The 60,948-nt window shown below is 40.2% G+C and overlaps 3 protein-coding genes across 5 annotated transcripts; all 3 read left to right on the forward strand.

Annotated features, from left to right (window-relative positions):
- The first annotated feature begins 5,851 nt into the window (after positions 1-5,851).
- Positions 5,852-9,934, forward strand: LOC309485588 (uncharacterized protein). 2 transcript variants are annotated; one of them, XR_014201241.1, is made up of 3 exons: positions 5,852-5,936; positions 6,108-6,328; positions 9,799-9,934. XR_014201241.1 is itself a non-coding variant. In XM_082152503.1 (2 exons), exon 1 carries the CDS (start codon positions 7,772-7,774, stop codon positions 9,386-9,388), a length of 1,617 nt encoding a protein of 538 aa, XP_082008629.1. In that variant the 5' UTR covers positions 7,584-7,771; the 3' UTR covers positions 9,389-9,627; positions 9,799-9,934. The 2 variants fall into 2 exon arrangements, 1 of the variants encoding a protein (XP_082008629.1); XM_082152503.1 differs by lacking the exons at positions 5,852-5,936; positions 6,108-6,328 and adding an exon at positions 7,584-9,627.
- Positions 9,935-35,166: 25,232 nt separating this feature from the next.
- Positions 35,167-46,544, forward strand: lrrc3ca (leucine rich repeat containing 3Ca). Of its 2 annotated transcripts, none has more exons than XM_082152363.1 (2): positions 35,167-35,438; positions 43,665-46,544. In XM_082152363.1, the coding sequence occupies exon 2, from the start codon at positions 43,689-43,691 to the stop codon at positions 44,559-44,561; it is 873 nt and encodes a 290-aa protein (XP_082008489.1). In that variant the 5' UTR covers positions 35,167-35,438; positions 43,665-43,688; the 3' UTR covers positions 44,562-46,544. The 2 variants fall into 2 exon arrangements, with proteins under 2 accessions (XP_082008489.1, XP_082008490.1); XM_082152364.1 differs by lacking the exon at positions 35,167-35,438 and adding an exon at positions 35,472-35,608.
- Positions 46,545-55,252: 8,708 nt separating this feature from the next.
- On the forward strand, positions 55,253-58,780 carry csf3a (colony stimulating factor 3 (granulocyte) a). The gene is made up of 5 exons (XM_082151395.1): positions 55,253-55,304; positions 55,633-55,796; positions 56,491-56,598; positions 57,380-57,526; positions 58,012-58,780. Exons 1-5 carry the CDS (start codon positions 55,292-55,294, stop codon positions 58,210-58,212), a joined length of 633 nt encoding a protein of 210 aa, XP_082007521.1. The 5' UTR covers positions 55,253-55,291; the 3' UTR covers positions 58,213-58,780.
- The last annotated feature ends 2,168 nt before the right edge of the window (positions 58,781-60,948 follow it).

Below are 60,948 nucleotides of genomic sequence, written 5' to 3' on the forward strand. Positions count from 1 at the left end.
CTTTGAGCTAAGTTTAACGAACTCTCCGAGTTACCATAGCAACCAAACCTCGCCTCCGACGAAGCGGCTGACCACGCGTTCCAGGTGCCTTTTGTTTCACGAGACGCATACAAGAAGGGCCTCAAACAAGTACTGTATAATCTTAAATTCGCAGATCCAAAAGAAATGCTGTTTTAAGTTGCCTAGAAATTGCTATAGCCTTTGGGTTCTCGTTGAGAAGTAACATTTTTAAACTGTCTTGCCTTCTTCCTTGTTCTGATTCTCTCATACACAATCTCACATTGTTCTTAAGACTTGCATACACACTTTTCCTCAAACTCACACACACACACAGCCAAACACACACACACGTGCTCCTGAACACACACACACGCGCTCCTAGCCCTACACACACCCACGCACGTGCTCACTAAACTCCCACCTACACGCTGCCACACCTACACACACACAAAACTCTCTCTCTTTTCCCCTCTCTCATTTTCTCTTTCCCTATAACCTTATTATTATTTTATTCTGTTGCTTTGTTTTATTTTATGTCTTATTGCGATCGCTTATGTTGTTTTGTTTATGCATATTTACTCCTGCGTGATTTGAATTAGTACATGTAATCTTAGTTGTTTGATTAAAACTTCATAATCCTATGAAACTGAATCTGTCTCATATTGTTACATTGCTGAAATCCATGAGAGTGCGAATACCTCTAAAGCTCTATTTTTGTTCTACCAGTAATTAGCTAAATTGTCTATAAACCCTAGAGTATCGTTCTCTGTGGCCACAAGAAGGATATCTTGTCGGTGTTATAGACTGATAAGTTTCTGTTCAGAAATTGTGCATATTGTCTGCAGGACAGATAATTTGCACGATAAATGAATACTAACTTTACCTAAATTCCCCTAATTGAACATATAAATTCTACCTACTTATTCCCTATTTAGAATAAATTAATTTGTGTATACAGCACATTAATATTCATATCTTATGAATATTAATTCTCATTGAGCTAATAAATCCCCTTAACTGACCCAGTGTTGTTACATGATTTTCTCAGAGAAGAAAGAAGCAAACTCACTGCACTTGCTGTTTGAGAGCATTTCACTGGGAATCTGGCTTGGGGGGTTTGTCAGTCTCTCTACAGTAGCAAAAAGAGTGCGTGTGTTGTTTAAATTGCTGTTTATAATATTTGAGAAGTAAGTCTGTCTAGCTTTGCCTAGTTCCATATTGAAAGCATGCAGGCTGTCTTTGTAGATGTTATAATGGACTACTAGTTTTGTCTTCCGCCACATGCGCTCTGCTTTTGTGCATTGTCTTTTCATATTTTGCACTGCTGTTGAGTTTCTCCAAGGTGCTTTTTGTCTGCCACTCTTCTTCCTGACTTTAACAGGAGCAATATCATCAATTATATTTTTAACTTTTGAGTTAAAAGAATCAAGGAGAAAATCAACAGAGTCAGCAGATAAGCTTGGTGTTAAGGATATAGCCTTCATAAATAGTACACTAGTGTTCTCATTTAAGCATCTCTTCTTGACAGACACAGATCTAGCTTCAGTGGCAGGAGAGATCAATATATCAAAGAAAATACAGAAATGATCAGACAGTGCTACATCCTTAATAACAATCGATGAAATGTTTAGACCCTTACTGATAAGTAAATCTAGAGTGTGTCCATGATTGTGTGTGGGTCCATGTACATGCTGAGTCAGATCAAAAGTTTTTAAAACAGTTTTGATTTCTTTTGCCATATTGTTTTCTGCATTACCTATGTGAATGTTAAAATCTCCAGCAATGGCAAAACAGTCAAACTCTGAGGTAATTGTTGATAACAGTTCTGTAAAGTCCTCAGCAAAGGCTGGAGAATATTTTGGAGGCCTGTAAATAATGATAAGTAAAATGCGAGGAGCACCTTTTAACACAGTACCCAGATATTCGAAAGACGGGTAATTCCCAAATGATATTTGCTTACATTGATAGATATCTTTAAAAAGAGCAGCTAGACCCCCACCTCTCTTAACAGCTCTGCAGACACTCATAAAAGTAAAGTTAGGAGGGGCTGTTTCATTGAGGATTGTTGCACTGCAGCTGTCTTCTAGCCAGGTTTCATTTAGAAACATAAAGTCCAGGTTGTTTGTGGTTATTAAGTCGTTGACTAGAAGTGATTTATTTTTAAGTGAGCGAATGTTTAAAAGTGCTAACTTAACAGTCTTACTTTTTGTCCCCACAGCAGTCTTAGTTTGACATGTAATAGGCACCAGATTAGTTGGGTTTGCTGTACGGCTATTGAAGGCCTTAGACTTTCTATCTTGTAATAGAACAGCAATAGAGAAAGATACAGGCACACTGGGTTCCCGCTTGTTCTGTAAACATTTGAGAAAGTTACTGTTATCATAGCAGGGACCCAAAATACATCACTGAGAGCTGGTATCAGTTGTTTTTGGTTCACCTCGAGCAGATGGAGGAGGGTGTGGGCCCTGGCGTTTTGGCCGAAGAGCTCTCACAGGAGGAGGGGGCGGGCGAGCTCGGTGCGCAAGCTTCGGTGTTTGAGGTGCCTGACGTTTTTTGGTTGGTATCTGGGGGCTTGCAGCAAAAGAGTGGGATAGTCTGGTTCCAGCATGCACCAGTTCTTCCATTTTCTGTGAGAAGCACAGAAGTGGAGTTGCTGGCGAGAGGGAGAGAGTATCTGGTGAAAGGGGCTGTTGCTCAGGTGTTATCGGAGGCTGTAATATGCTGTCCTGGCTTCCCTGGCTGTTTTCCAGGAAGTTGTCCTTGGGTGCTGAATCTTGGAGCAGTTCTGATATGTCTGTCTGTGGTGAGCTCTGTGGGCAGGGCTCAGCTGAGATTGTGTCCGTGAGCAGAGGTTGTTGAGGCTCAGTGGTGTTATCATTGTCCTTGTGTGATATGTCAACTGCATGTCCATTTTGCTGCTGAAGTGAAGTCCCGTGTTCATTCATACTGTTTCCAGGTGTGTGTGTGTCGTTCAGATTTACACACACTGCAGAAGGATGATTGAGGGAGAAGTCGATATTGTCCTTTAACACTCTTGAACCAAGTTTGTTTGGGTGATGGCCATCCCGATGAAATAGTTGTCTCTGACTCCAGAAAAGATTGAAGTTGTCAATGAAGTTTACTCCTTTTATATTGCAGGTTTTTTGCAGCCATGTATTAATCCCAAGCAGCCGTGAAAACCTGTTTGTTCCTCTTGCTGTGAGTGGTCCACTGATGAATGTTTGAACTTTCAGTCTTTTAAGTGTTTCAAAAAGTTCATTGAAATCCTTCTTAAGGAGTTCTGACTGCTCTTTATGAATATCATTCTTCCCCACATGAATGATGAGTCGATTTGCAGTCTTATGTTTCATCAGAATGTTTTGAAGTTCCCTGTTTATATCAGAAGTTGTAGCTTGTGGAAGGCAGCATATAGTTGTATCCCTGCTGCTAATGTTTCTGATTATGGAGTCCCCCACTATCAGAGTCCTGGGCTCGGCTGTGCTCTGAGCTGAGTGCCGTTGTCTGCTCGACCTTGAGCGCCAGCGTGGCCGAGCGGTCTAAGGCGCTGGATTAAGGCTCCAGTCTCTTCGGGGGTGTGGGTTCGAATCCCACCGCTGCCAAGACAGCCTTTTAGAAGGCACTTGTGTAGGCTATGCCTGAGCGAAAAGACTGGAGAAGTGACACTGCCTGCTCCCGGTCTCTTCCAAACTCAGCCGCTTTTGCTTTCCTTGGCCGAACTCAGTGGGCTTCAGAGCCTGACGATGAAGGTCCGCACGCCACCGTTTTCTCTATTTCTGAAAAAAATGGCCAGAAAATGGCCCGTGAAAGGTGCCACGTCGGGGTAGCGTGGCCGAGGTGTCTAAGGCGCTGTATTTAGGCTCCAGTCTCTTCGGGGGCGTGGGTTCGAATCCCACCGCTGCCAAGACAGCCTTTTAGAAGGCACTTGTGTAGGCTATGCCTGAGCGAAAAGACTGGAGAAGTGACACTGCCTGCTCCCGGTCTCTTCCAAACTCAGCCGCTTTTGCTTTCCTTGGCCGAACTCAGTGGGCTTCAGAGCCTGACGATGAAGGTCCGCACGCCACCGTTTTCTCTATTTCTGAAAAAAATGGCCAGAAAATGGCCCGTGAAAGGTGCCACGTCGGGGTAGCGTGGCCGAGGTGTCTAAGGCGCTGTATTTAGGCTCCAGTCTCTTCGGGGGCGTGGGTTCGAATCCCACCGCTGCCAAGACAGCCTTTTAGAAGGCACTTGTGTAGGCTATGCCTGAGCGAAAAGACTGGAGAAGTGACACTGCCTGCTCCCGGTCTCTTCCAAACTCAGCCGCTTTTGCTTTCCTTGGCCGAACTCAGTGGGCTTCAGAGCCTGACGATGAAGGTCCGCACACCACCGTTTTCTCTATTTCTGAAAAAAATGGCCAGAAAATGGCCCACGAAAGGTGCCACGTCGGGGTAGCGTGGCCGAGGGGTCTAAGGCGCTGGATTTAGGCTCCAGTCTCTTCGGGGGCGTGGAATTGCAATCTGCAGGGAGGGGGGCCTCCAGGAGTGTAACTGCCTCCCCCCTGTATTTAGGAGGCCTTTCCACCTGTTGAGGAGCTCCTTCAAGGCACGTCGAATTTCAACGGATTTATCTGTGGAGAAGTGAGACATTTCAAGAAAAAATTGGCGAAAATGGCCCACGGAAGGCACTCCAACAAGGTAGCGTGGCCAAGCGGTCTAAGGCGCTGGATTAAGGCTCCAGTCTCTTCGGGGAGCGTGGGTTCGAATCCCACCGCTGCCAGCAGTGGTTTTAAAGAGGGCCTGACACCTTAAGTGTGCTCCGAGAAGGCGCAAATGCGGCTGAAAATCTGCACCCTCTTGAATCAGGGACAACAATAACCTACAATTATTATAATGTCACTTCAACAATGAGTTTAAATATAATAACAATGTATAGTCTATAAAAATGGAGTTGGCCAATTTGACTCATTGAGAGTTTTTGGTGAACTGACAGCTACTTCATGATTTTGAGGTGGCTGCCATTTTGGAATATGGCCCAAAGGCTTTGATTAGGTAATTCAGTTGTGTTTGATTAGAGACGGAATTGCAATCTGCAGGGAGGGGGGCCTCCAGGAGTGTAACTGCCTCCCCCCTGTATTTAGGAGGCCTTTCCACCTGTCGAGGAGCTCCTTCAAGGCACGTAGAATTTCAACGGATTTATCTGTGGAGAAGTGAGACATTTCAAGAAAAAATTGGTGAAAATGGCCCACGGAAGGTGCTCCAAAAGGTAGCGTGGCTGAGCGGTCTAAGGCGCTGGATTAAGGCTCCAGTCTCTTCGGGGGTGTGGGTTTGAGTCCCACTGCTGCCAAGACAGCCTTTTAGAAGGCACTTGTGTAGGCTATGCCTGAGCGAAAAGACTGGAGAAGTGACACTGCCTGCTCCCGGTCTCTTCCAAACTCAGCTGCTTTGGCTTTCCTTGGCCGAACTCAGTGGGCTTCAGAGCCTGACGATGAAGGTCCGCACGCCACCGTTTTCTCTATTTCTGAAAAAAATGGCCAGAAAATGGCCCACGAAAGGTGCCACGTCGATTCGAATCCCACCGCTGCCAGCAGTGGTTTTAAAGAGGGCCTGACACCTTAAGTGTGCTCCGAAAAGGCGCAAATGCGGCTGAAAATCTGCACCCTCTTGAATCAGGGACAACAATAACCTACAATTATTATAATGTCACTTCAACAATGAGTTTAAATATAATAACAATGTATAGTCTATAAAAATGGAGTTGGCCAATTTGACTCATTGAGAGTGTTATGTTCATCGGATTAAGTGTTTTAGGTTTCACACTTGGGACTCTAATTTTGAAAATTACCAGACTAAGCAATGGAGCAGCCATTTTAGTTTCAGTTTGCTCAGCTTTCTCAAGCATTAAGCTCCATGTGACTGCCGCTCCAGTTTTCTTTAATGTTCATGCCTTCGAAAGCATTGTCAGTAAGTAATTATTGTAAAATGTGTAAATTGAGAATATTTTCTTTATTTCCTAAGTGTTGTTTTATACACCAATTGCTCAACTGGTAACTCTGCTCTGTCAGCCTTTATATTGTGTATATATTTTGTATTCCTTTTACTAAAAGCAATTTATTTGTGTATTGTTTTTGATAGTTTCACTCTCCTTTGAAGCATATTGGAGTAAACATCAGGAGTTTTGAAAACTACACCCTGGCTCCAGTCTTTATTTGAAGGGAGTTTGGCTTGCTGCTAAATTGTGTTCACACATATGGAAACACACAAGGAGAGCAGTATAGTGAAATGACATAAACTCAGCTGGCTGAACATCTTGGAAGAAGCATACAGCAGCAAGTAGTGAGCATCATGGCTGAAAGGTATCCAAAAGACACCACATTAGGAAAGATACAAAGTAAAAGTAACAGAACATCTGACACATCCTCTAAAAGTTCCATAAGAACTTCAAGATCCTCAAGATCTTCAGTTGGTGTTGCTGCATCACGTGCTAGAGCTAAGGCAGAGGCAGCACGTGCACGAGTTACCTTTTCAGAGAGAGAAATTGCAATTAAGGTGGACTCAGCCAGACTACAAGCTAACTTGGAAGCCCTACATCTTGAAAAAGAGGCTGCAGCTGCTAGTGCAGAAGCAGATATATTAGAAGCAGCAGAGTTTGAGGAGGAGGAGCCATATGAAAGGAAAAGTCACTCTTCATCAGCACAAAGCACAGAAAAACGTGTTTGTGATTATGTCAGGGACCAAGCTACATATCTCAGTAAGCAGGCCGACTTAGCCGCTGATCAGTCTCATGATTGCAAATCTGAACCAGACCAAGTAAAGGATCAGAACCAGTTTACCTCTCAAACTGAACCAAATATAGTGCATGTGAATGATAACCAGTATGTCGTACTTGATGCATGTTCTACATCTTCATCTCTAAGAGTACCAAAACTGCAACAAGTAAAACTCCCAAGAAACATGAAAAAGGAGTCAATAGAAACACCAGTCAGCAATAAATGGCAGCAACAGGCTAAGTGCAGTGGTGTATCCAGATCTTTGCCACAACACTCAGAAACGTCAGGCATGATGGACCTAGTGAAATATCTTGCACGTCGTGAGCTGGTGAGCAGTGGTTTGACACGCTTTGATGATCGCCCTGAAAGTTACAGAGCCTGGAGGTCCTCTTTTATCAACACAATCAAAGACTTGGGTCTTACAGCCAGTGAGGAGCTAGACTTGTTGTCAAAGTGGCTTGGTAAGGAATCTTCAGAATGCGTGAGACGTCTCAGGGCAGTTCACATAGGAAACCCAGACACAGCCTTGAAAATGGTCTGGAACAGACTTGATGAATTCTGTGTTTTCTCTGATGCGTCTACAAAGGCCATAGGAGCTGTAGCATATCTAAGGGCAGTAGATGGAGATGGACAGATCAGCATCGGCTTCATCTTAGGAAAAGCAAAACTGACACCAAAAACCAGCCTACCATTCCCCGATTAGAGCTTTGTGCTACAGTCTTAGCAGTGGAGGTAGCAGAACTCATTGTTCAAGAGATTGACTTCAAACCGGACGCTATTACCTTCTACAGTGATAGCAAAGTTTTACTTGGCTACATCTATAACGAAACTAAACGTTTCTACGTCTATGTCCACAACAGGGTGCAGAGAATCAGACAATTTTCAGAACCAAAGCAATGGCGATACATACCCACAGAGCACAATCCTGCTGACATTGCTTCCAGGTCCATCCATGCATCTCAACTCGTGAAATCTAACTGGTTTACAGGTCCGGCATTCCTGCATAATCCACATGAAGATGACTTCATTATGACAGACAACTTTGCGCTTGTGGACCCAGATTCAGATACAGAAATCAGGCCAATCGTGACAGCTTGCACCACAGGAATGAAGGATAAACAACTCATCTCTGACAGGTTTCAGAGGTTCTCCTCTTGGAAATCCTTACAAAGAGCCATTGCATCGCTCATCCATGTAGCTTGCTCTTTTAGATCCACCAATGAATCCAACACATGCAGCGGTTGGCACCTTTATTCACAAGCACGCACTGTAAGTGAGCTGTTAAAAGCCAAGAATGTGATAATCCACTCTGTGCAAAAGGAATCATTCAGCAAGGACATCGAAACACTCTCTAAGGGAGGACACTTGAGCAGCAAAGTTCCACTCTCAAAACTGAATCCTTTCTTAGATGAGGACGGCCTACTCCGAGTCGGAGGCAGATTAAAACTGGCAGATTTAAGCTACCCAGAGAAAAACCCATTCATCTTACCTGGCAAGCATCACGTTTCTGCGTTACTCATAAGGCACTACCATGAATGTGTGGAGCACCAAGGCCGCATATTCACAGAAGGGGCCATTCGTGCTGCTGGATTATGGCTTATTGGAGGCAAGAGATCCATAAGCAGCATTCTTCATGGATATGTAACCTGTCGTAAACTTCGTGGTAAACTAGAAATGCAGAAAATGTCAGACTTGCCACCAGAACGACTAAGTGTGTCACCACCCTTTACTTACACTGGCTTAGATGTCTTTGGGCCTTGGACAGTGGTAGCTCGCCGCACAAGAGGAGGTCAAGCTCTCAGTAAACGCTGGGCGGTGCTTTTCACCTGCATGAGCACCCGTGCAGTTCACATTGAAGTCATTATGTCTATGGACTCTTCAAGTTGTATCAATGCACTTCGCAGGTTTTTCGCGATCCGTGGCCCTGCAAAACAACTGCACTCAGACTGTGGAACCAACTTTGTTGGTGCTTGCAACGAGCTTGAATTCCACAAAGTTATTAAAGAAACAAAGGTGCAAAGATACATCAATGACGAGGGATGCACATGGGTTTTCAACCCACCACACTCCTCCCATATGGGAGGTGCATGGGAGCGAATGATTGGTCTGGCTCGTAGAATTCTTGACTCAATGCTGATGCGGGAAGGACACTCTAACCTCTCCGATGAAGTGCTTTGTACACTTATGGCAGAAGTGACAGCAATTATTAACAGTAGGCCTCTCGTACCTGTTTCTATGGATGCAGACTCACCCTTGATTCTTACCCCTGCAATGCTCTTGACACAAAAAGCAGGTTCTTCACCTCCAGCAGGAGACTTCTCTGAAAAGGACATCTACAAACGCCAATGGCGGCAAGTACAGAGCCTAGCCAACCAATTTTGGTGTCGTTGGAAACAGGAATATCTGCAAACACTGCAGGTTCGTCACAAATGGCAGGAGCCATACGCAAACATCCAGGAGGGTGACATAGTACTACTAAAGGACAATCAAGTGGCCCGAAATGAATGGCCTATGGCACTCGTCACAAGTGTTTTCCCTGGTCAAGATGGAAAGGTTCGAAAGGTTGAACTTAAAGTGACTAAAGAAGGGTCCAGCAAAACTTTCTTGAGGCCTATATCTGAAGTCATTCTCCTGCTTAGAAAATAAGAAAACTCCTTTAAACAGTTGGTATAGATGACATCTTTATAGATGTCAGGCGGGGAGTGTTATGTTCATTGGATTAAGTGTTTTAGGTTTCACACTTGGGACTCTAATTTTGAAAATTACCAGACTAAGCAAGGGAGCAGCCATTTTAGTTTCAGTTTGCTCAGCTTTCTCAAGCATTAAGCTCCATGTGACTGCCGCTCCAGTTTTCTTTAATGTTCATGCCTTCGAAAGCATTGTCAGTAAGTAATTATTGTAAAATGTGTAAATTGAGAATATTTTCTTTATTTCCTAAGTGTTGTTTTATACACCAATTGCTCAACTGGTAACTCTGCTCTGTCAGCCTTTATATTGTGTATATATTTTGTATTCCTTTTACTAAAAGCAATTTATTTGTGTATTGTTTTTGATAGTTTCACTCTCCTTTGAAGCATATTGGAGTAAACATCAGGAGTTTTGAAAACTACACCCTGGCTCCAGTCTTTATTTGAAGGGAGTTTGGCTTGCTGCTAAATTGTGTTCACACATATGGAAACACACAAGGAGAGCAGTATAGAGAGTTTTTGGTGAACTGACAGCTACTTCATGATTTTGAGTTGGCTGCCATTTTGGAATATGGCCCAAAGACTTTGATTAGGTAATTCAGTTGTGTTTGATTAGAGACGGAATTGCAATCTGCAGGGAGGGCGGCCTCCAGGAGTGTAACTGCCTCCCCCCTGTATTTAGGAGGCCTTTCCACCTGTCGAGGAGCTCCTTCAAGGCACGTAGAATTTCAACAGATTTATCTGTGGAGAAGTGAGACATTTGAAGAAAAAATTGGTGAAAATGGCCCACGGAAGGCGCTCCAACAAGGTAGCGTGGCCGAGCGGTCTAAGGCGCTGGATTAAGGCTCCAGTCTCTTCGGGGGCGTGGGTTCAAATCCCACCGCTGCCAAGACAGCCTTTTAGAAACCACTTGTGTAGGCTATGCCTGAGCGAAAAGACTGGAAAAGTGACACTGCTTGCTCCCGGTCTCTTCCAAACCCAGCCGCTTTTGCTTTCCTTGGCCGAACTCAGGGGGTCTAAGGCGCTGGATTTAGGTTCCAGTCTCTTCGGGGGCGTGGGTTCAAATCCCACCGCTGCCAGCAGTGGTTTCAAAGAGGCCCTGACACCTTAAGTGTGCTCCAAAAAGGCGCAAATGCGGCTGAAAATCTGCAACCTCTTGAATCAGGGACAACAATAACTTACAATTATTATAATGTCACTTCAAAAATGAGTTTAAATATAATAACAATGTATAGTCTATAAAAATGGAGTTGGCCAATTTGACTCATTGAGAGTTTTTGGTGAACTGACAGCTACTTCATGATTTTGAGTTGGCTGCCATTTTGGAATATGGCCCAAAGGCCTTGATTAGGTAATTCAGTTGTGTTTGATTAGAGACGGAATTGCAATCTGCAGGGAGGTCGCCCTCCAGGAGTGTAACTGCCTCCCCCCTGTATTTAGGAGGCCTTTCCACCTGTCGAGGAGCTCCTTCAAGGCACGTAGAATTTCAACGGATTTATCTGTGGAGAAGTGAGACATTTCAAGAAAAAATTGGCGAAAATGGCCCACGGAAGGCGCTCCAACAAGGTAGCGTGGCCGAGCGGTCTAAGGCGCTGGATTAAGGCTCCAGTCTCTTCGGGGGCGTAGGTTCGAATCCCACAGCTGCCAAGACAGCCTTTTAGAAGGCACTTGTGTAGGCTATGCCTGAGCAAAAAGACTGGAGAAGTGACACTGCCTGCTCCCGGTCTCTTCCAAACTCAGCCGCTTTTGCTTTCCTTGGCCGAACTCAGTGGGCTTCAGAGCCTGACGATGAAGGTTCGCACGCCACCGTTTTCTCTTTTTCTGAAAAAAATGGCCTGAAAATGGCCCACGAAAGGTGCCACGTTGGGGTAGCGTGGCCGAGGGTTCTAAGGCGCTGGATTTAGGCTCCAGTGTCTTCAGGGGCGTGGGTTCGAATCCCACCGCTGCCAGCAGTGGTTTTAAAGAGGGCCTGACACCTTAAGTGTGCTCCGAAAAGGCACAAATGCGGCAGAAAATCTGCACCCTCTTGAGTCAGGGACAACAATAACCTACAATTATTATAATGTCACTTCAACAATGAGTTTAAATATAATAACAGTGTAGTCTATAAAAATGGAGTTGGCCAATTTGACTCATTGAGAGTTTTTGGTGAACTGACAGCTACTTCATGATTTTGAGTTCGCTGCCATTTTGGAATATGTGACCCGTCACGGAAACCAGGGACACAAGTCGACAGCACAACTTTCGAGCAAAATGAGAAAGAAGCGTTTTTTTTTCAAAATTTGTGATTTTCGTTTTTTTGCAGAATCTGTAAGTTGAGATCACGAAGAAGCCTCTCCATGTTTGAGATAGCAGTATTGGTATATTTAAAAGCGTACATTTTGATGTTGAAATCGGCTTGTTTTTCGGAGATTCTAGCACGCAGTAGGGGCGTGTCATTGTCGGTGTGTATTTCCATACTGAATACTTATTATGCAGCGCTCTGGCCGGCTCTATCTGATTTCAAAATTCAATGAACATGGACGCCAATAACATTACGATGTCCAGCAATCGATTTAAATAGTAGGTTACATGGGGTTTAATTTGTCGTTTAATGAGATGTAGCCTAATACATGTTGTCAGTGCCAATACATAGATCTGCCTATATAATTAATGTGTATATGAATGGTACAGTGGTAGAGCTTTCGCCAGCCGTGTCAGAGGTTGAGAGTTCGAATCCGCCCTTGTATGGATGTTTTTTTTTTCTCGTATAGTTTTTTCTCTCTCATCAAAACGATTATGTTCATCAGTGGTTGTATATCAAGCAGGGACACGCAAACGTTTGAATTATTTTGTTATTTCAACAGAACGAATAGAGAGTATCCGCAACGCAACGGATTGAAGCGCGCGTCGAGTGAAGACAATGCAGTGTGTGCGCGAGCCACACGAGTAAACACTGTAGCCTATCTGCGCCACTGATCGCAGCGGCAACGAGCACTTTGATCACTTGATTAAAAAGAAAAAACACATTTCAGCGCTAGTATCTTATTTAAAAAACGAACGAAATGAATGCTCTGCCAGTTAACTGGAGATGTTTTATTTAGAGAATTTGTAGAATTGGTACATTCAGGGGGGAGGGGGAGACGGGGAGCTTTACAGGGGGTATGACTTATCTAAATGAGATGTAAATGAGCCCTATTGTCATTCCCAGAAGGGCGAGAACTTGCCAATCTTTAGAAGCAGATTTCTACCATTTCAGTTTTTTTTGAGTGCCTACCTTCAAATGGCCACAACTTCTCCAAATATTATCAGATTTACATGTGTTACACATCGTTGGAAAGCTTGAATACTACACTTTCAGAATATGTGAATAACTCAAAATGCCCCAGAACCGACTTGTGTCCCTACTTTCCGTGACTGGTCACATATGGCCCAAAGGCTTTGATTAGGTAATTCAGTTGTGTTTGATTAGAGACGGAATTGCAATCTGCAGGGAGGGGGGCCTCCAGGAGTGTAACTGCCTCCCCCCTGTATTTAGGAGGCCTTTCCACCTGTCGAGGAGCTCCTTCAAGGCACGTAGAATTTCAACGGATTTATCTGTGGAGAAGTGAGACATTTCAAGAAAAAATTGGCGAAAATGGCCCACGGAAGGCACTCCAACAAGGTAGGCAAGGCAAGGCAAGTTTATTTATATAGCACATTTCATACACAATGGCAATTCAAAGTGCTTTACATAGAAGAAATTAAAATAATAAAAAGAAATAAGAATAATTAAAACAGTTTAGAAAAATAAAATAAAATACAGTACTTTTAAAAATAAAAAAAGCATTTACAGTTTCGGGCTAAATGCCCTGCTGACATAGGAGAAATTTAAATAATTAAAAGAAATGAGAATAATTAAAAGAGTTTAGAAAAAAAAAAAAAATACAGTACAGTACAAACAGTCGGACGAACAGCGGCACAGTGCTCATTCAGTAAAAGCACAGCTAAACAGAAGTGTTTTGAGTCTGGATTTGAATGTGACCACTGTAGGAGCACATCTGATCTCTTCTGGAAGCTGGTTCCAGCTGCGGCTGGCATAATAGCTAAAAGCAGACTCGCCATGTTTAGAGTGAACCCTTGGTATTTCTAGCTGATATGATCCTAATGATCTGAGTGATCTGTTGGGTTTATATTCAGTGAGCATATCTGCAATGTATTGAGGTCCTAGGCCATTGAATGATTTATATACCAGTAGTAATACTTTAAAATCAATCCTAAATCTAACTGGGAGCCAGTATAAAGACCTGAGGACTGGTGTGATATGTTCATATTTTCTGGTTCTGCTCAGAATCCTAGCGGCAGCGTTCTGTATGAGCTGCAACTGTCTTATGGTCTTTTTGGGAAGGCCAGTGAGGAGTCCATTACAATAATCCACCCTGCTGGTGATGAAAGCATGCACAAGTTTCTCTAAGTCTTGTCTGGAAACAAAGCATCTAATTCTTGCAATATTTTTCAGATGATAGTATGCTGATTTAGTTATTGCTTTTACATGACTACTGAAACGAAGGTCTGACTCTAGTGTCACACCAAGATTCCTGACTTGATTTTTAGTTGTTTGACCCCTAGAGTGAAGGTATGCGTTCACCTTGATAACTTCATCTTTGTTTCCAAACGCAATAACTTCAGTTTTGTTTAATTGAAGAAAGTTTTGACACATCCAACTGTTGACTTCGTCAATGCATCGGCACAAGGAGTCAATGGGGCTGTAATCATTAGGCGATAGGGCTAAGTACAGCTGTGTGTCGTCTGCATAGCTGTGGTAAGCAATTTGGTTATTTCTCATTATTTGGCTCATTGGGAGCATATACAGGTTGAACAGAAGTGGCGCAAGAATTGAGCCTTGAGGGACTCCGCATGTCATGGATGTCCACTCAGACTTATGGTCTCCTATACTAAAATAATAGCCTCTCCCATCTAAGTATGACCTGAACCATTTTAGGACTATCCCAGAAAGCCCCACCCAGTTTTCCAGCCTGTCAAGAAGTATGTTATGATCGACAGTGTCAAATGCAGCACTGAGGTCGAGTAGTACCAGCACTGATAATTTTCCTGAATCAGTATTTAAGCGAATATCGTTTATTATCTTTATGAGCGCTGTCTCTGTGCTGTGGTGCGGTCGGAAACCAGATTGAAAATTGTCAAAGTATCCATTCGAGCTTAAGAATTTGTTCAGCTGATTGAAGACAACTTTTTCAATGATCTTGCCTATGAAAGGAAGATTTGAGATCGGTCTATAGTTGCTTAATATGGTCTTATCCAGATTGTTCTTTTTCAGGAGGGGCTTGACAACTGCAGTTTTCAGGGAGTTTGGAAAACTCCCAGAGAGAAGTGAGGCATTTACCACTTCTAGGAGATCTGCTTCTAAACTGTTTAGCACACTTTTGAAAAAAGATGTGGGAAGTGTGTCAAGGGCGCATGTTGATGTTTTAAGGTGTTGTACGGTTTCTTCCAAAATTTTGCCATCAATTTCTTTGAAGTCAGACATAGTAACTACTTTCTCAGGCGGTCTGATCTGTCTGACCCCAGCGCAACTCAAGGATGTGCTGATCACCTTTCTGATATTATTGATTTTCTCAGAGAAGAAAGAAGCAAACTCACTGCACTTGCTGTTTGAGAGCATTTCACTGGGAATCTGGCTTGGGGGGTTTGTCAGTCTCTCTACAGTAGCAAAAAGAGTGCGTGTGTTGTTTAAATTGCTGTTTATAATATTTGAGAAGTAAGTCTGTCTAGCTTTGCCTAGTTCCATATTGAAAGCATGCAGGCTGTCTTTGTAGATGTTACAATGGACTACTAGTTTTGTCTTCCGCCACATGCGCTCTGCTTTTCTGCATTGTCTTTTCATATTTTGCACTGCTGTTGAGTTTCTCCAAGGTGCTTTTTGTTTGCCACTCTTCTTCCTGACTTTAACAGGAGCAATATCATCAATTATATTTTTAACTTTTGAGTTAAAAGAATCAAGGAGAAAATCAACAGAGTCAGCAGATAAGCTTGGTGTTAAGGATATAGCCTTCATAAATAGTACACTAGTGTTCTCATTTAAGCATCTCTTCTTGACAGACACAGATCTAGCTTCAGTGGCAGGAGAGATCAATATATCAAAGAAAATACAGAAATGATCAGACAGTGCTACATCCTTAATAACAATCGATGAAATGTTTAGACCCTTACTGATAAGTAAATCTAGAGTGTGTCCATGATTGTGTGTGGGTCCATGTACATGCTGAGTCAGATCAAAAGTTTTTAAAACAGTTTTGATTTCTTTTGCCATATTGTTTTCTGCATTACCTATGTGAATGTTAAAATCTCCAGCAATGGCAAAACATTCAAACTCTGAGGTAATTGTTGATAACAGTTCTGTAAAGTCCTCAGCAAAGGCTGGAGAATATTTTGGAGGCCTGTAAATAATGATAAGTAAAATGCGAGGAGCACCTTTTAACACAGTACCCAGATATTCGAAAGACGGGTAATTCCCAAATGATATTTGCTTACATTGATAGATATCTTTAAAAAGAGCAGCTAGACCCCCACCTCTCTTAACAGCTCTGCAGACACTCATAAAAGTAAAGTTAGGAGGGGCTGTTTCATTGAGGATTGTTGCACTGCAGCTGTCTTCTAGCCAGGTTTCATTTAGAAACATAAAGTCCAGGTTGTTTGTGGTTATTAAGTCGTTGACTAGAAGTGATTTATTTTTAAGTGAGCGAATGTTTAAAAGTGCTAACTTAACAGTCTTACTTTTTGTCCCCACAGCAATCTTAGTTTGACATGTAATAGGCACCAGATTAGTTGGGTTTGCTGTACGGCTATTGAAGGCCTTAGACTTTCTATCTTGTAATAGAACAGCAATAGAGAAAGATACAGGCACACTGGGTTCCCGCTTGTTCTGTAAACATTTGAGAAAGTTACTGTTATCATAGCAGGGACCCAAAATACATCACTGAGAGCTGGTATCAGTTGTTTTTGGTTCACCTCGAGCAGATGGAGGAGGGTGTGGGCCCTGGCGTTTTGGCCGAAGAGCTCTCACAGGAGGAGGGGGCGGGCGAGCTCGGCGCGCAAGCTTCGGTGTTTGAGGTGCCTGACGTTTTTTGGTTGGTATCTGGGGGCTTGCAGCAAAAGAGTGGGATAGTCTGGTTCCAGCATGCACCAGTTCTTCCATTTTCTGTGAGAAGCACAGAAGTGGAGTTGCTGGCGAGAGGGAGAGAGTATCTGGTGAAAGGGGCTGTTGCTCAGGTGTTATCGGAGGCTGTAATATGCTGTCCTGGCTTCCCTGGCTGTTTTCCAGGAAGTCGTCCTTGGGTGCTGAATCTTGGAGCAGTTCTGATATGTCTGTCTGTGGTGAGCTCTGTGGTCAGGGCTCAGCTGAGATTGTGTCCGTGAGCAGAGGTTGTTGTGGCTCAGTGGTGTTATCATTGTCCTTGTGTGATATGTCAACTGCATGTCCATTTTGCTGCTGAAGTGAAGTCCCGTGTTCATTCATACTGTTTCCAGGTGTGTGTGTGTCGTTCAGATTTACACACACTGCAGAAGGATGATTGAGGGAGAAGTCGATATTGTCCTTTAACACTCTTGAACCAAGTTTGTTTGGGTGATGGCCATCCCGATGAAATAGTTGTCTCTGACTCCAGAAAAGATTGAAGTTGTCAATGAAGTTTACTCCTTTTATATTGCAGGTTTTTTGCAGCCATGTATTAATCCCAAGCAGCCGTGAAAACCTGTTTGTTCCTCTTGCTGGGAGTGGTCCACTGATGAATGTTTGAACTTTCAGTCTTTTAAGTGTTTCAAAAAGTTCATTGAAATCCTTCTTAAGGAGTTCTGACTGCTCTTTATGAATATCATTCATGAATGATGAGTCGATTTGCAGTCTTATGTTTCATCAGAATGTTTTGAAGTTCCCTGTTTATATCAGAAGTTGTAGCTTGTGGAAGGCAGCATATAGTTGTATCCCTGCTGCTAATGTTTCTGATTATGGAGTCCCCCACTATCAGAGTCCTGGGCTCGGCTGTGCTCTGAGGTGAGTGCCGCTGTCTGCTCGACCTTGAGCGCCAGCGTGGCCGAGCGGTCTAAGGCGCTGGATTAAGGCTCCAGTCTCTTCGGGGGTGTGGGTTCGAATCCCACCGCTGCCAAGACTGCCTTTTAGAAGGCACTTGTGTAGGCTATGCCTGAGCGAAAAGACTGGAGAAGTGACACTGCCTGCTCCCGGTCTCTTCCAAACTCAGCCGCTTTTGCTTTCCTTGGCCGAACTCAGTGGGCTTCAGAGCCTGACGATGAAGGTCCGCACGCCACCGTTTTCTCTATTTCTGAAAAAAATGGCCAGAAAATGGCCCACGAAAGGTGCCACGTCGGGGTAGCGTGGCCGAGGTGTCTAAGGCGCTGTATTTAGGCTCCAGTCTCTTCGGGGGCGTGGGTTCGAATCCCACCGCTGCCAAGACAGCCTTTTAGAAGGCACTTGTGTAGGCTATGCCTGAGCGAAAAGACTGGAGAAGTGACACTGCCTGCTCCCGGTCTCTTCCAAACTCAGCCGCTTTTGCTTTCCTTGGCCGAACTCAGTGGGCTTCAGAGCCTGACGATGAAGGTCCGCACACCACCGTTTTCTCTATTTCTGAAAAAAATGGCCAGAAAATGGCCCACGAAAGGTGCCACGTCGGGGTAGCGTGGCCGAGGGGTCTAAGGCGCTGGATTTAGGCTCCAGTCTCTTCGGGGGCGTGGGTTAGAATCCCACCGCTGCCAGCAGTGGTTTTAAAGAGGGCCTGACACCTTAAGTGTGCTCCGAAAAGGCGCGAATGCGGCTGAAAATCTGAGCCCTCTTGACATTTACATTTATTCATTTAGCTGACGCTTTTATCCAAAGCGACTTATAATTGCTATATATGTCAGAGGTCGCACGCCTCTGGAGCAACTAGGGGTTAAGTGTCTTGCTCAGGGACACATTGGTGTCTCACAGTGGATTCGAACCCGGGTCTCTCACACCAAAGGCATGTGTCTTATCCATTGCGCCACCGCCACCGCCTGACACCTTAAGTGTGCTCCGAAAAGGCGCAAATGCGGCTGAAAATCTGCACCCTCTTGAATCAGGGACAACAATTACCTACAATTATTATAATGTCACTTCAAAAATGAGTTTAAATATAATAACAATGTATAGTCTAGGGGTGACCCCGAATAGTCGAAGATTCGATGCTTCGATAGGAGGAGCCTGATTCGACTACCAATCTCACGGTCGAATCTTCGCAGAGGTGTTATGAAACGAGGATCATGCCACTTTGGCAATATGAGGGCGCTCAATGTCTGATTTCACATAAAACAAGCTTTTATGTCAATACGTTAATATTCAGCCTATTATGATAATGCTGTAGGCCTATATAAAAATGTGCAAAGAAAGAAGCTTTTAATAAATATTTTTTAACGTGCGTGAATAAATCCAAACACCCCGTGACAGATTTAAGTTTCACTTTCAATCCGTGACCGACAGAGGAGCGTCTTCGCGGCAAGGATTTAAATCTTTAACAATGTCTGGGATAAGAAAATCTAAAGTGTGGATGTACACCATCAGAAAGGATATTCTCCAAGGCTGGATTTAGCATCAGGAAAACCATGATCGCACTTCTGCCGGCCAACGTTAACATGTTTCACGCATAGACTGGGTTTCACGTTAGAATGTATTTTATCCGCGCGCACAATTTGAAAAGACTCCAACGGACAGACAGAGTGAAAGACTTTCAGGATTTGTTCTCTCGATCAGGTACAAGTGATTTCAAAACTTTTCAGCCGGTTCTAATTTTATTTTTGGATGCTGTGAACATTTTTAGCTAAAAAGACTGCCTCTCCAGTTTAGCATTTATTGTTGTTTCTGCAGTTAAAAAGACAAAGTTGAAAATTCTGGCTACTATCGTTATTTTAATAATTTCTTTATTTTTATTTTATTTATTAATCTGTCAGGGTTATCTAATCTAACTATTTGTGGCTTGTGTTTTGAATATATGTTCCCCTGCACTTTAGGCATTTTGCACACATTTGCTCCTCATCTTGTGACTTGATTCTGATTTATTTCGTTTTGTATTTTTATTTATTAGAAAGGTATATTCTGTTCTAATTTAATTTAGTAAATTAATTGTTTATTTTTTCGGTGCATCGATGTTGTGCTGTAGGCTGGCCTGCTCGCATAGGTAATTTAGTCGATTTAATTTGATTTGCATGTGAAATGCAAATCTGCAGTGTGGCCTTTCTGGAGTTATTTATGTTATTTCTTAGTTTTATTGATCAAAAATGTTTTTATACATTTTCTTCTATATCTTTGTGTGATTTTCTGTACATCGCGCTTTGAAACGTTAAAGCCCCGCCCCCATACACATGATTCGACTATTAGTCGACTATAGGCAAGACATGACGATTCTGATTCGACTATGAAAATCCATAGTCGGGGACAGCCCTAGTATAGTCTATAAAAATGGAGTTGGCCAATTTGACTCATTGAGAGTTTTTGGTGAACTGACAGCTACTTCATGATTTGGAGTTGGCTGCCATTTTGGAATTTGGTCCAAAGGCTTTGAATAGGTAATTCAGTTTTTGTTTGATTAGAGATGGAATTGCAATCTGCAGGGAGGGGGGGCCTCCAGGAGTGTAACTGCCTCCCCCCTGTATTTAGGAGGCCTTTCCACCTGTCGAGGAGCTCCTTCAATGTATAGTCTATAATAATGGAGTTAGCCAATTTGACTCATTGAGAGTTTTTGATGAACTGACAGCTACCTCATGATTTTGAGTTTAACTGCAACACAGCTGGCTGCCATTTTGGATTATTGCCCAAAGGCTTTGATTAGCTAATTCAGGTGTGTTTCAGAGCACTGCTTGCTCAATTGACTCAATTCTACTCCTGAGCCCTGTCCTTGACGGAACTGCCCTCTGTTGGAAGGGTACATGAATGAAATACAACAGTGTAGCTTTAAGAAAAGTTTATTTTCTTTCATTACTTAAAAGTGTTCTTACAGTATATGAAATGCACATGAAAAGAAATTCTATTTCAATGAATAGAATATTTAGTCAGTATGCAACAGTAGTTCTAATTTTAGCTTAAAGGGACACTTCACTGATTAGCATTAAGCTTTGTATCAGTAGAAACCCGATAGTATTTTCGAATGACCATGCTTCCCTCCCTCATGTCCCCCTGAGATGAGATTTCTGTATTGTGTGTCTGGAAAAAAAACTCAGATGACGCAAAAATCGTCATTTTGTGTCATCGGAGGCTTTTTTGGCCAGAGGCTAGAGACTACAGCCAGTAGTAGGAGCTAGTTCCGCATGTTTTCAACCCGCCCATAGGGGATGGGATCTCACAATAAAATGACATCTTTTCAGTTTCAAGTCAACTAGTAGCCTAGTTGTATCATTTCTTCCCATACTGCCCTCTGTAACCAGTAGGCGTGGCATAGGAGTGGCGTCTTAGGGCAGCGAAGCAAGTGCATTCTGGGAGTTGTTGTTTTTCATCCACATGAGCCAAAAATACATTTTCTGGCTTTTCTCAGTCTAGAAGGCACCAACTTCAAAAATATTTTCACATTTCTACTACATAAATTACCCAATTTAAATACACATTCATCTTTCCAGCAGTGAAATATCCCCTTAATAATAATAGTAATTCATTACATTTATATAGCACTTTTTCTCAGCACTCAAATCGCTTTACATAGAAGGGGGGAATCTCCTCAATCACCACTAATGTGCAGCATCCACCTGGATGATGCAACAGCAGCCATTTTGCGCCAGAACGCCCACCACACACCAGCTTATTGGTGGAGAGGAGGGATAAAGCCAACGAGTATATATTGGGATGATTAGGAGGCCATGATGGACAGAGACCACTGGGCAAATTTGGCCAGGATGCCAGGGTTACACCCCTACTCTTTCGAAGGACATCCTAGGATTTTTAATGACCACAGAGAGTCAGGACCTCGGTTTAACGTCTCATCCGAAGGACGCTGCTTTTTGACAGTATAGCGTTCTCATCACTATACAGGGGGGTTTGGATCCACACAGACCACAGGTTGAGCACCCCCTGCTGGCCTCACTAACACCTCTTCCAGCAGCAACCTAGTTTTCCCCATAGACTGTAAAAAAATATGGACGTAGTGTCCGTGACGTCACCCGTAGGTTTCTGAAGAACATTTTTGAAGCCTAAAGGGGGCGGAGCCGGCCGTCTCCATCTTGGCCTTGCGTCACTCCCGGATAACAGAAAATGGGCAAAGAGGCTGAGGAGCCTGGCTATCTGAAATCACGCCCACCTAGCTCGACGTGATCGAGTTAGCTTATGCTACTGACAGTACCAAGTCTGCGACTGCACAGGGCCTCGCGCTGAAGTGACAGTTCATGATGTAAAGCCAATTAAAAGTTCCTATTTTTGCCCTTCGAAATATTATAATAGTTAAAAGACATGGCTACAAGTGAGACTGTGTATCGTGATTCTGTACTATTCTGCTAGTTGAAAATGTATTATGCTTAATATTACTCTGAGAGAGTGTGTGTGACAGTGATTTATGTGCATACATGTCAGTCACTCTTTTTTTATAGTCTATGGTCCGTCAGCGCGGCATCGCTCGTCAAGTTCGTAGAGAGCTTATTCAGTCCATTTTAAATTCTGATTTTGGCCGCCTCTCAAATGGGTTAAGGTAAACCATAGATATATTGCCTATGAAGTTCAAGTAAATGCGCTAGAAAATCCGCACTCATTCAAGGATGTGCATTTATTGCATGGACGGAGAAAGCGCCGACACCTGCAGGATTTCATCTGATGGTACATAGCCTAAGCATATTATAATCTATCTGTTCCGTGAGAGCAGAACGAAAGAGCCTTTATTGACGTTTTTAAATCTGAAAACTCCAAAAAGCAACGAAATTGTCAGACATCCATTAGTGCATGTTCACAGGGGAAAACAACTGAAATACAGCGCTGGTTGTTCTCTCGAACGATACTCGACGACAATGATGGAATCCTAAGCCGTGGGCGAAGTAAGTAATGGGTGTATTAAATTGTATGAAATAATCCCCCAAAAAAAGCACAAAACACTGCAGAGATGGCAAGTTCAGAAGCTAACATATGCTGAGGTGAAGTGACGGCTAGTAACAGCAGACAAACGGCTAGCATTGACATCAGCGGCAATCCACCTGTCACTCAAGTGGCCACACCCTTAATTATGCAGAACTTTAAATATTAATCAACTAAACGGATGAGTTATAAAAAAAATGCACCCCCCTCACAGTTGTTATGAAGGGCAAAATTAGCTGTATAGACCAAAGCCACATAGAGAACCAGGCTGTAAACATGTTTTTTTTTTCTGTAAAGTTGGTAATTTTAACATGGGGGAGATACAGATTTGACTCACTTGTGCAGCCAGCCTCAAGCGGCCAGTCAATGAATTGCAGTTTCACTCACTTCCGTGTTGGTTTCAAGAGAGAGACGGGGAGGTTGCCGCTTGGTTTTCCCAGGAGGTCTCCCATCCAGGTACAAACCAGGCTCAACCCTGCTTAGCTTCAGTGGGCAACTTTATAATTTCATCATTATCACTATTATTATCATTATTATTATTTGCAATTAGTGTAGCAGTTGCTTTTGACCTACTCTCTTGGGGCTTTTAGAGACTAAGGCACAATTTTCCGCAAAGTTCTTTGAAACAACATGAATTGTTATTATTGCTATACAATGACTTGACATGTCTTACTTATATTTGCTTCTTAATGATTTGTTAGATTAATGAGATTATGGACTGTTTTTTAAACACGACATATGTAAGTTCTGTTCATGGCCAAGAGAGGGAGCCCCAAGCTTGATTTTATGTATGTGGAATTATGCTTATGTAAAGACTGGAGAATGTGACTGACTTCACATTTACAGTTTATTTTATTTTTTTATTTGTTATTTTTTTAAGGCCCTTCGAAGGAAAATGTAACAAATAAATAATAAAGCATAGTGAAATAAAAAAAGGGAGAGGTCAGTTCATGTCATGGCAGTTGTGAGTAGAAACCATAGACTGTAAAAGGTAGTAACCATGTAGAAACACGCGATTTATCCAGACTGACAGCTACATTAACAGGAGGGTCCTGACCGCAGCTGGGGGTCATATTACATGTTATTTATGTAAATAATACAATGATATATACTTAAAATAATTGTGTAAGTAGTAAACCAATACAAAAGCAAACGGGGCAAAACATTTTTTTTTTATATAATGTTTTAAACATTTTGAGTCCCCCCTCCCTTGCCTCACAGTGCTTTCCACTGCCTGCTCCCCTTTTACCTCACCACCGACACCGATGGGAGAGAAAAAAGTGTTTGAGTAGTTGTGGAACTCCAGTAAGTCAATACTATTTTATTCACTTTAAACATCGGATGAAGTGATTATTTTCATTTATAGTCATTAATAAATCATGTAAAAAAAATAATTAAAAAAAATATATATATATATACTTGTGTACCAATGTATATCCCTCACACACACAGACTTTAAGTTACTATTTGGTACTTTTGTTTAGTGCCTGTCCTTTTATGCAAGTTTGATTTAAATTACAGCAATTTTTTAGTACTACATATACTGTAGATCAGTGACTATAAACTAATAACCTAATCATTTTATTTGTTACAAAATAAGTTTATTTCTTTATATGTGGACACCTTTTCACAATATTGACGTTTTTCATTATTTAAAGTTAAGTTAATCTTCAATCTTTTTAACTTAGCTTTTAGTTAAGGGTATTTGTTCATTGAAGTAATAACTTATTTTTATTTATTTTATTTCCCTCTCTTTCTTGTCTATACTGATCTCACTATACAGTTGTGTGAGGGTGTATGTCTTAGAGCAGGGGTTCCCAAACTTTTCCATGACAAGGCCCCCTAAATACCACTAGGTTCTGGCCAAGGCCCCCTTTTGCAGGATGTGTTATTGAACCCATCGACAATACTACGGCAAATGTAGAAATAAATAAATAAAACATCTAGGTGAACATCAGATTATGAGATAATGTTTGATACCAGCCAATCAGAAAGATTATAGAGATGCACCGATTACAATTTTCTAGGCCGAATCATTTTTCATTGAGTTTGACCTGCCGATACAGATTGTAGCCGATTGCGATTTCATTTTTTTAACCACTTTACAGCACACACAAATGTTTATTTTCTCTATATATATTTTTTATAAAACACCACTTTAACCCAAACTGATTAATAAAAAAAAAGTTTAAATGGGTACATTTTCTATAAATATTTTTGAGTCTTTCTGATTTCTGACATAGCCTACTCTAGTTCTAGTTAAAACACACACATGCAAATTATGTGCATTTTATGTAGCCTACTTTTAGTGTGAAATCATATTTATTTTGTCCATCAAAAGTGCTTTCACTTTAATTGAGCGTTAGCAGCGCAGCAAAAATAGACTCGGCGCCGAAACCTTCACTACTGCTCACTGTAGAGCACGCGCTGCTCCTTCTCGCGGTGTAACATGCACGACGAAAACAATTTGCGCTGCTCGCGCTTGCGGTCTGAAACGGCCGTAATTCACAAGGTTTTCTACATGTGCGTTCCGTGTGCACGTGCTGATTTTGCGCGATGTTAATCATGCGGCGCCCGAGTGCATTTGACTGGCATAAAATCGCCATAATTATGTCAGACTGAAAATCACTTGAAAATTGGCCAATTCCGCTCACCAGCCGATCAATCAGTTAATCTCTAAAAGATTAGCATTAAAAGTATAATGTTCAGATAGGCAATGAAACTAATTATTATAATGCTATTTCATAACAATACTCATATTAACAAATATTTGTACGAAAACCCCGGTCTTAGAGTGTGTTGTCATGCCTTCATTTGCTAGGCATGGTAAATGTTTTTGTATGTTTTAATTATAACTGTGAAGCACCAACGTTGCTATTAAATGTGCTATATAAATAAATTAAAGTTGAAGTTAAAGGGATAATTCACCTCTGGAAAGATGAATGTGTATTTAAAATGGGTCATTTATGTAGAAGAAATGTGAAATTATTTTTTAATTTGGAGCTTTCTAGACTGAGAAAAGCCAGAAAATGTATTTTTGGCTTATGTGGATGAAAGACAACAACTCCCAGAATGCACTTGCTTCGCTGCCGGTTAGTGAGCGCAGTTGAAAACAACAAGGCTAGGCTACTAGTGAGACTCTGACGAGTTTGCCCGGGATTTCGAGATCACCCAAAATGTCCGGGATTCGGCTTTTGCGTTCTACAGTCGCCATTCATTATGTTTACTGTGGCGAGCAGGACGAGACTGAGGGCCGTGGGAGATCGATGAGAGGCCGGTGGCGTGATTACTGAGACGCACCTGTCTCCTATCTCTCACGGAGGAGCGGGAATTTTCTTAGCAATGTTAAAACGCACATCAACCGGTCACTTATTTAGCGTTCATGTGAACACTACATTCAGATTCACCAACCGGAATTAATTCAGTTAGATTGAAACAAAAGGTGTGCATGTAAACAATGAATGGCGACTGCAGAAAGCAAAAGCCGAATCCCGGACATTTTGGACAATCTCGACGGCCGGACATGCCCGGGAAAAAGAGGATGGTAACCCCTACTACTCAGCTTTCTCCACAGAACAAGAGGCTGTTAGCTTAGCTTCCAAAGAAAGATGGCTGATACTATGTGTACATTCTGTGAGTGAGATCCCACCCTCTATGGGCAGGTTGAAAACATGCGGGACAGCTCTTCCTACTGGCTGTAGTCTTTAGCCTCTGGCCAAAAAATCCTCCGATGCCGCAAAATGACAATTTTTGCATCATCGGATGATTTTTTCAGACAAAAAATACATAAATCTCTCATCTCAGGGGGATATGAGGGTAGAAAGCACGGTAATTCGAAAATACTAACGGTTTTCTGCTAATACAAAGCTTAATGCTAAATCCTGAAGTATCCCTTTAAGTTCAAATTACATTGTATTTTGGTGGCTTGATTGTGTAAACAACTTCAAAAACTTTGAAATAAAAAAATGTTTTTGGGAATAATTTTTTGGTCAATTTAGTCAGCTTTTTCATCGAACCAGAAAGAAACTTTGAGAAGAAGGATAATGGAACCGTCTCCATGCTACACTAATAATAGTAGTAAGAATTTCCTCTCTGTACACATATCCTTGCAAGTACAATTTTGCCTGTATTATTGGTGTCCCCTTCAAAAATTGCTCTTGAGAAATGTTATGTTTATTGTCCCCCCCCCAACATTTAGATGAAATTTTCGCCCCTGATGTCAAGATCCATCAATGAATCTGTGCTGCATGTTATGTTATTCTATTCAGTAATTTGTGTTTTCTTAAATTCATTTTTAAGTGTACCTATTCACTTAGCAAATGTATTCAAATACAGAATAGTAAAATAGTTACCAGAAGCACCACAAATCATAACTGTACAACACTATACTGTAGGACAAATTTTGCACAGACAGCCTTTTAAGCTCTTTTAAGTATGTTTTATACTTGTATGTATCTGTTTTATAATGTACTTAGAAAAGCCAAACCAGGGACAAGAGTTTAAAATTAGCATAAACTCTATATGCTATAGGGTCAGTTGCAGGATTTGTATTGTAACTATATGTTTGACTGCATTGTCCCTGTTAAATAAACAAATAAATAAATAAAATATAACTGTACTTTCTTTTACCAGCCAAGATGTTGAGAATAATCTAAAAATAGAAGAAAAACATGCAATAAAGATTCAAACATTCAGCATGTAACTTTTTTGAAAACAATCAAAACTATGTAGGCTACATCTACAAATATATCTATGCAAATAAGTCATTTCCATCACTACATGCCCCTTTTTACATGTTAATATATATTTATCTAAATCACTGTATGCCATTTTTTTTCTCATCCCTAATCACCTAAGCACTTTTACAACATGCATGAGGCATCTCAGTAACCTTTAGGAAACTGAGCTCCACCCCGCCACTTCTTTGTTTGCCTTTCTGAAACCATCATGGGAAAGTGTTCCCCTTATGCTGAAAGGGCAACCGGATCAAATAGTCTTTACTTCCTTTTTACACTCCAGCAGATTGTTTGTACAATGGAAGTATGATTGTAGATGTGATCAATTAGATATGATAGATGTGAGAGGTTTGGGTGATAATAATTTTTAAAACAAAGTAAGTTAAAGGCAATTTAAAAAAAGAAAGAAAAAAATATTTTAAGTGTTTTAAAGAGAGTTTTAGAAGGGGTGCCTTTACAAAATTGTAAGACTTATTTATGTCTGTCTGCATATGAAGATGATTCAATTCAATTCAATTCTCTTTATTGTCACACATCGTATACACAAGTGTCCCGACGGTGAAATTCTTATGTGCAAGTCTCTGAACATTGCAGTATAACAAACAAATGAGAGAGATGTTGTTATTATAATGATTAATAAGCAAAATTATGTGGACTTATTACTAAAGACATTGAAGGATTTTAGTTTAATTTCTTCTGCAAAAAATAACTGAAATAAAAGTGAGGTTTTTGACAGGAGAGTGGAAAAGTAAAGTATCAAATCTTCCAGATGGTTTATGTTGGAAAAGAGATGGTTTGAAATATTTGGGAGTATATTAAAGGGGTCATATAATGGTACATGCACTTTTACAAGTTGATTGTACTGAAATGTGTGTTGGCAGTGCCTGTACACAACCATCATATTAATGATAAAAATCCATCCAGTGTTTTTTTTTTAAATCTTCTTATATGTTTCCTCCTGTCTCAAATCAAGCTGTTCGATATTGTGACGTCACCATATCGACGCCCCTCCCACGATGGGTGATTGACAGCAGCGTTTCAAACACAGACCCGCCCTCGCGAGTGAGCTGTCGATCATAGCACGCGCCGACGCGCGTTCATTGTTGATAGCTGGAGCACTGAGTAGAATGGCGTCTAAAGCCGCTTGTCCACCAGCGTCCGATCAATATTTGTTCCGACGCGACGCCTGTGACGTTTTCGCTGCTTTTCGCGCCGGGAAAAATGTAAAAAAAAAAAATGAAACCATAGCAACGGTCATACACAAATTCTCGCCGCCGAGTTTCCATTGGCTGCTGCCCCGCATTTTGACACTCTCATTTGCATAAAGTATCCACCGAGATACTTTTTTGCAGCGCCGCCGTTGACCAAATCGACGCGACGCGACCCATCATGCTTTGCGGGGGCGTTTTTGCTGCCTGACGTAGTTCCATAGGAAATGAATGGGCTTTGGCGTCGCGTCAGAAATCGAGACGCTGGTGGACAAGCGGCTTCACCCCTCATTGACCCCTCATTTACACTGCACACATCTGCGGCGCATTACGGCTGCGACACGGCTACCGGAGCTGATCGCGCCCATTCTAGTCAATGCTTGTGTTTACACCGGCCGTGACGCGGCGCGTTTCAGAAGCTTCCCAGAAGAGCCGCCCTTTGACGGACGCGCGTCCAAGTCGCACCGGGAATACAAAATAAAAGTCAAAAAAAACATTGTCAAGTTCAAAATAAACACCCTGTGCAAACTACCAAACGTATTACACACCAATATCCTTGGAAGAAACCATAGACTGTATGGTAGAAACTCAAAAATCAAGAAAAACCACGTCGGACAGGCAAATCACGTGGTCTCGCGCATCCAGTCGATCCGCTTCTGAAATGAGTTGGCACCGCGTGGAGGACGGAATAAAACCTTGTCGCAGACGTAATGCACCACAGAGGTGTGCAGTGTAAATGAGGGGTTACACAACACACGTCTGCGGCGCATTACGGCTGCGACACGGCTACCGGAGCTGATCGCGCCCATTCTAGTCAATGCTTGTGTTTACACCGGCCGCGACGCGGCGCGTTTCAGAAGCTTCCCAGAAGCGGCTCTCCGCGCCGCTTCGCTAAATATAGGCGCCTAATCTATTTTTGACGGACGCGCGTCCAAGTCGCACCGGGAATACAAAATACAAGTAAAAAAACTCCCAAACGTATTACACACCAATATCCTTGGTAGAAACCATAGACTGTATGGTAGAAACTCAAAAATCAAGAAAAACCACGTCGGACAGGCAAATCACGTGGTCTCGCGCATCCAGTCGCTCCGCTTCTGAAATGCTCCTGGTGTGAGTTGGCACCGCGTGGAGGACAGGATAAAACCTTGTCGCAGACGTAATGCACCGCAGAGGTGTGCAGTGTAAATGAGGGGTAACCCCTCATTTACACTGAACACGTCTGCGGCGCATTACGGCTGCGACACGGCTACCGGAGCTGATCGCGCCCATTCTAGTCAATGCTTGTGTTTACACCGGCCGCGACGCGGCGCGTTTCAGAAGCTTCCCAGAAGCGGCTCTCCGCGCCGCTTCGCTAAATATAGGCGCCTAGTCTATTTTTGACGGACGCGCGTCCAAGTCGCACCGGGAATACAAAATAAAAGTAAAATAAACATTGTCAAATTCAAAATAAACACCCTGTGCAAACTCCCAAACGTATTACACACCAATATCCTTGGTAGAAACCATAGACTGTATGGTAGAAACTCAAAAATCAAGAAAAACCACGTCGGACAGGCGAATCACGTGGTCTCGCGCATCCAGTCGCTCCGCTTCTGAAATGCTCCTGGTGTGAGTTGGCACGGCGTGGAGGACGGAATAAAACCTTGTCGCAGACGTAATGCACCGCAGAGGTGTGCAGTGTAAATGAGGGGTAAGGCCGGATTCACACCGGACGCAGAAGCGGCGCGGAACGGAGGCCGCTTCCTTTCGGCGCCCATGTTAACCTATGGTGTCGTTCACACCAGACGCGGAGCGCCGCGGCACGCCGCAGCCGGCCCTCGCCGTGAAGCGCCAGTTTCGGCGTCTGGTCTATTTTTTGCGCGACCGCGAGTGATCCGCGTCCATTCCAGCAGGAAGTCACACCAAGAAACACGAGACATCCGGTCAATTGTCAAAATATAAGCAATTTTCAAATTAAAATACCGCGAGTGACAAATGCGATCATATTTGTGTATCTAAACAGACTAGAAAGATGAAAACAAACAAAGAAAAAAACTGTCTACCATATTCTCTCTCTGGCTGCGTGTGTGTCTCAACAACGGATTAATAAAAGAAGTGTACAAACTTCTTGGTTACAGAAACATGGTGTATTCATTTTATGAGGTTATTTACTTACCCATGATGTAAAAAATAGCTCTGAATAAACAACAACTGAGCAGAAGCGCTTGTCGACCGCCGCGGAGAATACGCGTCTGGTGTGAACAGGCAGGCGCCGGACAGCGCGTGATTTTCCATTCCGCGCCGCTTCGGCGTCCGGTGTGAACCAGGCGTTATACTCGACGCGTCCGCACGTTGGGTGCGCAAGGGCCCATTTCGCCTGGCGGTGTGCACGGCAGATTTTGTAACAACGCGCGCGGCGCCGCATCCGAAGATGAACGACTTCGAGCCGAATCTGGCCGAGCTCGAACTTTTCACCACACCGGCACCCAGTTTGCACGTCTAAATTAGTTGCTTACATTTAAAAAATGAGCATTCAATAGCATAAAAAGTATTTTTAATGAACATAAAGGTCCATGTTTAATAAAAATGTTCACGAAACTTAAATGTTTATTGAAATTAGAAAATATGTTAGAGATTGTTAATTTAGTTATATTGTACACATTCTCATATCCATATATTTTGTTTTATTGTCACGAGTAATAATCTCAGGGTTTACTGGGTTTTAAACGATTCTTTTTGTAGTGTGGTGGTGTACTAAAATAAACGTCACGTGTGTAGCTTTCTTCTTCTCACCGCTGATTCCTGATGGTTTAGAGGACAATTACTCGAGTCGCCCCCTATCGTTTCACAGAATAGTACAACGGCGAGTGCGTCAAGTATAAACGCCTCGTCCGTTTGCGGAGGTGCGCGCGCAGTCTGCGGAGACTCGCGCTGAGGAGCCAGGCTAAAGTATAACCATAGACAGTATAAGAAATGGACAGAGTCATCTCATTGGAACTCAATTGAGGCAAGTGAAGCCCATTTTCAGCGATTTTTTAGGACTTCCGTTCCTGACGCGCAGACTCAAACTGAGCTTGATGACGTAGATGTGACGTGAGCAACCCGTCTGTCTTCTAGTGGCTGTGGCATGAGAAATCTGAATCATTCCCTTCCGAATCTTGCAGAGACGGAGATCGTGAGTAGGAGGTGTCCATGAGCTAGGAGCAGGAGAAACTTTTGCTAGGTATTCTGATGAATTATTTTGTCATTTTGCCTCCACGTCCCCCCGATTGCCCGCGAGCTTCTCCTCCCGTCAATACGGTAATCTCTCTACTGTGCGACAGAGAGTCGCGTGGTTATGACGCAATCGTTAGCCTACTTTTACAAAAACTGTTTTTACGGGGCCATAACGTAAGCTACAAGGTAATGGAGCATTTTATACATTGTCGTGTTTCTTTAGAAATAAATAATGGACAAATGGAGTCTTCAAACGCCTCAGATGTAAAGTTATTCGCTGTCAAAGTGACGCCAAAATGAATGGGAGTCAATGGGATGCTAACAGCAGGTGAAGTTCTGCTACAAGATGGTGGCACGCGGCCGGCTTCAACTTCCGGTCGACTTCCTTCCCGCTTGAGTATAACCAAGGCTTTAAACGCGTCTTTGCATTGACTTAACATTGAAATCACTCGCGCCTGACGCGCTATTCGCGTCCGGTGTGAACGCACCATTAGCGGCCCCTAATTTAATAACAATTTTGATCGTTCCGACGGAAGCGAATCAATGAACAATAACTTTAGCTGGAAAATAACTTTATTAAAGAACCGCTATAAAGCCAAAACAATCTCTGTTACCATAAATTATACGTGTATCTCTGTAAAGCTGCTTTGAAACAATCTACATTGTTAAAAGCGCTATATAAATGAAGATGACTTGACTTGACTTTTTTGTTCTTAAACTAGAATATTTAAAGGTAGTAATGTTCACTATGATTTCACAAGGACAGAGACTTGCAGGTAACAGGTGATTGTCTTAAAAAAATCCATTGCAAACAAGTAAAATGTAGAATTTAATTAAGTGAAATTTCATTAATCTTAATGTTTACAATGCTTATGCACCCCATGCACTTATTACTGTATAAATTAATACATAATATATTAATGTATAATATTACATTTTCAAACAAAACATGATTATACACACACACACACACATTATTTCATTAGTGTCCATGTGCATTTACTTTTAAAGGTCCCATGACATGAAATTTTCACATTCTGAGGTTTTTTAACCTTAATATGAGTTCCCCTAGCCTGTATATGGTCCCCAAGTTTCTAAAAATTTCAATCGGTGTAAATCGAGCTTTTGCTATCTTTCTCTGCCTTTGAGAAAATGGAGGCTCATACGCGCTGATCTTGAATCTCCTCCTTATGACGTCATAAGGAGGAAATGTTACCTCCCCTGTCTCTGCTTTGCCCGCCCAGAGAATATTTTCCGCCCATGAGAAAATGCGCTAGGAAGTAGGAACGCGCGCGCGCGATTTTAGTTTGTCCACGAGAGATATCATGGCTTTTGAGCGAGCGAAGCATAACAATTGCTCAATAATCCGCGTCACCCACTCGGGAGCTGAAACAGTTTGCCAAACCAATTCGACGGGGCACCCGCGATGCGCCTCTTCTCACTGTCAGGAAGGCCCGACAGGTTCACCCAGAGCGCTTGCTCCCCCACCACAGAAAGCACCATGGAGCGCCCGCAGGTTTGGACGGCCTGATGAACGTTACGAAGGACGAGGTCATTAACGGTAATGATCTCCGTCCACAGCGCGGGTGAGGGGGATCCCTTGTCCAACTGTTGGCATAGGTCGTCCAAAATCTCCGCCTGGTAAGTGGAGAGGAGGGAGGAGACATTCAGGGCCCTGACAGCCAAGGCAGAGGATCTATAAGCGGCCTGATGCCTGGCGATCGATGGCTCGATAGCGGGGGGATCACCCATGCCGAGAGCAGCCATATCCTTCACCTCTAGACCCGCAAGGCCGTGTTTAAGATTGAGCGGGTCGCTCCAGTTGTACCTCATGTGCTTCACGCACGCTGGGAGGATGGGGAAGAATTGTTTCCTCGGACCGGGAGGGGGTCCCAGCGCTTTCCCGTCATAAATGTCCCTTTCCTGGTTGGTGGCGCTCTGTGGAGCCGGCCGCTCGCTCACACACTTCCAGGAGGATGGACTGAGGCAAGGCCGCGGGGGCGTTGGCCTGGGGAACGCCAGAAGGTGGGGTGGCCTCCTCGTCCCCTGAGCCCCCAAGAAGGCCCACGTCATTGTCGTCATAACCAGAGCCGGTTGGTTTGTCAACGAGCGGGAGGTTGCCCGCGAAGATGTCCTCTTCGTGGAACGCATGATTGGGCTGGTCAGCCCAGACAAGAGAAGTCGTACCCCAGGAGACCCCCGGTAGCGCATCATTGTCACCGTGTCCCTCATCCGAGTCAGAAAAGTCGAGCTCAACACAGTGGATTGCTGCAACTTTAAGGCGGATTCGCAGGATTTTTTTCGGCAGCATCAGGCAATGACTGCAGTTCTCCGGGTTCTCCAAAGCCTCTTCCGCGTGCGCTAAGGCCCAAGCAGACCATGCAGAACGGGTGAAGGTCCTTCGCAGCAATCAGCGCACCACACGCGGCCGGGCAGGCCCGTGATAGGCTGTTCCTGGGAGAAGCGGCAGATTTAGAGAGCGACATACCAGCAAAAACCTCCGAAAAATCTGTGGCGGGCAGCCGTGGAAAGGGAAACTGGTGAGAAGATGCGAGAGCTTGGGTGGCTCAGAAGCAAACAGCTAAACTAGGTAGAAAAACAACTGTCATGCCTAGCGGAGGCTGATCTGGCAATTTGTCCTCCTGCAGACACGAAAGGTGAGCAGCGTAAATCCAACCGAACTGTGTAATTGCAGAGATCGCGAGAAGCGAATGTCAACTGGAGAACAGTAGCGCATGCCCTCAGCTAAGGGGGTGGGCCTTACCGGGCATTGGCTGCACGCTTCTGCCTTTCTTGCCAGACTTGGTGCAATTGGATGCTTCTGCAGAGGTCAGGTAAGGATGCCCTTCCCATAGGTGGATCTCGAACACGAGATGATGAAAGAGAACATCTTGATACATTAAGTCCATAAGTGCCCAGCAGGTCACAGATCAATCAGAATTAACAGCAGCCCACCCACACTCAGGTCATCATTTTAAGTAGCTGTCTGATTTAGTTTGAGTGTGTGAGACAGAGACAGAGAAAGAGAGAGAACACGGCGAGTGAAATATATGAAAAAATAGTGTCATTAGTCAAAACAATCGCCCCTTGTCTAAACAAAATTACAGTAACTGAAGTAGAAAATAGCCTTTGGCTTTAGAGACAAAGCCCAATTGATTCGTTCATTTTAAACGATCTGTCAAGCCAGCATGTGGTCATAGCTAAAGTAAATATGAAAGTCGTGTTTCAGCATGGAGGGAGGCAGTGATCTTTTCACAGATTAACCTTTAAATGTGACTGGACAGGCACCACCGGCTTAAAAAAAAATCAACGCAAGGTGTTAGTAGCTACATGCATTTGCACAGCACTTTTTATCAATCGTCTACTTACACTTTAGAATCTATCACGTGTTTTTCTTTAGATGACAAAAAAAAGATTTACAATCAAACACCAGCAATATGCTTAAAAATCCTAAACGCAAGCTAATGGAATTTCTTATCAGAACTGGGAACAGTTATTTGGTTAAATTTAGTGTCTGATGCTGTGCGGCTGGTTGCGTGGAAACTGATCTCTCTCTCTCTCTCTCTCTCTCTCTCTCTCTCTCTCTCTCTCTCTCTCTCTCTCTCTCTCTCTCTCTCTCTCTCTCTCTCTCTCTCTCTCACACACACACACACACACACACACACACACTCACACTCACACACACACTCACTCTCCGCGTCCAGACGCGTCCACGGCTCGCGCTGCGTGGATCTCCAGCACTAAACTAGACGGAATATTTGCGCAAATGACAAATGCCGAGAAGAGCAGAGGAGATTTTAAAAGACAGAGAGGAAAAATGTAAGTCAGTCTTATGTTTGAATAAGAAGCACAGTGAACGCTCGCTCTTGCCTGCCAACGGGATTAAACGTGACAATATGCAGTAGCCTACACCTGACAGCTGTACAGTTAGGTTCATAATAATAGCGTAAACTATTGGTTTTATTTGTAATACCATTTTTCCTTCACAGGTAAGTGAATGAAGAACAACTATGTAGTAATTTTAACTAATATTTTCCAACTGATATTAACTAACTAATATCTTAGATTGCAGTTAATTAATGGGAACAATAACTTATGTTTTAAATAATGTTTTAAACGGTTCACTGATATATGTCACTTAACATCACTTAATTTGTCAGTTGACCTTTAGACTTTCAAGATAATTGGAAAGTTTGTGTGCCATGGCGATGCTGCGTGCTTTATGGCTATTGATAGGTCAAATGTATGTAGATTATTGATAAAAAAATAAAAAAAAAAGATTTATTGGTTCAAAAATAGTTCAGGTTGGCATTCAGGGCTCTGTGTAAACTATTACACACTCCAGCATTCAGGAGCACTCAGACATTGTTTGAAATTAATTATTAAAGAAGACTAGAAACGAGGATGCCCAATAGTTTGTAGACTAATAACTGTTTCTTATGGTTAAAGCTTTTGTTGGTTTCATAAGACATAAACTAAACCAAATGATGAGCTGCCGCACGCATAATTTATATGATAACAACCAAATGCTGTTTGGTGTACATCAAACAGCTATTATAATATAGTTGTTTTTGTTTGTTTGTTTTTACCACCAATCTCTGTTCTCTCACACACATTTTACCTTTACACTATACTGTGTAGGCTACTGTATAAAACTGTAAAAATGCAGTTGTTACCCTAAATATATTTCTACTTGATCTGGCCGTGAAAATTATTTTATGTTTTAATATAACATTATATAATTAAGTCATGTTAAATAAAGTTAGACATAATTTGAATATTACCATGTAAAATGGATTTACAGTGTTCTGCTGAAGACTAAATTTATGGTTTAGCAGTTAGAGAGGCGACATGATTTTAAATTCTGAAACATGGTTCTTTTGAACAATTGTTCAAATGAATGAATTCATAAAACCTGTAGAGACATATATATTAACATGCATCTCAGTGATGGTTGCTAAATTGGCACTGTACCCCCCAAAATTGCTGCCATCTTTGCTTTTGGGCAGTTGGTTTTTGAAGATTTTGAGCCTATTACTTGAGCCATAATTTGAATGTGACTAATCACTCTGAAGCTGCAAAAAAAAATGACATCATGGCAACTCTGATTGGCTAATGGCACCACAAGAATGTGCATAGTCCAAAGAACCTAGAGAAACTATCCTGAACTGTTATGTGAAAGGCAGCAAACAGGGGGAAATAGTCCATTTCATTTTATTTAGTCAGAATACATTGATACATTTGAATGGCCATCAAAGGTGAACTGATTTACTTTAACTTCAACTCATGTTAGAGCTCTCTATAGTCAGTCATCTATACCAGGCTGTCTTGTCTCATAATGCTTATTCAGAAAGAGCAACAAGAAAACTGCTTAAGAAAATGACAAAGTGGCCACGCCATTCCGTACACTTCAGATAAGTTCAGTTCAGCTCTGTCAAAGCTTCTATCCACCTTTCTTGTCCCAACTCGTAAAAAAAATATTTTTCATTCTCTTCACAATATACTATTTACTTGTTTGAGAGTCTGGATAAATCCTATGAAATTCATTGACAAGTCATAGAAGAAATTAGGAATTGATGAAGACAAAAATATCTGTGTACATGACTAGTCATAAAAATCAGATGAATTTCCATACTTCTATGAGTTGATTTGTGCTGATAAGTGGCGGTTTGGTGCGGGTCTGACTGATGGACCAGCATAGCTATGTTTTTCAAAAGGACATAATGCTGATAAGTTATTTAAGAAGTGTGGTGGGCTAACCAGCATCCCATGCAGCCGACAAGCATCCAAAACACATACATGAACTAATGTAGGGATGAGGCAGAAATAGTAATCATATGTCTGTAATTTGCGACTCTCATCCATTATGTTCATTAATATCATTATGTACATCACTGTTTTACTTTCCTACTCCAATCTAAACATATTTGTTGGCCTTTTATTGCAGGGTCAGGGTCACATCAGTTTTCTCCCCCAAAATGTTCTGTACTGAACCTTTTAACCTCATTTTTCATCCTTCTCTTCTTTCTTCTCTTCTGTAATGGAAGACTCGCTCCTCAGATTCTCTTGTTTCCTCTCTTGTTCTCTCTGTTGAATCATGTAAACATCCTGTGTGGTTTCTCCTCACCCCCTGCATGCTTCCCTCTCATGTCTTGTACATCCTTTACTCTGTCCATTCAGCTGCTATTGACTTTTCATTGTTTTTTTTCTGGCTCTCTCAGCAATACTTCTCTCCCAATCTCTGTTTTAGGTCTTTGTTGTCCTCATCTTTCACTGTCTGTATGTCTCTCCTTATGTGTCCGGCCCACACTATCACTTGCGAAAATGTCATGACAGAACCCTGTTGTGTATTCATGAGCGGTACAGCTTGGGGTTTGTGACTCTTATCTAACCTCCTCCACCACTTTGCTCATTTTTCCTAAGGTCAGACTTCTCCACTTTAAGAAAGAAAACGTTATGGGACAGCAAGGCTAAAATCAGTTTCTTTTTAAACCTGGGTAAATAACTGTCTTTATTTAGTTTTGTGTTTGGCAGGGGAAGACTTTGGTCAATGAAGCATGAAAGCTAAAGTAATGTCCTCCTTTCCCTCTTTCTCTTTCTCTTTCTCTTTCTCTTTCTCTTTCTCTTTCTCAGCCTTCAGTATTTGCCTGGCATTTCAGCTGCTTTTGTAGAACGTCTTATTTCCCCCTCCCTTCAACAAACAGTCCCTCCTTTAGGAGACTCCCACTCGTTATGTGATACTAAGAGGTACTTAGAGATCGATTTCATTTTTAATCTGCGTAAGTGGACAGTGGCGGGTCCGCTGCCATTTGTCAACTACAAACCCAGTGACTTTTATTCTTTCTGGTTTTGTTATTTAAAATTGAGAATTATAAGTACACTCCAAAAAAAAATAGATTTTTTGCTTCTTGTTCAATTTACTTAAAGAAAACAAATGAATCCAACAAATGAATTGTCCATTCAGATTACTTAATCCAATCGAGTTGAGAATATATTAATGATTTTATTTGTGTTAAAGAAAAAAACCTTTCATGGTTTGCACAGAGCTGAATAGGGAGAGTAAATGTTGAAATAAAGCATTATTTTCTGCATTTTTTTTTTTTTAACATGATGAAAATGTTTAATGTTCTATTATGTTGGTATTTAAATAGTTTCTGTTATGTTGGGGAGTTTTTTTGGTTTACCATTGGTGAAGTGTCGAGTATGCGCCTGGGTTGAGGACATGCAAACACAGTTCAAGTTTCTTTGATAATCACACAACAACTATGGGTGTTTGAGTATGAGTGTTATATGTCATGTGTGCAAAGAAAATACAGTCATGTAAAAAAGAAAGGACACCCTTTAGAATTTTATGGTTTTACGTATCAGAACATAATATAAATCATCTGGTCATCAGCAGGTCTTAAAATTAGGTAAATACAACCTCAGATGAACAACAACAAATGACATATTACACTGTGTCATTATTTATTTAACAAAAATAAAGCCAAAACAGAAAAGCCATGGGTGACAAACTAAGTACACCCTATGATTCAGTTGCTTGTAGAGTCACTTTTAGCAGCAATAAGTTGAAGGAATCATTTTCTATATGACAGTATCAGTCACTTGCATCGTTAAGAATTTTGGCCCGCTCTTCTTTACAACGTTGCTTCAGTTCATTGAAGTTTACAGGTATTTTTTTTATGCACAGCTCTTTTAAGGTCCCGCCGCAACATTTTACGTTAACTGGGCCAGTGCAACACCTTGATTCTTTAGTTTTTTCAGCCATTCTGTTGTAGAGTTTTTGGTGTTCTTGTGATCATTGTCCTGTTGCATGATAGCTGTTACTTTGGTATAGAGTGGAGTTCATGGTTGACTCAATGACTGCAAGGTGCCCAGGTCCTGCGCCTGTCCAAAGGACATTGTTCCAGATGTCTTGAGGTTTGTTTGAAGCTTTGCAAACCTAAGCCGTGCTGCCATGTTCTTGAGAGAAGAAGCTTTCTCCTGGCAACCCATCCAAACATGCCATACTCGTCCCTTCTTTTTCTAATTGTACTGCCATGAACTTTAACAGTTTACATGTTAACTGAGGCCTGTAGAGTCTGAGGTGTAGCTACTGGGTGTTTTGCGATTTCTCTGAGCATTGCACGGTCTGACCTTGAGGTGAATTTGCTGGAATGTCCGTCCCCTCCTGGGAAGATTGGCAACTGTATTGAATGTTTTCCACTTGTGAATAAGCTTTCTCACTGTATTATGGACTTGTCAAATAACCCTTCTCAGATTGATGGCAGCAACATTTCTTTTCTAAGATCATTGCTGATTTCTATCCTCCTTGTGAACACACAACTGAATGCTCCAGACCAGCAAACTGCCAAAACTTCTTTTGTGATCACAATAATAGCTGTAATACATAATAGAGAACTGGTGAATTATTATTATTATTATTTTATATATATATATAAAAATAAAAAAAATTTGGTGATACTGGTGGAAGCTGCAGGCTTTGGATTTATAAATAATTGTTCTTACAATAGTCTAGGTTGGACGTTATTGAAGCCAACTAAAGCTTCTGCTTCTAGAGCATGTTGCCTTGAAGATTTGTAAGAGGATAGCCGCTGCTTATATGGTGCTGATATATTAATGAGCTAAGGTGGAAAGCTATTTTTAGAAGGCTGGACAAAATAAATAAAAAAGTGTGAATTACAAGGCAGGTTGTTGTTCATCGTTACTTGCACTTTAGACAAAATGAGCTGCGTCTTAAGTGAAACTATTATTATGGATTACTGACCACAACGCTGGTGGGATTAAATATCCAAAATGGCAACCACAGTTCGAATAGCAGGCAGTGTTTCTTGCCTGCGCTCTCTTGTACTGTACATCATTTGGGCTATTGTCTTTTCCATCTGCAATATTTAGGACAACCAGTGTTTGTGGCAAGACTAAAGAAGTTAAATATAAGTATTCAAATTAAGATTTGTTTGGGGAGTTTATGAAACCCAGATATAACTTTGGCTCAGGATAAAGAAGCGTATTGCACCTTGCAAGTCCGATATGTTTGAACAAGATTAACTTCTTTAGTCTTGCCACAAACACTGGTTGTTTCAGTTTAACAAACTTAAACTGAAAACAAAAAACACTGAATATTTAAGTGTATCGTGCAAGTTCGGATATCCATAAAAACTGCATTTTCAATTGGATTTTACGTAGTGAAGAGACTTGCTTTTGCATTCTAAAGAAGTTAATAAATGTAAAATGTGCTTAAATCTACAGTAAAAATACATTGGGAAATAAATTTTCCCTATCTGTCAGTCACTTTGCACATTTTGGTTTTCCGATAGTGTGTTTGCTAACATGTCTTTGGATGGCAGGGTTATGGATAAATGTTGAGGGTAAAACAGCTAACAGCATCAAGCAGGGCAAAGCTGGTTTTCTGTAGCCAGTTGCATAAGCTGCTAAGACTAGTCTTACAAGTTATTCATCACATTTTTTGCTTTAGGACTGTTCATAAAATTTTCTAGTCAGTTACCTAAAAGCGTAGATTGGTTTAAGATGATACCAAAAAAGTATGTCTGATTGCCTCTTGACTAACTGCTAGTTGGTCATATTAGTACTTAAGACACATAATGGCTATTTTTATGCAACTGGCTGGTCTAGCTGATCTCCCAGTCTTAGCCAAGTTGACAAATTCTCAAAACCCATCTTAAACCAGCAAACAAGTCCAATCTGACCAGACTAGACAATATTTGTAGAGGTACTATATGCATTGTTTTAATACTGTTTATTAATAAGAAATTTCATAAATATTTATCAGGTGAACCCCATGAGAACTTTAGATGAATGAAAAAATGTATCAATTCTGAAACCATGGCAGTCCACTCTCACAGCTAAATGCTGTTTTTTACCACAACGTGCACTGTATGATTTCCATCAGACTCTGAGACAAGCTAAATAAGTTGTCTTGTCACAATGCCAGAGATAGGGAATGGCAATTATCTGCCTCTCTAAAACTTTTTATTTAGCTAGGCCTCTCTATCTAGTTAATTTAATATAATATATAACAGTTCTTGGTCCTTAAAAAAAGAAAACTCCTATGTGAGCAAAGGGAAGCCCTGCAATCCATGTGTGAGGGAGCAATCATGAACTAGCGATGTGAGAACTGAAACACCAATTGCATGTTCAACAGAAAATGTCTCACAGGGAATAAAAATGTAAGTGAACACCATTTCGCAGATGTGGCTAAGAGCAGTTCCAAGGAGACAGCAAAGTGTAAATAGGTTCAAAATCTATAAGGCAAATTTCTTGGTAACTCTGGCTTAAAATAAAAATAAAAATAAAGAAAAGGGCAGACATTATGTAACTGTTCTACCTATTTGAAGTTTCTAGACCTGAAACATCTTGTTCACATGCCTTGTCATCTTTTGTCAGTCCTGGATTACATTAATGCCTGTGGCAGAGCTGTGAATTTGGCCAGCATAGCTGACCATAGCAGGGATTTCAATCAACCAACACTTTTGAGGAAGTGCGACTTTTTCCCTTTTCAGCATGAGTGCATATTCTTTGAAGGTTTTCTGATGGTTTGAGCCTTGCTTAGCGTGTGTTGCATAAAGATTATAAAGCTGGTGAGTCAAAAATAATAGCTAAAAACCCCATTGTTTTGAGCTACAAGCAAACCATTTACCATGAGTAAATTAAAGGTGCTCTAAGTGATGTTGGGTGACGTCACTTCTTCTTGACGTTCAAAGTATTGTCAAACAAAACGGAGGCTAGCTTGACCCTCCCTCCTCCTCATCCCGTCCCCTTCCCCTCCCTCCTGTGCTTCCTGAAACAGTCATGAACCATTTAGAAAAAACAAACTGGATATACCCACCTGTCCAGCAAAAACAGAGCCACCTGAATGTCAGATTGGAAGCCCTTCTGCCGGTGGAGTTCTCGCCAACTTTTTGAACGCTTTTCCGATGTAAATTCAGGACTTCGCTCGTTCCTTCTCCTTTTCCCTATTCTTTGTTATTTGTTCATCGGAACGCCGTCTCTTTGGTCGTGTGTCAGCCATACCAAATTCTCAAGAATATACATTTTTAACATTAGTCGTTGTCGTTGTCTAGGACATCTCTCCTCTAGCTAACTTCCCTCTTCATGCTTCTCTCTCCTCCACTCCCCACACCCCCCTTCATGTGCACGCGCACTAACCCCCCAACCCCCACCCCCAAATCATTCTTGTTGGTTATTGGCTGGAACACTGTTTGTTATGTTTTGCGGTCCAGGCTGGGCCAGTTTGTTTTTCTTGCCGTTTGTGGAAGCCTGGGCTGTCTACAGAGACCTCGTTTTTTTTATAGTGTGTTCAGGGGACAGGCAGCTAGCGGATAGTGAAGAGATGTTTGCGGTATGTGACAAAAAATGTTTTGGCCTAAAAAACGTGTGACATCGCTTAGAGCACCTTTAAGATTTAAAGGTTAAGGCATCAATCTGCTTTTGAATCTGTTTATTACATCTGGGTTGTGTGGGTTTGTGATCCATCTGTATGTGTGTCTGTGTATACTACACATACATTAGAAGGTAGGCTATAATGCGTTAATTATGGGCAAAGTACAAATCCTTAAATCATAAGAGATTGGTGAGGCATTGCTGCAATAGATGACAAGAAAAAAGAAATTAGATTTAATAATAGATTGTACATGCAGTTAAACAATAGCATGGCTGCATTAATGGGTATTTGTGATGTCAAGACCATGGTATTAAATAGTATTAAATAGCACTGGATAATATAGAAAAAATATAATCTCTGCATTATTCATTCTTTTGACAACGTTTGAAATATAGATCAATATTTATGCATTTGCTCTGAAAGTGTTTAGGGATCATTTGTTTCAGTTAGATGAATCATTTTCGACCAAATGTTTTAATCAGTTAACAGAGTCTTGACATTCTCATACTTCAAAATCATTGGACACATGAAGCACACTGGCATTCCAAGAAAACCCATTCTGATCTTTACATATTTTGAAGTCTGAAACATTAAAGAAATATATATTCTCTATTAACTGGTTATGGTATTCTTCAATTTTCTAGGCTTGCAAGCTGTTGGGGATTTTGATGTTGGGTACAGCCTCCTGGATGTTCTCAGCACAGGTGATACTCCAAAGGGATTATGCCCGCTGTCCCACAATGCTGCTACCCTCAGGTTGGCTGCTTCGGCACTCTGTGGTCATGTGGTTGCTGTTTCACAGCTTGGTGCTGATGACACTGTGTTTCCACCACGCTGCAACTTCCTGCTCCAAACGTTGCTACTGTTCTGACAGCGAGGGCTCATTTGGCGGCAAGACCATGCGCTGCAGCAACCTGCATCTTACTGAGATCCCTCAGGACATTCCCAATGATACACGACGCCTCTACCTGGACTACAACCTCTTGACCAGCATCCCTGCCAATGCTTTTCATGATCTTCCACTGCTAGCTGAACTAGATCTTTCCCATAATGAACTGGCTTTGCTTGAACCTGGAGCCTTTAGAGGCTTGGCAGCCTCTCTGCAGTTTCTGGATCTCTCATCCAACCAGCTCACAATGTTGGACCCAGATGCCTTTGAAGGCGTTACAGCAAGATCTAACCTCACTGGAAACCCCTGGCACTGTGACTGCAGGCTGCAGACAGCCCTTCCACGCCTAGACCTAGAGCCTGTGTCTTTGACTGGCATTATCTGTCAGACATCTGAACCCTTAGACTCTGGAGCCCAAGGTGTGCCTTTCCTGCTGGCCAAAGACCTGGACCTGTGTGTGGTGCTCAAAAAGACCACGGATGTGGCCATGTTGGTGACCATGTTTGGATGGTTCACCATGGTCATCTCCTATCTGGTCTACTATGTGAGACACAATCAGGAAGATGCCAGGCGCCACCTGGAGTATCTCAAGTCTCTTCCCAGCAGGCAGGGCAAGTCTGAGGAGTCTTCCACCATCAGCACTGTGGTATAGTACAAGGCCAAGTGCTCATGACATGTGGAGGAAGCTTCTCAGGCTACCAAAAGGCAATGGGCACACTGGGAAATGGGCTACCTGTCTCTGAAGTTTAAAATCGATTAAACCCTTGGAAAAACAAAGACCCCTTGAATCATATACTACACCGCAAGTAACCATTCAGGATTGATCTGTACCCTCCCAAAGAACCAGAAAGAACTTATGCCATAGGATGCTTGGCCAGTGGAGTGCAATGTACACAATAGGGAAATGTGAAACATATCATGCTGAGACTGAAACCATCCACAGACATGCAGATGGACATAGATGGCTAGAGACAGAAGAAGGGAAATCACAGAGGCCATCTAATCTAATTCAGATGAATAATTGATTCAGAAATGGCCGAACTTGAGGCTCATCTTGACTAAGAGGTTTTTCTACTCTGCACGCTTTTAAAGGAGGCGTTGTCTGTTTTTTTTTTTTTTGGGGGGGGGGGGGGGGGGTTTCATTCTGTGGCTTTTTTAAAATCAGATATCCATTTGGCAGGCAACGCACGGAGCGTAAAGCACTCATCACACTGGGTATTTACAAAAAGTACTGTTGTTGTCCCTGCAGGCAACATAAAAATTTTACAGAGCAACACATTCTTGCATGCATCAATGAATTTTCAGGTGTCTCAGTAAACATAGTATACAAACTGTGCAAAAGTAAAAAGCACTGTCGATTCCTTTGATACTCATTGGTTAGGTTTTTAGAGAAGCACAGAGGAGCTATTTTCTTCATGGATCCAGCAGCGTTAATGACGTTGTGACTTAAAAGAAATAAACAGTTTGGCTTGTTATTTTCATGATCAGTCACTGTAAGATAAATCACTGTTAAAGTCATTTCAAGGGAAAACATTATTTAAAATGTTTCAAAACTTCTATGCTTAAAGATAATGAGACAATGTTGACGACCACATAGTGTGTTTGCACTGTTAGAGTGGATCCTTGGTATGTCACATCCAATACTGTGATTGTTCAGTTTCTTATGTGGAGTGCCAGCGAGAATAATTCAGAAAGTCTGCCAAGATAAATCATAAAATAGCCTGAATGTTCTGCCTGCATGATTTAATGTCTTCAAAGCTTTACAAGTCATACCCATAAATTAAGAAAATAGCATTTTCTTAATCCTTTACAAAAGGCAGTGAGGGGTATGTCATGAAATTACTCAGAAAAGTCCAAAACCTAATGAGCTGCCTACCAAGAAATTTGAAGGTGTCATATGTAATCATGACAAGAAAGCTGTAATTGTGCTGGCATTTGGCTATGTAGTCAGTAGGCCTAGATAGCAAGGCAGCTTTACAATAAGGTTTCATTTGTTAACATTAGTTAACTGCTTACTATATACAACCTTATTGTAAAGTGTTAGTGAAATAAATGATTTGCTGGTCATGCATATGTTGGATCTTTTGTTTCAGTGCAAGCAACAGAAAAGGATGACTTATGTGGCAAAATGAATAAGAAAAGGTATTTGATTTTTCCTGTTTGCTTGAAAGTGTTATCTGTAGTGCCAACATGGCATTGTTTTTTGGTCTCAGTGATATCAGGGTGTATTCAATCCATTGATCCTAACAAGAAATGTCATGCTGAAAATGAAGGTAAACTCTGAGAGGTAAACCTTATTTTCATTTGTAAAACTACTTTATTTTTTACTTTAAATATGGATTGTGCACTTTCAGCTTTACCAAATAAACAAAAATAAATACAAAGAAATAACAATCATAATGAATTACACATATATATATATGTAGGATACATTTTTCACTATGTAAATTGTTTAAATTCTGCATCACTTGAATAAAATCCTAGAAGCTCAGTCGATTGACGAGTTGTGTCAGAACACATTCCAGGCTATCTTTAAAAGCTTACATTCACATACAAACATAATGGCCTGCATCAATGCAGGAAGCTACAGAAGTTGCCCCAGTACAAAATGACATGACAAATAAAAAATTAAATCAACAGATTATGTATGATGGTTGTCTCGTAATGTCTACACTACAGCATAACTAACATTTGTAATATTGCAATACATTTGGCAAATTTTCAAGGAAAATTCCAAGTGCTATACAAAATGTATCTTGACTAACTAAAAAAATGTTTACTAACCATTTCTGTGTGATTTACATCCAATTTTATAACTTTTTTGCATGCTTTAACAACTCCTAAACCCTTAAACATCAGTAAATTTACAGTGGTAACAGAATTATTGTAAGTGCTTTAATACAACTTTAGTCTTGACATTTCTGCTTTTAAATCCTCTAACAGTTGGACCCATTCTGTGGCATTGAAGGTGCATCTCCATAAACCTCATTTTTCAAATTTTAATTTTTACTTACCGGTATTTATTTATTCATCATCATCATTATTATTATTATTATTATTATTATTATTGTGGTAATCAACATTGTGCTATTAACACTGTTGCATGGGCTTGACTTTTATTTACTTTTTATCACTTGCAAAATCACTTAAAGATTGGACAAAGTGTTTGATATAGCATAATATTCAAGCTATTGCTGCATTATAAAGTATCTATACTGTGCATCCTATGTCAACACAGTGAGTGTCTTTTAAACGAGAAGTGCCAATTATCTCAGGAGTGCCAATTAAACTTTCACAAACTTTTCACAGGATTTTATGTATGTGAGTGAATGCAAGTGAGTGAAGCTGGCCACTGGCATGTTTTAGTTAGAGGCTGTTCTTATAGCTTAACGCATTAGCAACAACAAGGTTATGGATTAAATTCGAATGCATTTTGACTGCAGTGAGAAATGCTTTGGATAGAAATGTCTGGCAAATGTTTTTTTTTTTTTTTTTGGCATCTGCCTCAATTTCAAGGTCCCAGAAGAGCCTTGACAGACACTAATTTACTCCCAAAACACCATTTTAAAGGTGCAATTTAAGCCATTTATAATGCATGCAATATTCTAACATGCCAATCAAGTGTGAAGACCAGAGGCCTCAGAGGTGACGAACCTCCTTCTAGACGTGGTTTCCTTCCTGGGCTGCTGTAAAGTAGATTTCCCTGCCCTGGACTGTTGCCCAGGGTTACCTTGAGGAATCTTATGGCAGCTTTGGATGTTATGAAAAGGCATTCCAATGGGGACCGGAAATTCGAATACGGGAGAAGAAAAACATGACCTAGTCTAGTTACAGAGCCTGAAATAGCTTAAGGCCCATATAACATACTGGCAGAAGAATGAGAGACCTAAACATTTGTTCTTCAATCAGAGCTGTTAGCTGTTAGCGGTTAAATACAGAAAATAATAGGAGGAAATCATATGGTCAACATGAACTGCTGTCTGCAAACCACTGAATTTCTGTAACATGGGGTATTGTGAAGTGAAATGTGGTTTTCAATAAGAAATAATTTAGAACATCTGAATGTCTGCAGATAAACCTCTCTATCTCTATCCAGTGTTATTATAGTATTGATTTTAAAATTAGTTTATTTTTATATTATTCTCGATTTTAAATTTAATTTGTTCGTTTTTGTATTGTAAAAACAATTCTATTTAGTTACTCAAGTCATTACTTTAGTTTTAGTAATTTTAGTTACCATTAGTTACCGTTCTAATTTACCATTTTTAGCACTAACACATTTGCTATCATCTCCATATGATACGCACAACATGAACAAGTTTTGGAGACCCTCTGGTTGGAATTGTCATAGCGTGGGGTTGTAAATGTAGATATTTTGAAAAAGTGCAACTGTAAGTGTTTATTCTGATATTCTAACTTTTTTCAATATGATGCATCATTCATGTCCATAGAACAGATGACAAACGGAATGAGTTAAATATACCATTATTTTAATTCCTTGTGCCTTATGAAAAATATTGAACCCCATTTATATCATTGATATCCTTGAGCATTTTGAGAAAGAAAACAAAGAAAATCGCTAAGAAATTGTGTGGTGGCCCTCAACCGGTCTTCTGTGTATTTTTCTAGCAGATCTAACAGAGATGCTGGGTTCAGATCAAGTGCCGAGATTTTAATGAGCAACGCTGATAACTAACAATTCTAAGTACTGAATCCCAAGACAATTTCCAAAGGGTCAAAATAAGCAGTCAGACATGATGAAGGATAAACAAATGCAGATCACATAACTTAAAAGCACATGTACTGTAGAAGATAACTGGATACAAGAAAACAGGAGTCAGATGAACCATGACAGACAGGACTATGATTATAGAAAATTGCAGTGGCAATTACATTCAAGACTTGACAAAAACTGCACAGAGAGTGAATGAGACTATAAATACTCAACTGTGAAAAATGATGAGCAGGTGTGAGCAATCAAGATTTCAATTCCGTAAATCTTGGTTACAGCGACTTCGGTGAGTAAAACAATCAGCAGACATTCAAACACTTTGATGAATTGTGAATGTATGAAAACAGAATTTCATAACATTATCAATTTGAAGGTTGTTCTGGCAAATATAAAGTCTTATTCTTTGAATTATGGGATAATGGTAAATGTTTTTCTCATCTGAATTGATCAGATCAGTGTTGTCAGATCAGCAAGAAGCAATGGTTGTTAGTGTTATGAATCAAATCTAGTCATGACATGAGGCAGCAATTGTGCAAGTGGATGAAATTAAAGTGCTGCAGCGCAACGCTATTGTCTGGCTTCCAAAGACTTGGTACATAAATCATAATTTAAATCGTTTAAAAATATATATATATTCATTTTGGGGAGAAATATTCTTTAAGGAAGGCATCAATTTCTCCATTAAGGATCAGTACTTTAGATGGTAAGTCTTTCAAATCTCACTCTCACTCAGACATGTGACAAAAATGGAAGCAGAATCAGACAACATATGGAGACAGTATATATTTACACACAATTCATCATTGCAATTCAAAACTTGTACAGTATGTAGTTGTAGCCAAAAGACGTTTGTCCCAGACCGCTCAATAGAACAGTAAATTAAGAGGTCCAGCAGCTGTTTGCGTGTGTGTGTGTGTGTGTGGGGGGGGGGGGGTAAAAGGTAATGTTACAGTCTTCTACCAAACACACACCTGTTGCCTCAGGTTCATTTACATTTCAAACTAGCTCACCTTGCACTTTGGGAGGAGGAGAGTCGAAGAGTGTGTCTGTGTGTGTGTACGCTCAGGAATATTTTCTGCCTAATAATGGACACAGTTTTGTGTAAATAAAATTGCATTATTTTTTTTAATCATTGAATTGAATCTGCTTGTGTTTCATGAGGCTTGATATGTGGACCCTTACAAACATCTAGTGCAGTATCATGCATGGCATCAAATGATAACCATTCTTGATATTTCTTCATATAACCATATTCATATAGCATTTACATGATACTTTAGCGTATTTCATATTTACTATCTAACTGTCTCTCACTTTGTTTTGCTGCATTCTGTCTCTGTGATTCTATGAACAACATTGCCCTCTACAGGTAAGTACAAAGTTTACCGTTACTGCATGGTCACAAAACACTTTCATGACAAATATGTAATTCCAAACTAACCACACTTTGTGCAGCAAAGAACTCAGAACCCTGCGGATCTGACTTACAGGTTGTTGTTGTTTTGTACACAATTGCTTACATTAACATTCTAAATAACACACAGTGAATGAAACATGACACTCAAGGAGCAAAACCAGCCCAGGGGCCTCATTAGGCCTAACCGTTGCGTACACACAAAACAGGCTTTGAAAGAGGCGTACGCCACTTCCGACGCATAAATTGTGAATTATATTGACTGGAAAATGTGTGTACCTGCAAGCAAACGCTGACCCATGCGTACGAACGTTTTGGAGACAGAGCAGTTTGGCGCACCGACGGTGAGCTGGAGTTAAATGTATTTTTGGTCACCTTTAGACAGAAAATTTAAAGAAAATGATATATATACAGAAAGATAATGCAAATATAATTTCACTCACCAAGCCTATCACTTGAAGCAAATATCCATCCCTTTTTAAATGTCCGTGCCAGCGAGCGCGTTGGGCCGTTTAGTGAAACTGACGGCATATATAATGGTAGATGAAGTAAATCTTCATTATGAGTCCTAATCATAAATACAGAGCATGTTCACAATAACAGTTTAAATAAATAAAAGAATGATTTAAACTATATTTTACTTCTGATATAAACATTTAGATTAAATATGACATTCTAATTAATGGAGTTAAACACTAAAAATTACCTGAAATCATTGAGATACTGAGAAGTTGCAACATTTTATATATTCAATAAATAGAAATATTTGTAGTGGATGTGATGCATTTGAACACTTTTCCTGTGGCGTGCTGTGTTTTAATGTTTTCACTACAGAGAGAATTGCTTATCATGCATAGAAGATTGTCTGAGAAAATATTTTCGTGCAAATAATGCACAAGAAGGCCTATCTGTTTCCATTAAAATATAAATCAATTAAAAACACTATTTGGTCAGTGGAAAAGATTGAGAAAACCTTTCTCTGAAATGTAGCCTATTTTATAGCCTACTATTTTACTTTTTTTTTTTTTTTTAAAGGCAAGGATAGGCTGCTAAATTATTTTATCAATGTAATGTGGCAGCACATCCGTATCTCATGTTTTCCAAATGTCTTGTACCGTTAATATGTACGACCAAAATATGCAGATGAGGATATGCATAGAAAACGAGGCATTGTAAGCTCCATATTTGGTTATTTTGGGGAGGTGATGCATGTGTGCACAATCTTCCGCTGACTGGAATTTATAAAGGGTATTTTGCGCAGGTTCTGGCATTTTGTCATTTTTGGCTTTCGGGCGCACATACACTTTTAGTAAGGATCCTACGCACGTTTTATAAATGAGACCCCAGATCTTCACAATTATAAGCATATTATCAGCCTCACACTTTTCGCAAAACACTAAACACAGTGTTTTGCAAAAGAATATACACTACTATCTTCAATTAGCATATTCTGTCATGATAATCTATAAAATCGCTCCTTTAGGAACTGTTGTAAGATGCCTACAGAGTGACATGCTATTGCATTTGTGTTACATACTGTATTGCATGTGAAAAGACGGATGCGACAGCCTGAGCAGACTCACAAATGTGCTCTACTACAAAAACTCTTCCTCTTCTCAACATGGTTCCCGGGTGCAGGGTTTATGTCAATTTTAGGGTTAGTGATGTCACTAATCCGGGAGGAATGTTGTGTAGTCCCTACAAGCCGTTTGTTGTAGTCCTTACAAAACTATTTCTTTAAAAGCAAATATCTTCCTTTGCTTTGAACTTTGAGCGCTGTAACTTTGCAGATGTTGTTTATGCTTAAACAGCAATATTACACACTAACTAAAGTTAGAAAAGTGAAATCAAAATCATAATCGACCACCCCTTTAAAACACTTCCACAAAGGATACACCTGTGAATCCTCACTCATAACTCCTCAGGAAGCTTCCTCACTCCTCGATCCATGCCTCCTCACAGTGCAATTGAGATGTCCTTCAGGATGGCTGAGCTCGATCGGTTTCCAGGTTATAGGATGGAGGACGGAGGAGCGAGGAAACGAGGAGGGATATTGAGAAGCACCCAGAGTGTGAACAGATCCACACTTCGAAAATCTTCCTGAAATAGTTGACCATCCGTGGACTTTTGATAATTCTTTTTTCAACATACTATGCTTTGGAACACACCTCTTCACACATTTAATCTCACATAAGGATGGATAGTATATGGACATTGGGAGGCAGGGAGAGAGATATTTGGAGGCCATGATTGATAAGGGCCAATGGAGAGAATATGGCCAGGACACCAGGGTTAAACCCCTACTGTTTTAAAGGTGCTCTAAACGATGTCACGTGTTTTTTTTTGGGCTGAAACATTTTTTGTCATATACAGCCTGGGTTGGCTAACTGCCTGTCCCCTGAACACACTGTAAAAAAAAAGGCGGTCTCTGTAGACAGCCCAGGCTTCCACAAACGGCAACAAAAACAAACTGGGCCAACCTGCACCACGCAACATTACAAACAGTGTTCCAGCCAATAACCGACAAGAATGATTTGGGGGTGGGGGTTGGGGGGTTAGGAGGAGGGAGGGTCGAGCTAGCCTCCGTTTTGTTTGACAATACTTCGAACGTCAACAATAAATTACGTCACCCAACATCGCTTAGAGCGCCTTTAAAGGAAGTTCCATGACCACAGAGAGGTTTAACCTCTGTATAACATCTCATTCAAAGGACGGTGCTTGTTACAGAATAGTGTCCCTGTCACTATACAGTCTGTGGCATTAGGAGCCACAGAGACTACAGATTGAGCACCCCCTGCTGGCCTCACTAACACCTCTTCCAGCAGCAACCTTGTTAAAAAATCTATATAGAGCAAGAATTCATTATCTGAATGTCGTGCCATCATAATTTGTGATTGTAGCACTTTAAATCAAGAGTAAGTATGTGTTCTGTCTGTCTACTCTGAGCGAGTTCATGCTAATGGAGGGTTTCGTGCGAACACACAGAATTTAGCAACAACCCATCTTCCCCTTTCTCTGTCTGTGAAGCTGTCTGTCTGTTTCTGTTTTCTTTCCGACTCTCACAATGAAAACAGACAAATCTTTTTTCTGGTAAAATTGGACATTTCTGTTGATACATGATGCGATGGTGATGTCACATTTATTTTGCTTATGTCTTACACATTATACTGCTTTCCTTAGAAACCTTTCTTCCCCTTTCCCCTCATCTCGTTGACACTATCTCTTCCCCCGTTTCCTTTGATGGAAACTCTGCCTGTGAGATTACACAACATCATACATTTCTACCATGTGCTCAGTGTCATCATGACAGAGTAAGAAATTTGTGATTTTTGACTCAACTCATCAAATCTATCTATCTATCTATCTATCTATCTATCTATCTATCTATCTATCTATCTATCTATCTATCTATCTATCTATCTATCTATCTATCTATCTATCTATCATCTATCTATCTATCTATCTATCTATCTATCTATCTATCTATCTATCTATCTATATATCTATCTATCTAATAGTTAAAAGTTATTTTAGTTATTCTAATAGTTCTTACCTCTGGACTGACATCATTCTAACAATTAATCTAATATATAATTAGTTCAGCAACAATCTCCAAGGAAGCCTACTTAATGTAATCTTGAGGACTATTATTTAAAATAATAATTGCTTACGTAATATATTAGCTCATAGTCGTACCCATTGCAAATCTACACAAACTTATCGAATCAGTAATGAAAATCCAATTGTACGTCATAACAGATTGGCAGCGGAAGTTGAGGTTAGTGCAACATGGAATTTCAGGGGTGCATTCATTTAACCCATACAGTACATGACCTTATGAAGCAATACTGATATATTTGAGAGTATCTGTCTCATCACTGTTTCTATTTCTGCTTGGGAGTGAAAGATGATAATTCAGTGGTTCCAAAAATACACTTTGTCTTGTATAATCCATGGGAAAGAAAGAGTGCAATACTGACATCAAGAGACTTTTTGGGTCACACAGACTTTGAATACACCCATGCTGAATGAAAGTTAAAGATGGTACATCATAATATAATATAATATAATATAATATAATATAATATAATATAATATAATATAATATAATATAATATAATATAATATAATATAATATAATATAATATAATTAATATAATATAATTAATATAATATAATATAATATAATATAATTACAGTAATATAATATAATATAATATAATATAATATAATATAATATAATATAATATAATATAATATAATATAATATAATATGTAGTCATATTTTCTCTTGACCATAGATGGCGGAAAAACTCATATAAACATTTAATGAGTAGCTATGCTCTTATTAACTTTGTCATTTCATCTGAATATCAACATTTGTGAGATTTAGTCATGAAAACCTGTTTGATTAATTTATCTAATTTTGTTCTCTGAAAAATAGTGATTTGTGACATATTATAATGAATATCAAATGCTTTTTTGGCTATTTGTTATTGAGGGATTTGTGGACACATTCATGTTTTTAGATTTGTGAAGTAATTTTTATTATTATTTTGAAGTCAAAAGGTAAAATTAGACCCTTGGGGTGAGATGGCCTCTATGTAAAAGTATTGTGCTATTACACGTACAATAGCTGTTTCTATTTATTTTTCTTAACACATTGGCTGATGATGACTGTCCCTCAAAACCAAAAAAAAAAAAAAAACTCTGAGCAAACTATCTTAATAATCTTAAAAATAAGTTTCATTTACTATATCCAAATTATGCTTTAATAATCTCAGATTTGGTATTATTCTCTGTTCATGATGTTTTATTTTTTAATAGAGTTCAAGTGAATGTAGTAAAAAGTGGCTGTAGTAAAATAAAACTGTCTAGCATTTAGCTACATAATACACTGTATCATAACTATCATTAATAACATTTAAAAATTACATTGTTCATTTAGTTAGTAAGAATAACTTGGAACTTTTTTATGATATTTTTGTATATACTCATATATGAATGTACATGAACTACTGGTCTCTCAAGTATTATATAATGTTTGGTATGATTTATTAATGCATAGTCATCAATAACCTTAAGTATGCTTTGACCCATAATTGGTCTGTCTACGTCAGTGTAAAAAAAAGAGGAATTTCCCCTGCAGGATATATAAATTCTGAACATGATGGGGCTTTGTTACTGCTGGAGTCTGGTGACTTTGTACATTTTCTTTTTCATTGCTGTTGTTATAATGAACTTCCAGGGTAAGCCTTTTCATTTTTTAATTATATGAAAAGTTTTTTGTTTAATATACTGTTTTCAATAATATTTGCATAATGCTATACTATTTATACCACTTTAATATTGGTTTATAAGATTGATGTATTAATTAATATAAATTAATAAGTGTTTGGAAATAAGTTTGGTAACTACAGTACCAGTCAATTAGAATCAGGTGCATTTATGTGAAATCATGATGTCCAGCCATGACTGAAGCACATGTGAGTGTTTGAGCCATGAGTGTGAGATCTGCATCACAGTTACGCACTTCTAATTGCGTCTCTCTCTCTCTCTCTCTCTCTCCTCCTGTAGCTCTGTTATTCACGTTAGTGGGAATCGTGGGAATCGTGAGATCTGCCCCTGTCCCTCAGAAATCGGACATTATGGACAAGGAAACTATTGAACAGGCACACAGTTTAATCAGCGAAATTCTTAAAGATATTCCTACAGTGCACACAGCCTGGATAAACAGCAAGGTAAGCACATCTGTTTCAGGGCTGCACAACGTCCTCCATACTAAGAAGAGTAGTCAATCAATATGGGGTTTTCACTGATTGATTCTTAAACGTTTTCATTTGGTCCCTCTGAACTTGAATATTTGGTAACATGCTTGCTATTTAACCTATTTATAGACTTTTTACATGTGCATTGGCTTGTGGTTAGTCTAGTGGCCACAGATCTGGGCTGGCAATTGAAGAGTTGATCTTTGAACATATCACCATTGTGCCCTGGATTAAGAACTGAACTGCAAATGTTAATACAAAAATGTTTGCCTTAACTTCATATCCATAGCTATCAGTATATATAACTCTACAAGCATACAATTTTTGGACGCGTTTGGACACTTTGGTCACATTTAAATCCGACTGGCATCTCACCAGATTCTAAAACCTTTCTCAGAATAACCTCACTTTGTAATGAATTAAAAAACATTAAATGAGTTTCACAGCAGAGTTTCCTAGAGTAACCATCAGTGTAGTTCGCATTAACTGTGGACTGTGTTCGACATTGTCTGACAACCATAACATGTCCAAATACATTTTGGGGCCTCTGTATGCAAATTTACTTTGCTCTGGCATGTCTGTGAGGTTTTAGAGTATGAATCCATGGTGTACAAGAAATTGTGTCCTGTCGTGTTTAAACACGTCAAATGCTTATCTTTTCTCTCAGAGTCTGACTTTGGGGCACAACTCAACTAGGCTGCAGCTGCAGTACTTAAAGACACAAATGATACCCTCTGCCCCAGTTCTCCAGAACATCTCTAGTAACTTCAGTCTGGTGAGTTTCATTCCATTTTTTTTTTTTTTGTTTACAGGAATGAATGCCATTTGCCAAGTCAAGCATGTCTGTTGCTCTTCATCATACTTAGCTAAGGCTAAGAATATATATATAAATCCCTAAAACTGTGTAGTACTGTAAAGTACTGCACCATTTGTGCCTCAGACATGAATGATATTACGCCTACTCTTGATTTCTGAGAGACGCACCGAGATGGCAACGAGGCTATTTAATTTGTGATCTGGCTGTGGTCATTTCATTTATAGAGTTACACACACACACATTAGTGCATAGTGATTTTAGTGGTTTATGTGTAGTATCGTTCTATCCCTTGGCTCAGCTGTTATACAGCAAACACAAGGAGTTACTGTGTCTGCCGAATTCTTTTCCAGTTATCTGGTAGAATTCGTTATTTTGTTTTGAAGCCATTATATGTGCCTTTCTGAATAAGGTATTCAGTTTTTGGAGCATCCGATTGTGCTATTCCTTTTCTAAGCAATCAGATTTTTGTAAAAAAAATGAAAATAAAATTGTAAATTAAACAAAGATTATTGAAGTACATTTTACAAGAAAATACTATTTCAGTCTTTCTTCTTCAAAATTTCCTGTTTTGTTTTTTGTTTTTTTAAGCTAACATTTTTCATGTTGTTCAAATACTTATTAGGGTTCTTTTATGGACTTTATGATGGCAGATTTTCAGAGGAACACAATTTAAAAGACAAATAGAACAGGATTGAAAGTTCAGCAAATAAATTGTGAGATCTCTCCGTTATTGTCACAGGAAACCTGCTTTGCTCACATAGTGAAGGGACTGCAACTACATCTGAATCTCTTGAAAGAGATCAGCAAATCAACCATGCTGAACCAGACAGACGAGGTGAAAGGACTTCAGGCTGAAATTCAAGATCTTCTGCATCTAATCGACAAGGTATGGAGTTAGACTTGGTGACTGTTCTTCTGTTAAACCAAGAGGAAATTTATATGATTGTTTTGTACTACTATTTTGCAGTCTCAGTTCCTGAATTGCATGAGTGTTAGTCATGGCTTGATTTAGAAACTTTTAAGCACTGCTAAATTTAAATCATGTCTGGAATCATATTGCAGTGTCCCTCTTAGGACAGCAATCAAGTAGTGTGTTTAATCTAAAGTAATTTAAATAGGGAAAGTCAACCTGATCTTATGAAAAGTAATAAGATAATATTACGTAAAAAAAATAAAAAAAAGACTAATCAAACATATACCTACCAATGAAGCCTATTGTAATAAGAAAAAAAACCCTATAAAAGTCTTACTTATGATCAAAGTGTGTTGGGAGGGTGCAACTTTTGGTTTTATTTCCAAATGCAGTTTAATGGAACTGTCTAATAATATATTGCATGTTTGAATGCTTCATGTATTTATGTATTTTCACAGTTGCAGAAACAGGCAGGATTTGACCAGTCAAAGCAGGAATCAGACAACCATCATGATCTGACCAAACATCTGACAGGTGAATACATGACTCAGGTGGCAGCCCACCTCACTCTGCAACAGCTTCAGGACTTCAGTAGTGACGTCCTCCGCAGTATCCTCAGTATGACCATCTCAGAGAATACTATCACTGTGCAGCTCTAATGCACAAAATGTACTTCAGTTTTAATGTGAACACTTAGTGACGACAAGGGTGAATTGGAAAGTTTAGTCTTTGTCCACTGCACTCTCTCTCTCTCCAGAACTATGACCGATCAAAATTGTAACCTTGTAGTGCCGGTTTTTTTTCATACATTTTTCCCATAAGGAAATTGAAAAGAAAATCTTAGTTCAAACATTACAAGCCATAAAGCCATATATAGTGGAATATATTCAAGTATTTTGACAGGATAGTGAGACCTGATTTTGTAATTTCATGGGTACTTCAATGGAGTAGGCGTTCAGTTTGTCTTTTTAAAAGGATTATAGGTTAAAAATACATTTCTCTATGGAGAAAATGAACCCGACTTATGCACTCTATAGAGTAGCCTACGCATAGTTAGAGAAATCAGGCTGCGCACATACAGCACTGTACCCTGATGTATGTGTAAAAACTGAAGTATACTTTGCGATGCAACATGGTAAAGTGACAAGCAAAACAAACAAACAAACAAACAAAAACTGCTGATATGTTCTAATGGTACATTTACACAACGACGATGTACTAAAAACAGAAACGTTTTTCCTTTGAGGTTTTGCAAAGATTCCAGTACAGACGACAGCATTGTCAAAACGATCCCTGTACACACAAATCCACGAAAATGACTACAAATGCTGTAGTATGCATGCCAGGCCAGTAGTTGGCGATGCTACTTTGTAAATAAACATTGCACGCCTATTGATTGAACATGTAATTCAAACATCAACATGACATTCAAACATGGCATCAACGTTATCACAAATTAACTTTTTTTAATTTATTTTTTTACACATAGGCGATAACGGAGCAGTTTTAAAAGAAACTTGCCCTTTGAAATCTGTTTTTTTTAAAGGTTGCGTTTTCAGGCCCCCAAAATGCTGTTGTTGTGTGAAAGAACAGCCAAAACGCATAAAAAGTTTTCCGTTTTTGGTGTCGTGTAAATGGCCTCTAATTGGCTGTGTTTTTGTTGCATCATTCAGCATCTTTGCTTTCAAGGTATAGGCAACTTATTTGTCTCTGGAAACTTTCATGTTGCACCATGAGTTTTCTCAGTATTTTGTGCATTTATTATTATTTATTATTTATTATTTATTTTGTATTTCACTTAACATCTTATTTATTATTTATTAATTTACCAATTTACCCTTAACCTACTGTATTTTTCAGAAAGCAACATATAATTTAACTCAATATGTGAAATATTTTTCAGAATTATATAATCCTATACAAAGGTTATTTATTGAGCACATGACCATGTCTCATAAGTTGTTAAATGAGATCATGGTCATTGGATTGATCTCCTGATCTCTGTGAGAACCTACTGCTTTTATTACTCATTTCATGTGATATTATGTTCTTGTTTTTGTTTTTCTTTCTTATACAAAAGCACCCATAAATGAGATTTCATTTTATTTTATGTATGGTTCAACTAAATATTGTTATTTATTTATTTATTTATTTATTTATTTATTTATGTGAAGAATACATGTATTTATTTTTGCAATTATTTGTATATGAAATGTTTGGAATATTTGAAGATGTCTCACATTTGATCAAAATAAAAGAAAAATATATATATTGAAAAGTTTGTGTTTTAAGTCATGCTAAATAACAAAGAAAGAGAAAAAACAAAAAAAATTGAGGGTAATGAGTGTTAAACATTTATTGTTATTTGTCATATTTTCTCTGTGTATTTTTCTGTAATTGAGATGTAATTTTGTCATATTTAGAGAGAAGACAATTAATTAATACATAATGATAACAACCCATTCAGTTATAGACATATAATGCACACCAAGGTGGTTATGTGGCCACGACACAACACATTGTTGTCGTGGTTGGCTGCACCGATCTAAGAAATAACCAAAACAATTTTGCGTAGTGATATGGAACTGTAATACGGTCGACAGACCTGGAACTACTTCAGCTGTGCATTTACTGAAAATAAAGAGTAAAGGGTGCAACAGTGCCCATCTTTTTCAGCTGCCTTTGTTAAAGTGTTATAAGCCATAAACCAAACCAAACGGCTACGAGGTGAATCCTATTTGAATGATTTGAATCACAATACTATTTGAAAATAGGATAAAAAGACAACAGTACAATTCTGTGCACGTAACCGCTGTGATGAGGGATAGAACTACAATCCTATGAAGCAGTGTGAATGACATGATCGATTAATACTATAGTTGTTGATTATATATAAACAATATAATTTAGGTTTACTGCAAAATATGCATATTTTATGCAATATGCAAGTCCTATAGAAGTATTTTAAGAGCGTATGAAGACAATTTGCTCGATGTAGTTCACTGATTGGCGGAGCTTCTTTGTATAATTATGAGGAATGTTGTTTTTCATAGGAATTCTGATGTTAAACTGATGTTAAAATTACGTTAAATAATGCAGACTGATGGCTTCAACAAAAGAATACCTCTACAGTTAACTGTAGTAGTTTCTTTTTGTTACCAAAAGTGAGGTGACAAAACATTTGCATGTATCAAATCATTTACAACTAGCTGAAATTCTTCAATAAATGCAGAAAATCTTCATCAGACATACCTCTCTTGACCCCATGTTGAGATCTGGGGAGTAAGGTGTAGAGGCGTTGTGCTCGCTGTGTAAACATGGTGGTTTATTGTATTTCTAGACCAGTGTTTCCCAACCCTGTTCCTGGGGGCACACCGACACTACATATTTTCCAA

Source organism: Leuciscus leuciscus, assembly GCF_965113295.1.
Source record: "Leuciscus leuciscus genome assembly, chromosome: 21".
Classification (NCBI taxonomy): Eukaryota; Metazoa; Chordata; class Actinopteri; order Cypriniformes; family Leuciscidae; genus Leuciscus; species Leuciscus leuciscus.

Bases quoted from the DNA above. Each gene is read 5' to 3' on its own strand.
- csf3a (XM_082151395.1), top strand. The intron at 55,797-56,490 runs GTAAGCACATCT...CTTTTCTCTCAG, and splicing joins CAGCCTGGATAAACAGCAAG to AGTCTGACTTTGGGGCACAA. The intron at 57,527-58,011 runs GTATGGAGTTAG...GTATTTTCACAG, and splicing joins TTCTGCATCTAATCGACAAG to TTGCAGAAACAGGCAGGATT.
- lrrc3ca (XM_082152363.1), top strand. From the start codon at position 43,689: ATGTTGGGTACAGCCTCCTGGATGTTCTCAGCACAGGTGATACTCCAA.
- LOC309485588 (XM_082152503.1), top strand. From the start codon at position 7,772: ATGACAGACAACTTTGCGCTTGTGGACCCAGATTCAGATACAGAAATC.